The 52,627-nt window shown below is 46.7% G+C and overlaps 2 protein-coding genes across 3 annotated transcripts; both read left to right on the top strand.

The window, feature by feature from the left end:
* The first annotated feature begins 3,541 nt into the window (after positions 1 to 3,541).
* On the top strand, positions 3,542 to 37,842 carry LOC143335108 (protein shisa-7-like). Of its 2 annotated transcripts, XM_076754258.1 has the most exons (10): positions 3,542 to 3,903; positions 4,271 to 4,346; positions 18,086 to 21,275; positions 22,234 to 22,476; positions 22,803 to 22,919; positions 23,621 to 23,766; positions 25,441 to 25,509; positions 27,889 to 28,131; positions 32,690 to 33,071; positions 34,016 to 37,842. In XM_076754258.1, the coding sequence occupies exons 3-10, from the start codon at positions 20,860 to 20,862 to the stop codon at positions 34,458 to 34,460; spliced, it is 2,061 nt and encodes a 686-aa protein (XP_076610373.1). In that variant the 5' UTR covers positions 3,542 to 3,903; positions 4,271 to 4,346; positions 18,086 to 20,859; the 3' UTR covers positions 34,461 to 37,842. The 2 variants fall into 2 exon arrangements, with proteins under 2 accessions (XP_076610373.1, XP_076610374.1); XM_076754259.1 differs by lacking the exon at positions 25,441 to 25,509.
* Positions 37,843 to 39,034: 1,192 nt separating this feature from the next.
* On the top strand, positions 39,035 to 51,266 carry LOC143335267 (uncharacterized). Its single transcript, XM_076754557.1, has 3 exons — positions 39,035 to 39,647; positions 40,031 to 40,128; positions 45,413 to 51,266. The coding sequence occupies exon 3, from the start codon at positions 45,883 to 45,885 to the stop codon at positions 50,062 to 50,064; it is 4,182 nt and encodes a 1,393-aa protein (XP_076610672.1). The 5' UTR covers positions 39,035 to 39,647; positions 40,031 to 40,128; positions 45,413 to 45,882; the 3' UTR covers positions 50,065 to 51,266.
* The last annotated feature ends 1,361 nt before the right edge of the window (positions 51,267 to 52,627 follow it).

Genomic DNA, 52,627 nt, shown 5'->3' with positions numbered 1-52,627 from the left:
GTAACGGTGCTTTTTCAGGTTTTGAATGATGGATTTGTGATTTTTTTAAAAGAGAAATGCTCCTCTTGGGATAAAAATCCTTTGTTTTCTCTAATCTGAGCATCTTTTTTACCATTTAAGGTGAACTAATGGATTTATGAATCAACTTTGAGCGTTCACTTCTCTGTGTTGAGTTATTCTCTCTGGAAGTAACCTGACACTCAATGGTTTGAGATCAGCTGAGTGTAAAAGATTTTTGATTGTTTTTAAGGTTAAGGTTTCTCGTCACACTGTGGTTTGGTGATGGCTTTGTTTCAATACAATCAACTGATGATTGCCTTTAAAGAGTGTGACCAGTGAATGCCTCATCAGTAATTATTCACCAGTGCCATCAATGATTAACGCTGACAGCTGAAACCAAATCTGTTGAGATGGTTTTTAAATGTTTTAAAAATGTCCTGATGTGCATTTTATAGTGAGGTCACACACACACACACACACACACACACACACACACACACACACACACACACACAGACCCCCACATGTTTAATTCAGTGTGCTGCACAGAATTGATCTCCAGCAGTCCATCGATTGTAAGTTTAGTGAAGCTATTGATCTATTGATGCTTGAAGCTTCTGTTTTGCTGCAGGAAAGCTTAACCTGAGCGACTGTAACACTGCTATAATACAGCTGCAGGGACCTTCAGTGTTTCCTCCTCACAGTGACATGAACGACAGTCGACTACTCCTAATCTGCCTCGCACTTGTGCTGTGAGCTGTGATATGTGTATAATACAGTGGGATATTAAAGGATTACCAGAGTTGTCTTTGGTGAGGGAACAGCTGGCAAACGGTTGAGTAGACGTGAGCCAACTCCTCTGGCTATTTCTGCAGAGGCCAACACGTAGCTTCTCCATCTGCGGTGCCTCCACTGTGTTTCTGCTGAACTCAGGTCAGCGCCGCTCTTTCCACTGAAACCAACAGACCTGGAATAAAATATTCATCTGCATGAAAATGGACGATCACTCGAAGGCAGCCGGCAGACGTCTAACTGGCCATGTTTGATACCAAAGAGCATATCTGAGCATATCTCGTGTAAGATGCAGTGGAGATTTAACCTGTGCAAACTCAGGTCGGGATCTTTTTACATGACCACGTACTGTGAACATTTAAATCTTAGGATTTCACTGCCAAAAATAACAAGAACTCGGGGTGAGAAACCTCTGAATCTACCCACCACGATGACATTTTCTGCACAGGTTAAGGCTCTCAGGGCACGGCAGCAACTACTGAAGTCATCGAGGTTATGAACTGTATCTTGGGGGACGTGGAGTTTTTTGCAACTTGGTATTGAGTATAACTTTCAGTTTTGTGTGGAAATAGCTTACCAAGATTAATCATTAGACTAAATCAACTAAGATATACAAATGTAGGCCTTTTTTTGGGTGTAGCTGAAAATGGGCAGCACATTTAATCAATCACTTATGCTTCCTCATCAACTTTCTTTAAGGGGGCTATTTCTCAGCATCCCTGCATGGATTTTTGTAACATTTTTTGAGAAATTTGTCAAATAATATACTGAAAGTCTACTGGTTGGTCATTCTCATGGAAAAACTACATGTACTGCAGCATATTTCTACAATCTTTGGCTGGCGCTGGTTGGACTTATTCAACCATGAGAGAAACTCTGGGATACATTATGCCTAGAAATAAAGAATTCATTTGCATGAATAAATAAAATGCTCAAAGTGAATCCAGCTTCATGTTAGCCAGAGAGAAACCTTTGTCCTCATAAGAGGACATCACACAGGGTCAGTCCTGAGACACGTTAGTCAAAACGCAGCACAAAGAGGCACTGAAAAACATATCATGATGGGGTACGTTCATTTGTCAGAAAATGTGATAAAATGAATTCATATTGGAGGAAAGTGGAACTCAAGATGAACACTGATCCATTAAAAATGAGAATACATAAGAAGTAAAGGAGGCTTTCCACTCCGTTCACCCCAAACCTTTAAAGCCATGTGCAGTGAAGAGGCTGAAACACTGGCAGCAGGCTTCGACATGAAACAGCCTGCTGATCTGTGAGGTCACTTATTTGATCTGTTGTTTTCCACTGACATGCCCGTGTGCACGTCATAAAACCGACAGACCTGCTGCTGCTAAAACACGAGCGCTCCGTGTGTGCAGTCCATCGTTTTATGGTGTTTCTGGTCTATCATTTTCCGTTTGAACCAAGATTTAATGATTTCACATTGGTTAACATGCTGTCCAAGCTACCGTTGCTTCTGCAGGGTTAAGATGGAGCTGCCTGTAGCTTCTGCGTCAGGACTACCTTTGCATTGCCAAGGAATGTGAGCCAGAGTCTGAGGCAGAGCGCCGTACACATTTGCATATTATACATTTTCCCTCTTGTTGTTTAAGTCAGCAGTGAGCGATGGAGGCACGAGGCCTGAGCTACAGAGGCCGAGCCAAGAGCAAGGAACAAGCCTTTGCTAATTTCCTGGCAAAAATTCATAATTAACACGTTAGATGTACAGGCTGCGGTTGTCAAGGTAACTGATGACACCGCATTATCACTTGGCGCTTCAGCATCCTCCATCCTCCCCCTTTCCTCCCATTCATCAAGCAGCCTTTGAACGGCTCCAAGCAGGGAGGAAGGGGAGGGCAACCCCACCTAAACTCATATTAAACTCCTTTTTATTCACAGAAGAGCGTTTGGGAGATTAATAGCAGACCTTTATTAGTCTGATATAATATCTTGTAAAAAGTCAATTACCATAATAGATGATTATACATTACAATGGGGAGTCCAAGGCCTGGGAAATCATAAATGATTGAATAAAACGCACTTTTATGGCTTTGGACTGTCCTCGCCTGTAACAGGTCTGTTCACCAATCGTCATGCAGATAGTTGTAGGTAATGAGGTGACATGAAAATTGCCTAAGCGACCATGACAGGATGAGCTGACCCTTTCAGTTAAGTTTATGTTTTAAAGCCACAGACTGCACCCATATAACCGAAATTTATATCTCCTGTATTCTGGTGCCTCTCAATATATTTCACTCCTCAAAATGTTAAATATTCCTTCTGCTAACAAGTTCTCATTAGCTATATACCATTAGCTAGCCGTTAGCTGCTAGCTAGTTAGAAACTATATTCCCCTAACGTGACATTAACGTTAGCTACCTTCAAGAATTGAGGTAACAGCGAACTCTAACGTTGAATCCAGAATCCCTAAACTTTTTGAAGAGTCAGCGGACTCATATTTAGCGACATTAACGATTAACGCATTATTATCTAGCGACTTAAATGGTCGGCGCATAAATATTTAGCGACATTGACGGTCAGCTCATTCATATTTAGCACATTAACGGTCGGCGCATTAATATTTACATTGGCAGTAAGCGGCCACAGGTGCGCGTGTGTCGGGAAATTACCAACGGTTTCGAACGCGGCTCATCCAATCAGAACTGACGATTACAGCCATCCGCTCCAGGATTGGTTGGTCATTTCCAGTACTTGAGGAACGCAAACGTGGGCAAGTGCCATATTGCCCAATCAATGAGTTGGCCACGGAGCACCGCGGAGCCGTGTGAGAGCAGTGCGTTAGAGAGGCAGAGGGAGCAACATCCGCGTCGTGTGTGGACCGTTTGAGCACCGGGAGGAGAGGGCTCAGTCACTCACCGCCACGACACGACTGAAACAACGACACTCAAAGACATTTTTCATATTTTCTCACTCGTTTTATACGCTTCCGTTGTGCTGTTCTTTTGTACTGGAGGGCGGACAGAGCGCGAGGCTTCACTGCGGCTAATCAATTTCCTCATCCTGACCTGGGAATTACAATGAAAAATGTAGGTGACACGTTTTCTTGAACACTCCAGGAATCACAACAGGATCGAAGAGCGAAGACAGCAGGTGAGGATCTGTCCTCCTGTCCACTGTTTGTGAGAAACAGTGAATTGAAGTGGCATATCGTGCTTTTAACCCTGCGTAACTTCAAGCTAGTCACATTTAGAGGAAAAGCGGCGTTTGAGTGTCGTAGTTCACATGCTAACGTCCTCAGTCGAGTTTGTCTTTTTTGTTGTTGTTCCTGACAGATAATGTGAACTTAAAGGCGTCAGTGATGCCACATTTTCCCTGCTAGGGCGCATGTGTGCCACTGCGATGTTTGCGCTTTATTGTCGAGCCTCCATTGATTTATTGAGGGAGAAAAAGCTGTTATCTGCACCGCATTTCAGTCCAATTCACACGAGCCACTGTTTTCTTCTCCGTTTCTTCAAAGGGGGGAAATGGTGACGGGTGCCGCATCTGTAGGATCAGCATCCTGTCTGTGGAGCCCCTGCGTAAAGGAAAAACAGGTATTTGGCTGCTTTTGGTTCCGTCGGTGCTGCAGTGTGTCAGACAGGCGGACAGGTTTTTATCATGAGGCTGTTGTCTCATCTGCTGCCATGCATGCATACAATACAGTAACGCCTCGGCATAATGCAACAAAACCCTCCCATTTTGTGTCTCACGGTACCCTGAATGCAGCAGCGGCAGCAGCTTCCATATGGACTCACCTAACAGCTTAAAAAAAGAGTAATTGTGTGCTTTTGTATGCATGTGTGAGAGAGAGTTTGTCTGTGTGTGCTGCATTAGAGTCATGAACAAGAAGACGGATCTGCACACACACACACACACACACACACACACACACACACACACACACACAGTGCCATGACTGGCTCCATCGGGAGCACAACTGCCTCATGAATGCTAATGCATCATGCTAATGCAGAAACACTGCAAACTAACTGCTCCCCTCTGCACTGCTGCCTCATGGGCTCACAGGTGTTGGCCAGCCTTACCTAACTTACTGTGTGTATTTGTGTGTGTGTGTGTGTGTGTGTGTGTGTGTGTGTGTTTGGGCATGCATGTGTGTAGGTGTCTGTGTAGGTGCGTGTTTGTGGATGATATCACCTTGCCTATATGGTTGCAGGGCCATGTGTGGTCAGGATGTGTTTTAACCAGGATTTTTAGAGCCGCACGCCTACACCTGCCTCACCGGGTTAGTGAAGCGAGGGTTCATCAGACAAGTGCTTCCCATCCTCCAGAACTGGCACGCTTGGAGTCGCCCTGTTCGGCCACAAGAAGATTCTGGTGCAGCACTTGCAGCAAATTGATCAAGTGAAGCTTAAAAAGTAAAATTTACATTCAGCCTGAAACACTTTGAATCTGAAAAAAAGCTTTTTGCCACAACACCTTGCATTTATAAGATCTGTGGGACTGCAACAAATGATTACTTTGTTTATTAGATCATCTGTCAATTAACTGATTGACTGGTTGTGTAGTCAGTAAAATGTCAGTAATAGGGAGAAAATGGCCGTCACAGTTTCCCAGAGCCCAAAGCGATGCCCCACAACCCACAGATGCTCAGCAGAGAGGATGAAACTTGTTATTTGAGTAGTTGTTACCTGTGAACTTGAAGCATCTTTGCTTAATTACTCAAGTGGTTAATTGATACTCAAAAAAACTGGCCTTTTTTTTGATGGTTGCAGTGTTGCTGACAGGATGCTTTAGTTGTCACGTTTGGCTGCAGCTAATGTCTGCTTTCATGTAATGAAAAATGGAAAATGCCTTTCACAATTTCCCAGAGCCCAAGGTCATTAAACGTTAAATTAACAGTCCAAAACATGACCATATGTAATCTGAGATGCATGAAATGATTATTTTCATTGTCGATTAATCCAGAAATTATGTTTTTGATCAATCTTCTAGTTTATAAAATGTCAAAAAATCCTGAAAAAGGTTGTTTTTAATTTAAAGTGACATGAAACAGAGAAAAACAGCAGATCCTCACATTTGAGAGGCTGAAACTAATTAACGCTTAAGACTTTGTCCTGAGGAACTGCTGCAGATTAATTTTCTTGAGGGTAGAGACCCTTTGCAGAGGAGGAAGAGTGAGCGCGCTGTGCATCCACGGCAGCCTCGGTCGGCCGGACTGCAGTGCAGCCACAGGACACGCTGTGTTTGAGTAAAGGACAGAGCTGTGATTATGGATGCGTATCCCCCCACAGCTGAATGATCACACTTTCAAGCTGTTTGTATGCCTATGTACGCCTACCTTTGAGTGAAATCAACAAGTTCACGCCCACTCTCTGGGGGCTGTTGAAAGGCATTCTGGGAAACGCAGGGAAACACTGAGTGAAGTGGAAGCAGACGTGAAAGTGGGTACACCAAGTTGATGACAAAAGCATTGCACATCACAGATGGATGATATAACAGTGTCAGAGTGTCAGAGGGGGGTTGTTCCTTGAAATTTCAGCAAAGTATCCGGCAGGTGTTTATTCTGGGTGATATTTAGCTCAGCTGCAGAGTTCGGCCTTTAAAAGGCAGCGTCGTGGATGATTTAAAGTCACGGCCTCTCGTAGCATGTTGGCTGACTTCAGCTCTCTTGTGGTTGCCGGCCCGGTGCGCTCATTCCCGATGTGGTGGAGGAGGTGGATCGACTGCAGCTTCACCATCCATCACGGTTGTTTTATGAGTCAGCGGTGATTAATCTGATGGTGGCGGCCAGGCTTTCAGTGTCCCCCAGAGAACGAGCTGGAAACGGGTGGCGTGCATAGACAAACGACCTTGACTGCACCCCCGGATGTTGAGAGAGTCTGAGGTGTTGACGTCATCACCAGGTACGTGGGTACAAATGGCTGACGGTATTCTCGGCTCACAAGAACCTTCAGGAACAAACAGCATTGTATTTGTACTGTACAGTCACTTCCTGGAACTCCCCCGCTGCATCGCTGATGCGAGACAGAAATGTAATGTGTCAGGTTAGGAAGAGCCTGATCCAACACCTGTGTTTCTTTGGACTCTCTCTCTAAAAGGTGCAGCGCATTCACGCCAAACCTTTGCTCAGCCGCTTTAAAAAGTGATATGACACCACATGTGCGCCATTAGTTAATCTGACAAAAAGAAGTGCCTTTTTTCAGTGTTAAATGTCTAATTATGGAGTGACCCATTTTGTCATCTAGCAGACGTTTTAATTAAAAGTTTCAGTCTGAATGGTGACATATGGCTGACCTGGTTGGGCTCAGTGCTGGCTGTCCCCGCGTCAGCTGGGAATGTAGGCAGTTATACTGGAGCAGATTCAGAGTCTGCACGGCAGCACTGGAAGCCATTCAGAGTCAATCACATGCTGCAAAGGCAAAGTAGAACATGGTCAATTGTTCACACTTTGGCGGTTTTTGGAATCGATGTGATTCTGTTGTTGTATTTTTGGATGGAAAAACAAGTTTTTTAATAAAAAGGATGAACTTTATTTATGTTGCACTTTTCTGAACAACGTCGTAAAGTGATTTTCTGTGAAAATCCCAGATGTGATATCAGGATAAACTGGTCGAATCTGCTGTTGGCTGAAATGTTGTCGTATCGCAGTTTGTGTGAGTCTCTGTAATCACTTCGTATCTGAACTGAGAATGAACAACAACAACAGCATCTATGTCCTGAAGAGTCCTCAGCGCTGAGGATCTGCTGATACGGAGCCGTATTCTGATACGTATGTTCACTTCAATGTTGACTGAATATGTATGAGGCCTTCAGGGTGCAACCAAAAATCTGTCAAGTGCGACTAAAAATTTTCATTGATTGCACTGCTGATTTAAAAAAAAAAAAACAGCAACAGGGTGTGCAGATATCTGCCTTCTAACAAATATAAATAGATTTTTTGGAGCGTATAGCAGGATTTTTGTACATCTTGCACATTTGCGGTACACTCGTGGTGTTACAGAGTGGACTTTCCTCTCCAACTTGCAGGAAGCGCTTTGAAAGCAGAGAACAGTCAACTTTAAGTCTGGCCTGTTATCAAGCTAATTAGTCAGTGCTGTTTAAAAATGAGACGTTGCTGCCTGAATGTTTGTGCTCTGCTAATAAGAAAGAAGCAGAGATAACAGGTTTTGTTAGCTGAGAGAATTTCTGAGTGTCTGAACTCAGTCGGTCTCACCGCTGCAGCCGAATCATTTTTCACGTTGGCATTCTGTCATTTTCCTGACGTGCAGTGAAAAGCTGCACTGTGGAGCCGGGCTTTGTTAAGGAGAGCAGCGCTGCGCCACCAGCAGGCGGACGTGGACAAAACACACTAGAGTTCAGAAAAGAGGGCATCTCAGTCTGATCTGCTATATTTTACTGACCCATTAAAAAAGTCCCTGATCAGTCCTGATACGATCCAGTCGGCTCAGGACGTCATACTGTGGGATCTACTGCTTTAGCACCTCTGGGTGTGTTCGGCCATTTTTGTATTGGTATGATTTCCATTCATATTTGCATATATTCCTGCATCCTACTTTTTTCCTGCATGAAAAGAGTTTTGATATGAGTGGAAATTTAAGGCAGCAATAAATGCACAACAGAGAATAAATCGTGTGAATCTCATATGATTAAATTTAAAATAGCAATAAGACCATAAATCCAACATACAGACAAATCAGATATGAGCAGACAGGAAGGGATTATTGGACAGGCAGTATTGGAACATATATTGTCAAAGTAACTCATTAGCTTGCATGGTATTTTGTGGCAGACTGACCTTTGGCAGCTGTGGAACGAGTGGTGTGGTGTTTGCTCTCGTATCATCGCTGCGTTAATCCAGAGTTTCCCCATTGCACTGCTCTGCACGCCGTGCGGCCTGCTTCCTGCACTGACTTTATCTGTTAGCTATCTTGTTCTTGGGAAAACACTTGGCAGCCGTGATTGTTGTCACAAACACTGTTTGTTGACTTGTTTTGTCCGTTCTGCCTGCGAGTGTTTCAGCAAAGCCGAGCGCCACTCCTCAAACTGAAGTGATTTACTGAGCGGGTAGCCTTAGCTCTGCGCAGCCACGAGAGCTGAAAACGCTCCTTGCCGGACCAACACCTTCCAGTCGGCTGTGAGGGAGGTGCAGCTCTGTGAGCCCCCCCCAGTCATGTTCACAACCTTCAGCAGATGGAAGAGCGTGGTAACGTCCCACTGCTGCACATACATGACAGCTAAACATGTTTAATTTACACCTTGTGAAGCTGTCACTCAGAGAAATTCCACCAGTGTTCCCTCAGAAAGGGACTAATTAATGCTTAGATCAGATTGACTAATTACATCGTGCTGATAATCTTTTGAAAGAAATATTCAGAGGGGTTTCGCGGGACGGCGGCGTTGGGACGAACAGAGCAAAGACATCTGTGTGATGTCTATGAGATGTCTCACAATGGTCCTCATCACTGTGGCTGTCACTCTCGGTTCACAGCTACCATGAGAGCATACGGCACAGGAAACTGAGAGCGATGGCGTTCACACGTCACACTGTGGACACACACAGCTGATTGATTAAACACGTCTTTCACAAGTTACTTTATAAGAGACGTCCTGTTACAGAATGATTGTTAGCTTTTCTTTTCCTTTATATTTGCTTCATTTACTGGATTTAATATGATGTCAGTGTTAGTGCTTTTGTCACTGTTCAGCCAGGGGCCAGTTTCCAGTGAAACGGCACTGCAGCTCATGTTTGGCTCAGTTGAGACTGTCAGAAGTCACATTTTGGGAGGAACTTGCCCTCAGTCAGGTGTGTTAAAGTCGGTCGTGCAGCTTCATCTTCAGTCCTGTTATTATTTCTGTTTGTATCTGTGACGCTTTGTTGGGCAAATGACATTTTCAGTGTGTTGTTGGAAGTAGAGTTTAATCTGCTGCATGAACATGGTCTGGATTAACATGAAGGATGAGGTCGTTCAGTTTAACAAAGTGTCTCTGAGTCCATGTGTTCATCTCCTTCATCCTTCATGTGTTCACAAAGTGGTGAACTCGCTCCATCCTCTGTGATCGACTGAGCCTTTCCAGGATGCCCCTTTCATACCCAATTATGATCCTCTCACCTGTGACCAATCAGCCTGTTTACCTGTGGAATGTTCCAAACAGGTGTTTTTGGAGCGTTCCACATCTTTCAGTCTGTGAAACGTGTTGCTGCATCATAAACAGACAATTACAAAAATCAATGAAGCTGAATTTTAAACCAAAGTCAAGCAGGTAGAAAATAACTAAATGCTTATTCTGTTTGTTTGGTGGGTGGAGAAGTTTTCCGTTGGGATGAAGTAGTGTAATGTGAACAGTACCATAGATGTGTAAATGTGGCTGATATGATAACTGTCAATTTTCATACCAGTCTACGGTAAAACCGCTGCGACCCAACTCCAAACACTGTGTCTCATGTCAGTCCCCAGCTTTAGAGAAACACTTCACTCCTGTCGTGTGTCTGTGTGTGTGAACGCTGCTGTTAACTGTTCGGTTGCGTTCAGCCGGACAAATTCAGTTCAGTTTCGTGAAGCTCTTCATGTCCAGTCAGGCCGGGCTCGAGTGCAGACCTCTGCTTCAGGCACATCGTTTCCTAGTTTGTGCAGAAGTATGAAAGTTTTCGAAATGACCCCTTCATTATATGCAGCAGGGGCACTGTGCTAATATTCTGCAGAGTGACTTCTGCAGAAACTATATCAAACTTCACAGTAGTTCAACTTTAAGAAGTTGTATTTGTCTAAAGAAATAGTCCACAATGCAGCAAACATGAGGATCGTATTTGTGGACTGTGTGGCGAACAGCAGCTGAAACCTGTTGTTGAGCCGCACTGGGAGTCACAGGAGAGGCTGTAAAATGAGCTGCTTTGGGCAAAAGTCGGTCATTAGTTAGCTTGTCATCTTTCTAAAATAAGGTTTCTGCACCTCACACCACCCAAACACTGAAAGTGAGTCTCTTGATGTGAGGTAATGGCTTTTAAATGGTGTCTGTCTTTAGGAAGTGGGGCAGGATGTTATGTGGGGACAGACGGTGTAAAGTAGGCCAGTTGGACCAGAGCTCAGGAAAAGCAGTCGCGCTCCTGTGCATCATCTTCAGATCCCTGAGACAAATGAATTCAGGCTTCAGAGGAGCGAACACCTTAAAGTTTACTGCAGACGCAGGTTGCCTCGCGTGCGGTGAAAATGCTGCAGGTTGCATGATGGGAAGTCACGTGTCACTTCTGTATTCTTACTGGCATATCATGATGTAACAACTAAAATTCACTGTTGTCGAGGGAGTGAGGGTCATGTGATGTTTCACGCCACAGCTAGATGTGCTGTTTTTGTCTGAGAGTGGATCATGTCATCCAGAAGTTTCAGGAAACTCGGAGGAATCGCAGCCCACAGTGGAGACGCCTCTGAAAAGTGAGTCATCAGAGCCTTCAGTCGGGTGTTTCCAAACTCAAGGACTCTGCAAATCGATGACTGTTTCCTGCATTAAATGGGCTTTAAATGATTGTACATGTCTGGATGAGGGTGACAGTCGCACAGCAGAGGGCGGCGTTTAAGACCGGAACAGCTGTTCCACCGAAGCGTCGAGTGAGACGATGCTGATGCAGGAGTTCTCATTAATTTTCTGTCCTTTCTGTGGAAACACGCTGTGCTCCTCAGCATCCACGCACGGCGTCGGCAGGTGATTAATGAAATGTGTTGTTTTATGTGTTTTATGCCGTTAACAACTGAAGTCATTAGAAATCTTATTAGACTGTGAATTAATACAAAGCAGGATTAATAGTGCTTAAGCAAAATATGTCTGTTTCATTATTGTATCTGGTAGTGCTTGAATGATCAGTCAGTGAATTCATGTGTCAGTTGTCAAGAAAACATGCCAGCACATATATAAGAATTAAAAAAGGGGGTGTTTTTCAATTTTTGCACGGAAACGTGAGCATGGTATCAGCACTGGTATCAAACCAGCCCTGCGTACGCTGTGTGTTTTGGGGGTTTTGGTAGAGCTGCAATGATAAGTCAGTTAATTGATTTACTGTTGAAATTATCAAAAATTCGAAGTCACTTTGGGATATTTTGCTGGACATTCTTCACTGTTTTCTAATATTTATAACCCAAACAAAATTGAAATGATTCATTAGTCGTTGGTGGAGTTTATTTATCGAGCACATGCGGCAAAGATTCACCCGTTCAGTTAATTACAGCGATGTGCACTTGAAAATGAAAAAACGCAGTAAATGACTGACCTCAGTGGGCCTCGTACGCAGCGACGGTTCAGCCCACCAAACACCAGATTACTCAACTCTGGCTGAAATAAATCGTTATGACATTATGTAGTGTCATTGTGATGAGAGTTAATGGACGCATGGGCCTTCTATAATACTCCTCACTCCACACTATCATCTGAAAACTAGGCTGCATTAATGGATTTTTATTTTTAAACTAGTTTTATTCCGCCACCGCATCGCTGTGTCAGGACCAAGGGCAGTGCACTGACCTATACGGACAGAGTTCACCGCAGTGACGGCTCTGCCAGCTTCGCCTCAGTCCATGTTAGAATACAGAGCCATACTGTTGCTGCTGCTACCGCTGCTACATGCCCTTATGCACTGGCACACTTCCCAGCATGCTTCAGAGGGGGAGGAGGGGGTGAACGGAGATGAGAGGAGGGAGAGAAGGGTTGAGAATGGGGTTAAAGAAGAGAAGGAGGGGATGGGTCGGAGAGAAAAAGACGGGAGGACGAGAGGCCCGAGAGTGAGGCGAATGATAAGGGGAAGGTGGAGGGAACGGGCGGGGAGGTGGAGGAGCAAGATAGTGAATGAGGAAGAGGAGGTGGAGAGTAGATTCATACAAAAACACACCACCGTGTGAGATGACAGCCCACCGACGGCAGCGATATGGACGCCAGCCAGCGGGATTGACTGACGCTCTTTGTGTGATGTTACAGGAAAACACACGCAGGACACACACTCACAAAAAAAGGTCTGAGCGGGAACCACGGGAACAAACGTCTTTTCTCCTTCCTCCTCTTGTTTTTTTTTTCTTTTGCTTTCTCTCTTTTCAATGCTGCAGTGCTATTCTGAGAGAGAGAGACGCTTCAGCCCACGCACTGCCAGAGAGGGAGGGAGTGAATGGATGGAGGGATGGAGTCAGGAGGGATGCTGTGCGTGAGTGTGTGCGCGCGTGTGTGTGTGTGTTATGGGGGGTGGTCTGCTGCACTAACTCACTGTCAGGGGGCTTCTGTGTCTTTAAAGCTCATGTGTTCCTGCACGGCAGAGGCATGTGGCAGTGAGCCAGATGCACAGCGCACTGTGAGCGTGGAGGCACGTATACGTGAAGCAGGGCCGGGCTGCACGCTTGAAATCAATGTTAAAATATTAATGTTTTCCAATATCAACACATAGCACCAAATGGCACATGTATGCATAATCGATTTGAAAAGGCATCACCTCTGCTCTGCTCTTATGTGCTGTAATGTAATTCACTCTTTTGGGGCTGCAGCTAACGATTGTTTCCATTAATGATTCATCCGCCGGTTACTCTTATTATTAATTGATGAATTGCGCGGTCTATAAAATATCAGATAATAGTAAAACATGCACTTATGTTGCGGTAAATTTTACATCTGAGGAGCTGTAAGTGGCTAAAATCATAATGGGCTGGATGAATTCTTCTAATTCATTTTCAGTCTGTCTTAATCAACCGATTGTTTCACTCTTTACACACGTGAAACAACTTGAGTCGCTTGTTTTGCTATTTTTTCTTTGTAGTTTGCTCGGAACTATTAAACTTTGTGAAATAACAGGATGTGATGATATTATCACAGAACCTTTCCACAACTCAACGACTCGTCACAGAACAGACAAACATGAACTGAAGAGCATCGCGCTGTTCGTACTGCAGACATGAAGCGAGACGTGCAGGCAGCGATTTGGACTGAGGGCAAAAAAATCATTTTTAATACTGCAGCATTGACCCTGAATCTGCGGTGGTCATAATGTTGGTGGCACCACCCACAGCGCTGACAGTCCCTCCTTCAGCAGGGGTCATCTGCTCCATATGTGCGTTCTGAACTATAGGCGCTCCGGGTTCCTCAAACCGAGCTCAACATGGCAGCGAGTCGACAGACTGGCACCACGTCTCTGAATGTTTGAATCACTCAGGGAGGCATTACTCATACATTTAGGTTTTGTAACACACAGTGCTTAAAATAACTGCATTTTGAAGTCAGTTTTCTTTGGGATTACTGCAGCTTGGATAAATCAGTGTAGATCAGAGCAGATCGAGGGTGTGCTGCAGATCAGTGTGAATTATGGACGGTGAAACAGGTTCAGGAAGATCTCTGAAAACCGAAGATGTCATCTCTGGAAAACATTTGATTTATTGGCATAACTGCTGAAAGGACCAACATGAATCTGCAGCTGTTTTCATAATGGAGCCAGGCCCCGCCCTCCCTACACCTCACGTGTTGAGTTTACAGCGAGAACGGCGGCAGATTAAACTTTAAAATTCACTAAATTCCCGTTTCCAGCTGACGGCTGTGCATTTTGTTGGCTAAAATGGAGACTCTGCCTACAGGTTAGTTAGCAAGTGCTGCTGTACTGCTGTTGTACTAAAGTGAACGTCTAAAGGTTTTGGACAAAACGAGACATTTGAAGAAAAATTGTGACTAATTTCTGGCGTTTTATTGACGATATGATTAAACAGTCAAGAATATAGCTGACTGAGGTCCACCAGCACAAGTCTCACTTCTTGCTAGTTCTTGTGCACTAACTACAAAAACATACATAAAGAAGCATTCAGACGTACAACACATACTGTGACAAGCTGTGGAAATGTGGTAGATCTGCAGTCCACCAGGAGGGATAGGTGCCGCGTTCTGGCAGATCGTGTTGGCAGGGAGACGGAGCAGCAGGCGTATAGGCAGCAAGAATCCATACATGTGTGCAGCATGCACAGCAAGACAAATGGCCGTGCTCTGCAGGAAGACGGCGTGCAGGGGTGCGTGCACATGCAGGCACACACTCACATGTAAACCTCCAGCAGTGCAGGCATATACAGGAGGACAGGAAGACGTGGTGGGCAGACAGGTTAGTGCAGGGGCTGGAAGGCATTCTGAAGGGCTTAAATCCTTCAGTGTGTGGGACTGGCTGCTTGAACAACTCCTCTTCCTGATTAGAGAGATGCTCTCTGCATCTCTGTCATCTGGCAAATTTGTAAATTTATGTTAACTAACAACGAATTCCATGTGAGAAATGTTGGATTAGGAGGCGCAAACAGGGCTGGCAGTCGTTCCTGTGTTATTTGAACACGTCGCTGCACTTTCTCACAGCAAGTTTGACCCACATGCACAGACTCTTCGGTTAATTCAGAATAACAAGCAGGAATATCCTTTCACAAACACAGTCATAATTAAATGAAAATCCTATTACTTTGACTTCCTGGAGAGCAGTGTTATCTGGAGTGTTACCTCACTGTGTACCAGTATAACAACAAAAATGAAATCAGCCAATAAATTGTCACAGAGATGTTTGAACAGTCCCACCTCTCCCCCTCACATCCTGTTTTAACAAGATAACATCAGATGAAGGAAGAGAAACGCTCTCAAAATGCTGTTTGGCTGCAGCTCTACATATATTAGTAAATCCATTTTTCAAGTATGCATGTTGTTGTCCTGTTCATTAGAATTCTATTAGACGTGTGCAGTTTTATTGGCTGCTCAGTTTGTGTCACATTCATTAAGTGGAGGTGTTAAATGTGTGTTTTGTGAGCCCTGCAGACGCCTCGTCCCTCTTCGATCCGTGAATGGACAGAAGCGTGTGCATCTGCATGTGTGTGCGCATTGGCAGTTGGATCGGCTTTATTTTGTTTTTATTCTCATCGAGTTAATGCACCGATTGCCTCGAAAGCCAGTGGAAGTTCAGCTGTTTGTCAGCGGGGGCTTCTTAATTACGACATCTGAGGAAACGGGTCGGAAAAGCCCCCGGAGGGTCGAGATACACTGATGTGAAGCCAGGCTGTCAGGGCAGCAGAGCGCCCAGAACTTTCCAGCAGAGAGGACCAGGCTATTTAGGTTACTATGATTCAGGAAATAGTTCCCGTCAACTCGTCAACCCTGAGATCAGAACATCCTGTTCTCCTGTTTTTCTCCTCCGCGTACACTCGTCCCTGTTTTGGAAGCGAAAAAGCTCATTCTGTTGATTCCTGCTTGATAATTACTGACGTCTTCCACCATCAGCATCTGATGTCTCGTTGCATTTTTTGTCTTTGAAACTGCAGCTCTGATGCTTCTGTCAGCTGCAGGTGATGTCGCTCCAGAGACTGATATCTCATTTTCCTTTGGTTGGAAAGAACCGTGTCCTTCACAGCAGAGTCCTGATCATTGCTGATCACTGCAGGTGATCATTACACCTGCATGTCTTTCACTGAGTGTCTGAGAACAACCAGCTGGTCACTGATGATGAGGCATGTGTGGAAACCTGAGATCAGCCTTCCACAGCTCCTCAAAGTGTTTTCAAAGTTCATTGTTAATCAAATAAAACAGCAGTTTTCCGTCATCGAGCTTCATAAACATGTAACAGAATATGTTTTAAAGTGAGAAATAGTGCAGAAAAGGTTGTTTCTGTGATCTGAGCGAGGCTCGAGTGGCGTTATCGCCTCCTCCGGTCTCACAGTGCAGATCTGCTGCTGCTCTCACTCATTTCTGTGAAGCACGCTCAGGAAGTGATGAGTATCAGCATCAAAACCGTCTTACCACAGCAAATAGACCGAGCCTCACATGAAAGACATTTAATGTGATATGAGCACGTTTGGCCGATGCCACATCACTTAATAAGGTCATTATCATGCCTGACAGCGATGTGACAGATTGGACGGGTGCATCTGTGAGCCGTCCACTGAGCTGATGCTCTGTCCAGCACCATCACTGTACATCAGTTTCCCCACAGAAGAACATGCACACACCTTTTTGGAGCAGGTGTGGTGTTCTAACCGAGACCTATTTCCTTTATTAATGAATCCATTGAATTTTTTTGATTGATGGATGTTACCTGAGCCCAGACGTGTCTAAAAATTCTTACATTTGTCTGGTCTAAAAACCCTTATTAGATTCTCTGATGTGAATAAAATAAAATGGACCGGAGAGGCTGAAAGGGCAGATATTTAGTTTCATTTACTGGATAAATAACTCAAACAGAGTCGATTAGAAGTTAAGCTTCTGTCAAAGATGGATGAACGTTCTCCCTCTGTTGCTTATTTCTCCTCCTTACTGTTCATCACTGTGGTGTGAGGACAAACATGCTTCTCCATGATGAAGAGGAGGATGTCCAAACAGCACCTTTCCAACAGCAGCACAGTGCAGCATCACAGGGGCATGAAGGCCACGAGCACGAACAGTTAAATAAGAGCAGAAAACATCAGAATCTGGGTTTTTTCCTGACAGCAGGGTAATGCTGGGCTCCTCCCATTCCTGTAGCTGCAGGCCTCATTCTGTAAACAGATCACACACACACACACACACACACACACACACACACACACACACACACACATCTGTGGTCTCTCTTTCCTCTGTCCTTCTGTCAGATGACTCCATATGGCAGCTGTCATGTCGCCTGCTCTCTTTTTATCAAAGTCAGATCACGGCTGCTCCCATCTCCTCCGTCAGCTGATGTTTTATATATACAAGTGTGTGTGAGTGCGTGTGTGTGTGTATGTATGTGTGTTGTAGGAGCTCGTATATGTATTATACATCCCGCAGTAAAGCAGAATTTCAGGTTTAATCAAGCGTTAAAGACGGTGTGCTGAAAGCTGCTCAGAGTATTATATAAAATGACCTCCCGGCCTAAATCGCAGTCTTCCTAATAACAGACTTCCTGAACAAATTAAATTAAATTCAGGTGTGTGTGTGTGGACGTCTCCACACAGGAAGTGACCCAGCTAAATGTCTGAGCCAAATCTGAAGCAGCATTAACTCGTTGTCCTCCTTCACCTGTTTGGTTTTCTGTGGAGTCGTCACAGAGCAGCTGCAGCGGAAACATGAATGAGCAATGTGCACTTTACTGTCCTGCCGCCATTTTGAGGCACAAAGGTGCGTCTTCACACGGCGCTGTTGGTTTCTGCTCAGGACTGCAGCTTACAATATGTTGATATGTTCCACCAAAGATTGAACTTTTTGCTGTTGTTCCATCATTTTTCTGCACGTTTAATTCCAGTTAAATGTTCGATATTTCATAACAGATGAAAATTTAATGTGAAATTTGGCTTTCAGGTACAGAGACCGTCCTCACCCACACTCTGCATGTTGTCTTCTTCTCTTGCAGCCTGAACCGCTGGATGTGAACCTGTGAGAGAGGAAGACTTGCAGCAGCCGACAGAAGGTGGACCTCCACAGGACCGTCCCCGGACCACATGGAGGTTTTCTGGGTGATCTTCTCTGCTGCTTTCAGAGCCCAGGCTCCTCACTAACTACCCCTGCTCCCTTTCCACTGTTTTTACTTTGCTGTTTTGGGGATAGAGGTCACAAACCTCTTCCCTCCTCATCAGCTGTGTTGTTCTAAGCAAGACCAAAACCAGGTGCCAAACTGACTGTGTCACGAGAAGAAGCAAAAAATCGATGAAACTAACCATCACCAAATCATCACAAGAGTTTATTTACCCTCTCAGCTTTGAAACCTGAGCTTTATTTCTCTCTCCTTCAACCCACAAACTCCGTAAAACATCCTGCATCTCATCACAATCACGCACATCCATCGCAGCGCATTGAAGAGATACTTTACCGTGAAACTTAATATCCGTTGTCTTCGCTCAGTGTTTGCGTCGTTGCTGCTCTTAATGCTGAAACAGAGGACGATGATCAGTGCATTATTGGTTCAAAGTGCTTTACAAACAGATCCTCCGGCTGATGGTTTGCCCGTAGTTGTTACAGAGGAGGCGCGTGGGAAGCAGTGATAACTCGCCGCCGCACTCTGACGCCGTCTGAACATCGTGAAGCTTCGGCAGGACGGCGTTTGACTGACAGGCAACACAAGCCACGTCTAACCCGATAACTGTAGGCATCGCTACTGCCGCCGCCGCTGCTGCTATCTCAAAGGCTCGGAGATAAACCGCGCTCTCAGTCCGCGCTGTGAAACGCTGCCGACACTTTGCCTATCTCCTTCTTCCAGTCGCTTGTACGAGAGAGGCCTCTCGCTCTTCGTCGTCGTCTGTTTCTTCCACACGTGGCGCTCAGTTACGCCACGCTCGACAACCTAGAAGCCCCTTTATCTACTCCCAGTGACCTCTTCAACTTTTTTGCATTCTTCCTTTTATTCTACTGAGAACATGCAATTTAAAACCTTTCACTGTATTTTCATTGTTGGTGGAAGGAGATCGAGTTTGTAAAAAAAGAAGAACATAACTTAAAGCCATACTGAACACCAGCCATACGAATACCTTTGACATTTACAGAACACCTCGCGATGTTCCACACGTCAGCAGAGCGATCCTCGAACACATCAGTGCACGTTCACATTCAGGGAGTCCATGAAGAAACCGCTCTTGCGTAGAACCCCAGATTTCCTACATCTGCATGAGAGAACAGCTTCGTGAGCTCGGACCTTTTCTACTGGCGTGTTTCCAGGTCGCCCTCGGAGCTGCGGTTCAAGCGTGGCCGTGAACGTGAACTGCGTCCAGTTCCCGCCGTCGTCCCGTGTTCCTCTGCATTGACGGATGAATCCGGACATTTTCATGTCTGTTCTGTGGGCAGAACCTCGCTGCCCTGCTAGAACCGGGCCCAAGCCCTCCTTCGTTCTCTTCTGTTGGGCCAAGCTAAATTCAGAGCAGAGACACTCACACAAGGGTATCGAGCGCACATAGATCCTCCCGTTTTTTAGCTTTTCTTTCACTGCGCTTGTCTCTGATCACTCTTTTGTGAATGCCTTGACGTGCTCGTTTCCTCAGCTGATCTGTGTCCTCTAGTCGCCGCTGGAAGGACTTTCCTTAAAGATTTGATGCTGCTTAATGCTTTAACTTAGCGTTACCTTTACGACTCAAACTCACTGTCCACAAATTCGCTGTTGTACTATAATTTAAACCAAACTTTCAAGCATATTGACCTTTACTGATTTTCTTCCTGTAAATTGTGTGAAAGGAAGAGCTTGTTTATGGGCGCATTGTGAGCACGATGTAGAAGGAATACAAATTTAAGTCTCAGACGGACAAAGCTGAGATCTCTAAAGCTGCCAGCGCTGTTGTTTACAGACGAGACACACAGAGCTCCAAGACTTGATTTGATTTAAGAGAAACATTATTTTTCCATGTGTGATGCTACACATCAGTTGTCCACGCGGGACAGCAGAAGTGCCAAACGAGAAGACATCCAGCATCTGTTAAAGCTCATCAGACGTGAAAAATAAAGTTTACATGCAGCGCTTAATGTTTACAGACGACACTTTCATCGCAGTTTCTTACGTGAATCGTAACGTTCGTGCCATAAACGACTCCAAGGAAACTCTTCAGTAGGAGATATAAGACCCTGTGTTTTTGGACGGGTCATTATATTCAAAGAGTTTACACTCATTTTGTTTACAGAAAATGTACAAAAATTACTGCCTGTTTTGAAGAATTTTGGCCAGTGGACTGTAAAAAGGCGCTTCGTGAACCGACAGACCAAAATTAAATATCCGACACCTGCTGCCATAAAACAAACCACGCTGTTCCGTGTTTGTAATCGGTTGAAGTTTTCATTTGAATTGATGATTTCAGAAGTTCGTATAGGGCCTAAAAACTCTGAAACACCTCAATGTTTACAAAAGCTGCTTAAGGGAAGGATTTATGTGGAGAAATGTTTACATGAGGATGAGGAGTGAAATGCCAAACACATTCATTCATTGCTTGAACAAAGTCGGTCAGCTGAGCTCCAGGAGAAACCGCCTGCGGCCGTGCGGAGCAGCGAGGGGTTAGCGCATCAGACTGGACTTCAAACTTTTCATACAAAGCTTTTTATAAGTCGAGAAGCCGCCGTCTTTGGCGAGGACGCTGAACAATCGCAGTGCATCCGGAGCTGTTAATGTGATTTCTTTTTTTAACAACGGCTCAAGAACTTTGTGATAAAACAATGAAACCAACGATTTCAGGAGGGATGTGTTGCCTGTCCCTTCTTCTCCTGCTTCTCTCCTGCCCGGCTGTTTCCACGCTGACCATCACCACGCAGCGGCGTGCCGTCGACAGCGATGTCAGGACTCTGACCAGCGGCGGTGGCGCCGCTGCAGCAGGTAACAGGGGCGCCACCTTGTTCCTCCTGACCGGCTACAAGCCGCCGCTGCCTCCGCTGCCCGCCGGACCCAAAGTGGCACCAAAGGCGGCCGAGGTGGAGGATGGAGACGACCCGCCGGTTGTGGCTGAGCTCCCTCCAAAGCCCCTCCCCCAGACCATGTTGCCAAGGAACGTGACGGCCGACGCCCTGAAGCCTCCGCTCGGCGCGGCCCAGGTGGCTCCGCCTCCCAGACAGCTGGTGGATGTGGACATTTGCAGGTACGACCACGACGCGCCTGTTTCCTGTGTGCTGAGTCGTGTTGTGTGGTGGGATTTGTGTGAGGTTATTTTTTGTCATGATGTTTAAAAAACATGAGTGAATCTGTTCTGAATGCTGAAGGCCGACATGTATGTGGATGTCAGTCAGCTCTGCTAACCTCTGCACACGTTAGCTTCCCAGCACTTACTTCCATCTGTGTGGCGTGTTGCTCACACTGGATGCCATGAACGCGAGGCGCAGAGGACTCTTCCTCCTGCAGCTCTGATCTCGATCTCACTGAAGCTTATATTTTGCACTGAGAGGCGTCTTGCTGTTGCCAGGCAACATGTAATCAGCTCTAAATCAGTTGTGTGCTGGCGAGCTACACACCACAGCCATCAATGGCAGCTCGGTTCAAGCAATCCAACGCGGCACCAGCAGATATCAAGCTCACATAAAGCTCACTGGATGCGTTCTGTAACGCCGTCGTCCTTTCTGTCTGTAGGATTACGTCATCGCTCCGGCTGCTCAGTGCCAGAGCCGTCAGCCTCTCCTCCACTCACGGTGTGACTGCTTGAAATATCTGTGATGATGTTCAGAGCTCACCTTTTTCAGTCTGAGGTGCTCAGAGTCCACGAAACCCTGTCAGGTCCTGTAAAGTGCTTCAGAGCCTCACGGAGGTCCAGCTGAGCCGCATTAATGTAGAACTCATCAAGGTCGGACGGTAATGGGCTCAGATCAAACACGGCCGTGAAAAATGTGCATTAGCTGATTGAACAACGGCCTCTGAAATGGACTAACATGTTGGTAGACATTGGATCAATGAGGCTTAAATGGCCACTGACAGAAGAGCTAAACTGAATGTTCTGCCGTCTTAGTCATGATGGGAGGTCCAGAAACCAAACCGAGGGCAGGTTCAAGGGCGTAGAGGAATCCTGAACTGGCAGAGACACGAAACTTACCCTCTTTGTTCTGCAGGGGTTACTACGACGTAATGGGACACTTTGACAGCACGTTCAACTGCTCCAAGGGCAGCTACATCTACTGCTGCGGTACCTGCCACTACCGCTTCTGCTGCGAGCACCAGAGGAACCGGCTGGACCAGGAATCCTGCAACAACTACCACTCCCCCGTCTGGGCCGACCCACAGGTCCCCGTCACCGTGCCCGTGGGCAACAAGCCCGACCCGGACTTTGAGACGCTCCAGCAGCAGAACAGCAGGTCAGAGTCTGGACTCGTTGTTCACTCGAGGAAACATTAGCGTTAGCGTCACCTCGTCAGCAGAAATGTAGTAAACTCACTCCTGATCCTTCAGGGCTTTTTTTGTTTGAAAGGAAGGGAAACAAACTTTTTTAGCTTTGTTGCATCTTAGCTCAAAACCTCAAATGATTACTGCATTTGCATACTTGTGGTTTACAGAAGAATTTTAGGAACACAGACCACAGTGACTCTTACTGCTTCCACAGCAAGAGTAGAAGTAGTAGTTAATTATTTCTGCATTCTCTTTTACTTTTCTGCTGTGTGCTGTCGTGCTCCTGTGAAAACAGCACGGCCTATGTGATCGGAGGCGTGATCTCCTTCACGCTGGTGGTGGCCGTGGGCGTCAGGATCGCCTTCAGCAAGGTGGCTCGCCGACCCCGCAACAGGGACATCAACATGCCCAGGTGAGACCAGGGGACAGGTGCGCAGGGTCAGAGCGAGACCGTCTGACAGGAAGTGAGACGGCAGGAGGCGCTCTGATCTGAGCTTTAATGGAACGTTACTTGCTCACATGTCGGCGTTTGGTTGGTTCGTTCATGCTGTCGGCAAAGTTGTTCCTGAGCTTTCAAACAAAAGCGTGACTCGCGTGTCGCTTGTTACAGGGTGGCTGCCAGGTTATTCAGAAACATGTGATTCTCGTCTTTCTCACTTCAGACCATGGGCTCGCCTTTGGGTGTCTGTATTAACTTCACCTTGTCTTAAAACAAGAGGACATGAAGAATATAAGCACCCACTCAGGCTGTGCTTTACCCTCAGCTCAGCTTGTTAAACTAAGCTTCAGTGACACAGGTGTGTCTATTGAGGGTGTGCATACAGAAGAAGAATGTAGAATCTGTGGGGAATTTGCAGACATTCGGAGGCTATTTCAGGACATTTTAGATGCATGAATTAGAAGAAATGAAAGTGGCAGCGAGCTGAAGTCACGATGAGAGGTTTGCCTCTGATAGATTTGAAGGATTGATGTGAATTAAGATAAAAGACGACTTGAGGAACAGTGAAGCTGGCTGAATATCAGCTTCCATTCATTCATATTCCTCTTCCTCCCTTCGTCCTCCTCACCTCTCTCCCTTTCTGTCTCCGTCTGACCTTTTGTCTGCTGTGTCAGATCACTGGTGGATATCTTACGTCACCAGTCGAGCCCGGTGCAGCAGGGAGAGAGGAACAACACCACAGTGTTGACCACCACCACCTCCGACGGACGGACATCCAAGAACCTCTACACCCCCATCCTGCAGAGCAAAGACAACCGCAGTAAGTGGAATGAGGAAACGGCAGAATTCAGAAAAAGAAGTGATTAATTACACACATTCATCCGGGTGAAAAACACAAAGGATGCTGTGATATTCAGGTGAAATCAGCGTTTGAATCGAACCATGTCCCCAGTGACAGAGATGGTAATTATTGCCGCTTTTACTCAGTTCAATCTCAATATCAGCAACACAAATCACACTTCAGCTGGAATGCGTTTGTTGTGACTGAGGATATGCCAGACGCTGCTATTTAGAGAAGTTAAAGGACAAAAAAGGAGAGTCTGTTTGTTTGAAAATGAAGCCGATCTGCAGAAATAATGTCTGACCCTCTGAACTGTGAGGATCCACCACAGAAACTGCTGAGTACATCATGAACTGCTTCTGCTTTCTTACTTAATTCTCTTTCATCTTGCAGAATCATGTTCAGCTAATCATAATTTTCACCTAAAAGCAGCTCAATGCTCAGTGTGTCACAGTCACTGAACCCCTGAGGACCTGACACACACTTTAAACCTGAGCTCTGATGCTTGTGGTGCTCCTCAGAGTGGGGTCAGACGATTTATTCAAGTATCAAAATGCTGTGAAATTCACCTGTGTTTTCTAATCTGTGGCCTTTTTTTTTATTGTTTGCGTCACAGATTTCGACAGAATTTCTTTCATTACTGTTAAAACGGCTGAATCAAGGGATGTCTGCTTAAAAGCTTTTGGCCCTTTCTGTGAGTGGCTGCAAATCAAAGACAAATTCAACAAGTGTGCATTTATCTTTTGGTTTTCTCCGTCTGATGCCCCTCAGACTGCCCACTGCCGCTTTGTGTCTCCTCACAGAGGGACACTCAAACGTCTCTGGTTGCAGGAAAAAGGTCGTGCAGACATTTGACAAACATTTCCCTCCGAGTGGTGGATATCAGAGCGCCGCTGAATCTGTTTGTTTTCTTGTACTGCAACAGTTTACACAATTACAGTGTGAAGAGACAGAAATAAGACACTCTGCTGTCTGTCTCTCTCTTCTGTCTGTCTCTCTGCTGCTGTCTCTCTGCCGCTGTCTCTCTGCTGTCTGTCTCTCTTCTGTCTGTCTCTCTGCTGCTGTCTCTCACCTCTCACAAGCTCTCTGCTTTCAGTCTCTTCAGGGTTTTTTGCTGAGCTGTTTTTCGTGATCTTGCAGGACTTTCTGGGTTTTAACAAGAAGAAATGCAACTCCAGGAAAATGTGGTGCTTCAGTACGAATAAAGACATCACAAATATAACGACAGGACATATATTTAACCTCATGGTGATGACAAAGACCATATTTTCTTAATATGGGTTAACTGTAAGAGTAGTGTTCAAACTGCCTGTCTTTCATGTCTTCCTCTGTGGAGCTGCTGAAGACATGAAGAGACATGCTGTGTTCTGCTAATCTGCAGTTTGATTGAATTCATTGTGAAAATATGTGTCGATTAAGTCGAATCATCACAGAAAAGAAGCCAGCTCCTGAAGGGACTGTCTCTCCCCTGTCCTGTCTCTATCTTTCTGTCCCTCTCTCTCTCTCTCTCTCTCTCTCTCTCTCTCTCTCTCTCTCTCTCTCTCTCTCTCTCTCTCTCTCTCTCTCTCGATTGACACAAATGCTTACTCGACACACGGCTCTGTGTCTCTGGAGTGGTTGTCCATCAGTTTGTCGGCTCTGCTCTCTTTGCAGCTGGGAACTTGCCCCACCATTTTAACCAGCAGGGGTCTGCCTCCAGCCCCAAACACTCTGCTACCATCGGTAAGCCTCGTGGTCAGCAGCACAGTCCAGCGCAGGCGGCGGCGAGCTGCCAGCCGGACTCACGGCCTCACTGCCACGCTGTCTGTCTGTCTTGTTGTCGGTGTGACGGCCTGTTGTCCTGCGCTCTTAAAGCAGCTGTGCCGTTCTCAACACAGCTCTGCGGCAAAGCTCGAACGTGCTTTAAAACACCTCCGTATGCTTGTGTGATGACGCACATGGCTGTGTTGAGAGTGACACATCTTTCATAAGAGTGAGCTAAAAGTTGTCTGGCCTGCCCTCTGCTTGATGCCAGCCTGTCTGCCCCCACCCCTCACCCACCACCACCACCACCACCACAAGCCTGCTCCTTCCTCCCTCTGTGCAGCAGTGATGTGCAACAGTGCTTACAGCTGATTACCGGAGGTCTTGGCTTAAGCGAGGTCACCGCACTTCCCTCAGTGTGTTTTCCCAGGCTTTGTACCAAGAAAACAAAAAGCAATTCTAGTGATTTATGTCCCCCCAGAAATCTGGAAATGAATGGGACTCCCATTAGGAGTCAAATTATTGCTCGTGAAGGCTAATTTGGTGCATCTAACATGGCTGCCACAGAGTGCTGCATGAGGTTGCTGTGGAAATATGACAAGGATGAAGGGGACAGGCGTGATTTTCCCTGAACTTTTTAGATTGTTTCAGCGCCACCGAACCAGTCCACCCACCCACGTGTCCCTCAGGGAATGAATTACACAAGGAGGCACCAGGAGACAATGAAACCAAGTCCACATTCAGCTCAAAGTTTAGCTGAAATTGTGCTTTTTGGTGCTGTAAGCAGTTTGATGTCTCAAACCCGTAGCTTTAATAACTCACATCACATTCAAACAAACTGATAATTAGGTGTTGCTGAGTACTGGTCCTGTGTTAGATAAGGTTCACAGCCTGCTGGGAGGACACAAGAAGAGAACACTTGAGCTCTGAGTCAGATACTCCGCACACGTCGAGCTAAGTTCATTTTTCCATGACACCGCTATCAAACCTCTCTGTCAGCCATCGTAGGTGTTCCAAAAAATCAATTACCTTGCACTCCTGGAAATGCCCGAGCTAATTCTGTGTGACGGCACAGAAATCAGAAATCACGTTCAGCTCAAAACTTGATGCTTTTATGCTGTGCAGCCTTCCTCGGGCTCGGTTCCTGCTCTCTAAACGACAGAACCTCAGAGCTAGCATTGCTTTTCTCCCCACCGTGTGTGTAGCGGTGCAGAAGTCCATGTGGTGTGTGTTCCCTGGGTGACGCTTAACAGAGACATTATTGCCCATTATTGCCCATTACTGTCAACGGTCAATGACCATATACATCCAGCAGTAATCTTAACAAGATCGCAGCCCATAACCATTACCACCCTGAATGGACTCGACATCGATTGTGTCTGTGTCAAAGACAGGAAACAACAGCAAAAGGCCAATTCTGCGGCGTTACGTAAGCTTTTACTGCTGCTTTATATTTCTGCATTCTCACTCTTTGGACATCTGCTGCTGACACCCAGCAGTTCATAAAGTTTCTCCCGGCCTCTGTTGACACATGGGGACATTTGAAGCGACTCCTCTGTGGTCGCGGCCATGGGCAGCATGCGTCCGTTTGGACTGGAGATGCACCTTTTGGATGTGAGCTCATCGTCCCTGTTGAATGTGCAGAACCCACACATGTGAGGTCTCAGCCGGCTGAGGGCACCTACATGTTGGGTCGGTATCAGTGCTGTCTGCTCGCCGTTTGGAAAATATGAATGTACTCGCACACTGTATGATGTAACTGATATGAGTATACATGTTGCAAAACAGACACCCCTGCCCCTCCCCCATACTGCTAATGTTACATAAGACAAATCATTTTTTATGTGTATTGATCGCTTTTGCACTTTGCATAAATGTGACTCTGTGTGTGTGTGTGTGTATGTGTGGATTCCCTGTGATGGTATCAGTGTGTTTCTCTGTATTTACATGTGGCTGGTATGTTTGTCAGAGCCTCAGATGAACAGTACTGAGCTGTATTAATAGATGGTCGCCATGGAGCTCGGAGACACTTCCTGTGTTTACTGATCATTAACCAGCGAGTATCTTCTTCTTCTCTTGTCTTCCTTTTTGTCCATCTCTGTTTCTTTTTATTCTCTCTTCCTTTTTGTTCTCTATTTTTCTCCACGTCTTTCTTTTTCCCTCCCGTCCTCACCTCTCCTGCCTCCATCTTTTTCATCCTTGAACTCTTCTCCCTCTGCGTTTTATTGTCCTCCCTCCTTCCCTCCCTTCTCTGCCTCACTTGCTCATCCTCTCCTCCATCTCCTTTTCCTCCCTCCCTCATCCCTTTTTCTCTTCTCCCCATTTTCCTCTCCCTCCGTCCATCTGTCCGTCTCTCAGAGCGTGGACCCCGTATGAACAACACCCCCCAGCTCTCCTCTGGACCCACCCTGCTTTCGGGTAGCGGTAAAGGTCCCGGTGGTGGTGGCGTCATTGGCAGCAGCATCATGGGAGGGGGCATGAGACACAACAGCAGCCATCCCTCCTTCTCCCACTCCTTCCACAACCTGGCGCAGCTGCCGCCGTCCTACGAGCTGTCCATGAAACCTGAGCTCAGCCGCTACAGCTCCCTGAAGAGGCTGGGTGAGCTTGGGGGGGGGCTAAGGGGAGTAGAGAGGGGAAATACAGGGGAGGGAAAGGGGAAGCAACGAGGAAAACCTCAGAGAGAGACGGAGGGGAAGAAAGCAAAGGAAGGCAAGTGGGACTGATTCATTAATGGGGGCTTTCAGGTGATGCGACACCAGTTAGCAGCCATACTGGAAGTGTTGATTCACCAGTTTAGAGTTGCTCCTCTGTAAAGTTTTTGGAAATCATTTTAAGCATCAGCGTGGTTTCCACCCACATCTTTCAAACTCCAGCATAACCCTGATGACATCAACGTAACATCATCATTTTTATTTTTTAGACATTATACAACCGTTTCTAAAGGCTGAGTTGAGCTCCTCGTGACTAAAACTGACCTTTATGTCTCAAATGTTTAACGTCAGCCTGCTGTTTGGTTATCCGCGGCGTCTGATCAACAAACCATTGCTGTGCTGTTTTTCACATCTGCTGTTTGGCTAATACTTTGAGACAAGTGCCTAGAAATGGTTTGTTGTTGCATGCTAGCATAAACATGTAGCAGGCCAGCATCGGCCCTGTGCTACACTGGCCAAAAGCTTTGTCATGCAGGGCAGGATTGTGCCAAGCGGTTGGGTTAGCGCTAACGTTTTGCCTGTACTGACCAATAATAACATATAACACCCACTTCAGCAGCCACTGCCTCTGCCAGCTTAGCTATGAGCCAGCTATTCTCAAGCTAACCGGCCTACTCCCACCACATGACTTTCTTTCCAGGTATTTCTCTCCTCGTGGCCCGATTAGTTCGACTCTCACGCAGCCGATTCTCCAGTGAACCTCCATTATGGTGGCAGGCGGGCAGGCATGGCCGCCAGGAGACTTGTAACTCAGCCGCGAAGCCAAATAAACATGTCAGTGCAGTCTCAATGTGTAAACTGTGTCTGCTAAACAGTCATAACAGCAAAGTAAACAAACTGAAACAGAGAAGAGGGAACTGAGCGAAGGGACGGGAGCAGACTGAGACGACTGGGTCGCTCGTGTAGTTTGAAGCATTTTTTTGTCATTTTCTCTTTTCATCCTGACGGCAATTAATGAATCAAAATGTGGCTGCAGATCCAGTCATTTCACTCAGGCCTAAATGTCTGACTAGATATGCACCTGCCTGCCTGTGAGTGCTCAGCAGATGTTCTGCTAAAGCTACAGCAAGCTAGCTGCACAAGAGCAGCAGATGACATTTCCCACTGCTAATGCCGCTAATACAGGAAGAATAGCCAGGTTCATAGTGTGCGTTCATGATGATAGCGTCAGGTGTTTCCTACACTTGACGTGAGCTGACTCTGGTTCAGCAGCTCTGGTTCACACGCCCGCAGCAGCGAGCAGTAACTGGGCAGGGCAGCCCATCCAGAGTCTTTATTAAAAGAAACTCCTCCCTGCTGGACTCGTCCTCCACCTGTATTCAGCCAGCGAGCGCTCATGGTGGAGGGAGGCATGAAGGGAGGGGGTGGGTTTTCAGTTTAAACATCTAGTTTACTCTTACTGGTTTCTCCAACGTTACCAAGTCCACTTTAAGGGAGTGGAAAGGGTGAAGAAAGAGGGAGAAATGGAGGGTGATGGATGACAAGAAGAGGGGAAGGGTTGGGAATAAAGGAGTGACAGAAAAGCATCAGTGAGAAAAAGGAAAGAGGAGAGTATTAATGTGGAGAAAGAGTTTGCTTGATGGGGGGCAGTGAAAGAGCTGATTGGGCAAATATGGATACAGCAGGAGGGAAAAAAGAGATATTTTGGAAGATAGAGACGCAGAGAGGTCGGCTGAGCAGGAGGAGAGGAAAGAAGGGAGAGGCGGTGGAAGAAAGGATTGGAGGAAAGAGATGTGGAGATAGGGGGAGGGGCGTTGGCTGCTGGTCTGCAGGGGCCTGGCTGCCTTCGACGGGGAAGAAAAGATGTTTGAGAGGCAGCGGCTGGCAACCTCTCTCTCTCTCTCTCTCTCTCTCTCTCTCTCTCTCTCTCTCTCTCTCTCTCTCTCTCTCTCTCTCTCTCTCCCTCTCTCTCTCTCTCTCTCTCTCTCTCTCTCTCTCTCTCTCTCTCTCTGTCTTTACCTCTCTCGCCCTGCGATTGCTGAAGACTGCAGGGGGAGGGGAGTCGCCTCTGCAGGCTGAGTGATGGATGGTTACTACACGGGGGATCGTGTGTGCGTGTGTGTGTGTGTGGGGGGGGGGGGGTATACGTGGAAGCAGTAATGAGGTGAAAGTCCAGATGAGGCTCTTTATTATTACAATTCAGTGGAAAGGAGAAAACACTTCATAGATGACGCCGAGCGGCGAAAAGGCTTCCACTCATCGCACCTTCATCCCACCTCCCTTCATCTCCTCACTCTCATCAGGAAGCAGCGTCTCTGTCGCAGTAATGGCAGCCGTCCTGTAGCTTTTTATGGTCCAGATAAACTGACCGTGTCCTGGTTTAGAGAGGCAGATGCTCTTCCCTTCGTTCGCCGCTTTGCTCTTTCATTCTGTTTAGAATCTCTCCTTCACATCACTGCACTTCCTCAAATGACAAATTCATTCATGCACAGCTGTTTCTGCGCGTCTGTCAGACCATCACACCCCAGTAATACTTTTTAAAAAGCATGTTTGTACGCAGCCTTTTCCCTGATAATTAGAAATCAGCTCTATTTATTCTAGAAAACTACGAGTCCAGGGTTGTTCATGACGTTCTGCTGCTCAGATCCACAATTCATCAAGACCACGAGAAGCCTCAAATCCACTTTCTGCAGGCGTCCAGAGTCTGTGTGGGGGGAAACTCTCAAGACTCAACAGAATTCTTAGAACAGTAAGGCACCAGGAAGCTTTATCTGAAGTGCTTGTTGAACTACCTTTACGATCGTCCAGCAGTCCACTGGTCACACCCGCTCCACGCAGCAGCTGGCCGGGGGTGAGGTGGTGAGGAAGTGAGGAAGTGAACGGTGTGTGAACGTCTCTCAAACAGTTTTTTCATTCCTCACACAATCACTTCTGTCAGTTTTTGAGTGTGCAAACATTGGCAGCAGCGTGAATGTGAGGAGGTTTCATCCATAACACCAGTGCGGACTTGACGTGATGATGGTCATCACGTATGACGAACCCTTTTTGCTCAGCTCTTCCTCTTTCTCAGCCTTAAAACATAAGAAGACTTCATTTTGTGCCGGATGATTTTATTTGTCAGAGCAGAGCGGCCAGGCGCCGCTCGCTCCAGCATGCGAACGCCTCCGTTAGCCAGATGCAGGCTGAATCACTCGCATTGAATCAGCTGGTGACGCTGAAAGCAGAGCAGCATTTTTACCTGCCTGATTATTAAATGCCGGCTTTTTCCTAAAAAAAAAAACACCCCGAATGTCAGTTTTAGTGGAACGCCCCTTCAAAGGGAAACTAAAATGTTGTCATTGTGACACAAAGAGGGACTCCAGCCTCTCGCCAGCCTTTGTGTGAAACCTGCTCCTTTTGATGTAGTTCCCACACGGCGCTGCAGAAAGGACACTGATAAAGGCTTCTTTGTCTGCGGTCGGCAGCCGGGGAGAAACCTCGAGATAATTTGGCCTTACAGGAAGGGAGTAAACAGAGAGGGAGAGGGGAGGAAGAGGAGAGAGGAGGGAGAGGACATGAGACACAGAGAGAGAGAGAGGAAGAGGAAGGTGGTGGTAAAAGGAAGAACAGAAGAAGCAGAGGGAGAGAGAACAAGAGGAGAATGAAAGGAGTGGAAGAGACCTGACAGAGAGAGAGAAGAGGAGGCGCGAGGGGAGGAAGAGGTGGAGAGGTGGCTGGTTAAAGGTCAGCTTTAAATTGGCTCTCAGGGAGCTGCTTCCATGGAAATGCTTTGAAGATTAAAGCGTCTCAGGCTGCAGAGCAGAAACGCTGTATTTCACTATTAATGAACCTCACTAACTGTCCCTCCACGTCTGCGTCTCCGGCCGTCCTCGTCTCTTCGCTTTGTTTCTTTATTTTGGTGTCATATCCAGCAGCCCGTCTCATGTGAAACTACCTTCACCTGTCCGTCTCGCCTCTGTTACCGTGTTTTCCTCTTCCTCTCTTCTCTTTTACGTTTATTCTCCCGTGCCTCATGCAGCATCTCTTTCATCTCCTTTTCCACCATCTCTCCGTTTGAAATCCATTCTTGTCATTTCCGGCTCCACGTCCTGTCCGTCTGTGACTCCATCATCTTCATTTCACCTTTTGTTCTGGTCTCTCTTCCTCCTCCACCTCTCTTTTCTTCTTCTCTCCTCTCTATCAAGGTGTCTCTCCTCCTTTTCCAGCCAAACATGACATATTTTCTTTCCTGGTTTGTCTCGTTCATTCGTCCTTGATCCTTCTCTTTTGTCGTCATTTCTGCTTTTCTTTTCATTTCTTTTTCCTTCTACCTCCTTCCTGTGTGGCTTTTAGCTCAGTTAGCCTCCACTTAACGTTCTTCACATCACATGACCTTCATCAGTTGTCATGAAAAGATATTTCCTGAAAGGAAAGCATTGATCCGTTGATTTGACATCAATGAAGGAAATAATCTTGAGTTGTTCTTTAACACGGTGCATCGTTCTTTGTCTGTTTTGCTGGACCAGAGAAAGAACTGGACGAGTACTCCAGCTACTACGGCTCCAAACGCCGCTCCAACAACGCTCCGCCCTCCTTCCACTCCTCGCAGCACCACCTGCCCTGGGGAGGCGAGTACACGCTGGGATCCAGGGGCACGCTGCCCCTCCACGGCTCTCGGCCCCGCATCCACATCCCCGCCTCCACCCCGAACCCGTACCCGCTGCCCGCCCAGGCGCACTACACCAGCTCCTCCTTCGACAGGCCGCCGCGCCGCGTCCGCTCCCAGGACCAGCTGCTCGGGTTCGGGGAGGGAAACACGCTGTCCCGCCTGTCCAAGAACCAGCAACACCAGTACTACAAAGCCATGATGAGCAGCAGCAGAGGCTCCAACTCGCAGACGCTCCGCAGGTAAGATAAGAGAGGAGAGCAGTAACGAGGCGCGATGAAGAGGAAGGAAGACAACAGAGGAGATCATGATGATACCAGACGAGACGAGAGATGAGACACTAATAGTTTTCTGTTAAAATGCAGTAAACTGTGTTAATGTTATACCTCCCAGGTGCAAAAATATTACACTTAAATGATACTTTTTGAAGAATTTACCAAGTACGCCATGAGTACCACTTGAATAATACTTGAGTACACTTGAAGTATAAATAGTATGTTAACTTACTAAACTTAAAGTTACTTAACTTACTAAAGTTTTCCAAACTTTAAGTGTACTGAAGCAAACAGGAGAAAATCAGGATTCATGAGCATTCAAAACACACTCGTAGTACAATTGTATTATATCACCAAAGTGTTGGAAATATGCTCGTAAATACTTCAAATGAAGTGAAATTAAAGTACACTTTAATGAAGCGTGCTAATAGTGTATTACAAAGGACTTGAAAATAAGTTTTCATAAGTACACTTCATTACTATTAAAAGTATTTGTGATTCAGTACACTTTCTGAAAGTACACTTAAGTACAATTTATAGTACAAATAGTGCACTTTTTATAAGTACTTTGAAATACTTAAAATACTGTAAAATTAATATATCCTTTTTTAATACATTTAAGTAGAACTTAATGACATTTACGTAGAAGTACACTTGTTAAAAGTACATGTCAAACAACTGTGTGCTGACTTTTCTAATACACTAAAGTAATACTACTGTATGGGTTTACATCAGCTGGAGCTCTGTGCTAAACAAAACCTTTGAAAACTTCATTTTCTGAAGTGATATCGTGAACTGATTAACCACAGCGTCGACTTACGGCCTCAAAGGCCGAATGTGAAGTTATTATTCGACCCTGAACATTTCATGAGTGATTCAGTATCAGAGGATAAACGAGTCTCTGCTTCCAGGTCCCATGAGAGGCTTCTGGTCTCACCTGACCGTCTGGAGGACCGGCTGATGGCGATGGGTCTGCTCATGGGAGGCGGCGACAGAGGAGCTGGGAGCGGGATGGTGCCCACCATGGGCCGGCTCAGCCACCACCAGAAGGCCCAGTCACAGCAGAACATCTGCGTCACGCCGTCCATGGACCGCCACCACATGATCAAGATGAACTCCCACCCGACGCCGGGCCACGACCACGAGCGCGGCTCCTCCGCCATGCCCGGGATGGGCATGCACGGCGGATGGGACCCCCTCGGCGGAGCGGGGACGGGCGGGGGCCACCCGAACGCCCGGCGGATGGCCTTCGCCAACAAGAGGCAGAACACCATCGAACAGCTGCACTTCATCCCCGGAGGAGGAGGAGGAGTGCAGGGACTGCGGACTGGGAGTAAGAACGAGGTGACAGTGTGAGAGGATGAGGAAGATGAAGAGCAGAGAGGTGAAGGCTGAAGAGGCAGACAGTGGAAGGAGAGTGATGAGTGAGCTGAGCAGGAAGAGGAAGTGAGGACGAGGTTTGGATCTCATCTGGCTGCCCCCCCCCCCCCATAAAACAGACATTAATCTCACAGCGAGTGAAAGCGACCGATTCTCACTTGGTGTCGGAGAGAATTTTCAGCCGTTCTTTTGTTGAAGGAGGACAGAAGCGTCCGCTGAAAAGGAGCCAACAAAGCCAGTGCAGACGAGACTTTTATTGAAGGAAACCCGCTGAGTCAAATTTGTTGAATTGTCCTTGAGTTTTATTGCTCTGTCCTCTGAGTCCTCGACAGCTCTGACAGACATTCATGTGTCTTTGAATCGCTGTGGAGGCAGAGACAGACCTTTGCTTGTCTTTGTATTTAGAAACCAAACGAGTCGCTTTTGTATGACATGAACCTGATGGTGATTCTAGTATTAAGATTACTGAGCCCTGTAAGACTTTGTGTGTATTTGGTTTAAAACATATTTATCTTTTAGCCAGCCAGTTTGTAACTTGAAGGCTGGACATGTGACCTGCCCGTCGTTTCTTTCTCTACTTGTGATTGGACGGGAATGAAAGTAAAACATTCTCCGCAAACGTCGTCTAGCTGAGTGCGGTTAGCCGCCACCTGTTCGCCTTTATGGCTCAATTTACACGAGAAAAGGATCCAATCGAAACCGTTTTGTCACAAAATAAGACCTGCATCGACATGGCCAGCATTTAACTGGTGACTTCAGTGAAAATGCTGCAACACTTGGACCAATAGCGAGCAGTCTGTCAGTGCTTAGCGCTGAGGGAACGTAGTTCAGACCCATGATTTGACCTGTTTGAACTCATTGTCCAGCTAACAAGGTTGCTACCTGTCAGTTAGCAACAAGTTGGCTCGTTCTGCAGCCTTTTGTTTCCCTCCTCGGTGAAACGCTTCATAGACTGAAATTATGTACAATTCTGAGAACAAGAAGTCCAGCATAGAGAAGACAGGAAGACGCTCGGGGAGCTCTGACGGCTCACTAGCGGCAGCATGTTCCTAGCGTGTTAGCGGTTTGCTCGTTAGCTACAGTAGTTCACCAACTAGCTCTGTGATTCGTCACTACGTCACCAAGCTTCTAGCGCCACATGTTTTGCGGAGAGCGACCAGGCCTGCAGGGTGAACGCCACCTCGCGGTATGATTTCAGCTAACGTAAAGCCTTTGTACAGTGAACTCTAGTGGGTGTATGTCATCTATGAAACTTTGTGCTGTGACCCTTTGCGTTATAATTAGTAAAAAGAAAAAAAAGTTTTGAAATTAGACCTCGTAAAGAAGAACCGACCTCACGCAGACTGTTCGGGTCGACCCCGGCTGACCAAACGTCCTTTAACCGCTGTTTCAAACTTGTCATTGTGAGTCGCAGACAGTCGAGGGTTTGCTTCTGGTCTTCAGGAAACCCTCCCGCGCTGCGACGCCACCTCACCTGCAAGCTCAGCCGCTCACCTCGTTTGAAGGGAAGGGGGGGCAGACGGGTCGGAGGCGGGGGACAATGGACACTTCACACCAAGGGCTATACTGATTATCTCTGTGTGTCTGTGCAGCGTCTGCTTCATCTCACGCTTCTCGTTTCTGTGCAGAGAGATGATCGAAAACATGCAAAGAAATTCTGCAGCGCAAAGGAACTTTTGTGCGACGTGTAAAAACACTCCACCATGAAAACTTTTTTTTTGTTGAACTGTCGAGCAGGTGGCCATGATGATGTCATATTTTGTACATTTTGTACATTTTTTAGTTTTCTGGCTGTGAGATGGACCTTCTGGCCTTCCAGGCTGGATTCCCCCTTTCGTGGGGTTTCAGGGGCTCGTAGCCTCGTTTTGAGGCTTCCGGCGTCCCGTCTGAGTTGCATTTCGTTAAAGACAGACATGATTGATGACTGAGCGAAGCTTCCTGCCAGCCGTTTTTAGTCCTCCACATGTGCTCATGTTAACGGTTTATGATCATACGTGTAAAAACTCCCCCTCGATCAGACTCTGAACGCTCTTATCATCAATCAGTTTTGTTGGTTTTTTTTTGTCTTTTACTTAAACATGTATTTATTTTTTTAATCTCTGTGAATTTTAATGTATAATCCTGGATTTTCAATATTCAAACTTTCTAGTGGAATTTTAAAAAAAGAAGGAACCTTTGTGTTCTCGAGAACAAAAAGAGCCGATGCAATCAAAGAGAAAAGACGAACCGCATGTCAGAAGCCAGTGTTGATGATGTCACAGTGCTGACTTATGATGTCACGGCGTGTATGTGTGTAAATGTACGTGCGTTTGTCTTCATCCGTGTGCCCGTGTGTGTACTCTCTCAGTGTCTTCTTCTTCTTCGGAATGCTGAACCTCATTTTTGACCAAACTTTCGGAGACGAGTTCAAAGACCCGAGTCGCGGTCGTTTCGTGTTCATATCAACTTGTGATGAAATTTAAAAGGCCCGTCGTGGTTTTATTAAAAAAAAAAGGGACATTGATCAATCACAGCTTTTCTTGTCGAGCTGCGTTCACCAAAGCGAGGACTTTTCAAACGTTTGAAAATGTAAATTCTTGAAGGCGTGTTTTGTGTCGAGTTTTGGGATTTGAACAGAAGCGAAGCAGCCGGTCGACGCGTTTGTGTCGCTGCCCTCTGACTTCAACATGTATCTGCAAAATGTGGCTGTTTTTCATGCTCATTTGTGCTCATTTGAACAGAACTTCTCGGGCACGAAGCTTAAACATCGAGCCTGAGGAGCGTTTTAGAGTTGCAGTACGTGCGAAGGGGAAAAACTAATTTCATTCGAGTGTTTTCCAGCGACAGCAGCTGCGGCTTCAGCGCGTTGACGAGGAGAATGTATTGTGACTTTCCTTCGGCTGAGCGGACCGGAAAGGCTCCGTGGTTTTTACAATGAGAGCATCTCATTAAATTTAAAAGAGAACGAGGCAAAATAGGGGGGAAATGTAAATGACACGTGGAAATTCAGCTGTATTTTTAATGTCTCATTTCGCCTCACGCCTTCGAAGGTGTGACACAGATGTTGTAATCCATGTTCAGTTAATCGCTCCCCTGATAGAACTGTGTGCCTGTATGTGTGTTTGTGTGTGTGCGTGGTCACGAGTGTGTTAACGACTGGGCGGGGGGGCATGGGCGTATTTGTATTCTCAAAGCTACTCTGCATACCTCAAATTGTATGATACATTTATTTATTACATCCCCTTATATGTCTATTTCCAAGAATATCCAGACAAAGGTCTCACAGATGTGCAACCCTTTTGTTATTGGTGATCAATTCTTGCGTTTGTAGAAACCATACTGTTTAATTGATAATAACAATAAAAAAAATCCCTCTAAAGCTTGTTTTTTGTCTTATGTGATGAAATGTGACTGTTTTTTCATTAACGGGCTCTTTAAAACTTTAGGTTTTGGACTGTTGATCAGACAAATCAAGTGTTTTTAAGACATTACGTTGGCCTTTATTCACATTTTAGACTCAACAATAACCTGTTTAATCAAAGTCATAATAGCTGCATGACCTGAAAGTGAAAATAATCCCTGCAGCTCATTTCACATTTTAACAGAATGGCTTCCAGGGTTGCAGCTACACATTATTTTACAGATTTTAAGTCAATAAATTGTCACAGTACAGTTCCTGAAAGTACACAACGGATTCCTGTCATGGTTTGAGGGGATGAAAATTAAGTTTGTGTGTGTGATCTTAACAATTATGTTTGTCAATCAGTACCGCCTCCCTGTGTTTCTACACCCAGGAGGAAATTTGAGGCTCCACACAGAGGAGCAACGCCTCTCCACCCCCCTCCGTTTACCACCAAGTACTAAATTCATTACAGTCATGAAAAAAAGGGAATTTACAGGAGGAGATAAAGATGGAGGCGAGCTCTGATCCTCTGCCGTCTACACTGAATTTCTGCTTTTATACATTATTTAAATGGTTTTTTTAATTTTATTTTATGACACTGTCATGTGTGGAGAAGAGGCCAAATAAAGAATAAAGCAAGGCTGAGTCAGAGGGATAACCAAGGCTGCATCCACACACCAATACAACAGTCAATCGATCAACTAATCAATAATTTTATGGCTGCTGAGGGAGAACAGACATTTCCAAACCTCAGAAAGTCGCATCAGAACTCGCACAGCTGTCTGACTTGTTACCACTGTAGACTCTTATTAAGACTTGATTATTGTGTGTTTTCTGCAGGATAGGATCCAGTGTTTAATATTCTGACAAAAAAAAAACAAAAATCTACCGGGTTTTGTTCCTTGGTACACGTGCATGTGCAAAATGCATGCATGCAGAAGTGCAGCCAGTGCACAAAATCTCGGTTTTTCACTATTTTTGTCTCAGCCACACACACACGCACACACACAATTTGTAATGTTATGCAGCATGCGCCTTAATGATATCTTTAATTGACTCATTACCATTTCACACAGTGTGAAAACACACACACACAAGCACACACCCACACAGGGGGCTTAATGACACAGTGTCAGAATGCGAGGTGATATCTTTTTTAATGGTGTGTAAACACGCGCGCGCGCACGTACACGCGCACACACGGTTTATTCATTCAGGAGCAGCACGCCGGTTAGAAAGCAGATTTTGCAAACGGAGGAGCAGAGGTGGACGCGAGCGGAGCGGCGGCGGTGTGGTCGCGGCCGGACAGACCAACCTGTGCCTGGCTCTACCCGGAACCATTATGCAGACAGGAAACTACCATTTTAACGCTAGCAGCATCGGAGGAGCCGTCGTCTACAGAGGGGGACACCTAAAACTGACAAGGGCGGAAAACAGCCAAGCGTGGAGAAAAGAGGGAAAAACACGACGGAAACTAAACAAAGGCGCCGTGTGGGTGAAGGCGAGCGGGGAGCCGGTCGAGCAGTAGGACTGTGGCGGCAGACAATGGACATATCGGACCAGGCCAGCGGAAATAGTTTTTGTTAGCGAGTGAAAAGCAGCCCTCCCGGGCCGATGGAGAGCCAGGCCTTTCACAGTGTTTTTCCATGGATGAAGAAAAAGGCCCCGCCGACAGGCTGTAGGGACCCCGCTCTCACGGCGAACTCCCCGATCGATGTTTCCACACTTTTATTCCCATGTTTCTGAGCTTTTTTTTGCACCCGGCCATCTTATGCTACAAGGTAAAAAAACAAAAACAAAAGCCGTTCCCGGCGATAGTAAATTGGCTACTTCGCTAGCTGCCAAGCTAAGCGTAGCTAACGGCTCAGCTAAGCTGCTAACAGTGCTAGCGTTGTGCTATGTAAGTGGGATACCCTCTTTATGCCAGTCTAGTTATTATTATCAGCATTACAGCGCGGTTTTAAATATGTTGGACCAACTTTTAACACCCTGCATCTGTGAGTGTTGAATTGCAGCACAAAACGTGCGAGTTTACGGCCGTTAGTGCAACATTTTGGTAGTTAGTTAACGTTAGCTAGCTAAGTATGGATGCTAGCTGGTGAGTGAGGGGTAACAGTAATTTGTATCCGTCTAACCTGCTCTGCCATCGGTACATCTGTTTCAGGCTGTCCACCTGAGGTCACCGGTTGTCGGCGGAGAAAGCGAACAGTTTCCCCCCACAGCTGCCTTCCAACTGGGAGCCCAAGAGCTGCGGATCAGCCGGTAAGATGAGCAAAACATGCAATCACACTCCTGCAAATTGTCAGAGTAACTGTTAGCACAGTCAGCCTCAGTTTGTCACTGCTCTGCTTCCGAGCTGCTGTCAGTGTTGACTTAAAGGAGGTTTGATGAGTGAAGCACTTCAGTTCAAACTCTGCACGTTTGTCAAGGCATGCTGTTTGCAGAACTAGCAGCTCTGAGTGTGTGTGTGTGTGTGTGTGTGTGTGTGTGTGTGTGTAAAGTTATTTTACATCAGGATGCAGTTTGTCTTCAAATCTGAAAAGTTGTACATGATAAAGGTTTAAAAAGTAATTTGTGATCAACTGATCATTCATGCAGTTGTCAGTAGTATTTTGTGATCCGGTGTGTATCTGTGCATCAATGAAACCTGCATTCGTTAGAGTATCTTTCGCAGTAAACGCAGCCTTTCAGCCTCAGGGTCCTTTGACTTGCAGGACATTTTTAAAACCACAACACTGCATTCCACTGGAAGCTAAATTAGGTGACCGTATGTATTCTTATTCCCCTGTAATCCACTTTGAGCTCCCCTGTGCTCATGCAGATAGAAGATGACGGTACGTCGTACTTCGTCTCACATGACAGTTTGACAGCTCTGTAATTGTTTTCATCCTGAGATTTGCGCGACCTGAAAACGGGAGTCAAGGGCGAGAGCAGAAACCCCGCTGCGCTCAGGAACACCGCCATTTAACAAGTTGAGCTTTATTTTTATATAGGATAGGAGCGACGCTTTTCCTCTGAGAGGAAGCTGTTTAATTAGCACATGTCTCTGAACTGATCGGTTGATTTAGTGACACAGACGATGAAGAAGCTGCTCAGTGGTTGTTGATCCTGATGCACAGACTGCGTTGATGTGTGTGCGATAGCTGCTAATCAAAGGGTTTAATGTAGTTTTTCCTCTAAATGTTTCTCAGCAATGTTTTGAATGCGTTCTTGATTTCATTAATTTTATATGAGAACAAACTTCCTGTCTGGCAGCAAAACCATCATTTAAAGGAGATTTTCCCATCCACAGTTTGTTCTGACGTAACAGAGAAGCGTGTTCACATCCTGATTCTCCTGATTTTGTCAACTTTATTATGTTAATGATATTTATCCGGTAATGCTCAAAGCCTCTCTCTCAAAATGTTTTCTACCACGAAAGGAAATAAAATTTTTGGTTTAAAGTAAAATTCTTCACATCAGTGTTTCTTTTCCTTCGTGCTGTGTATTTCTACTCAGTATCCAGCATTAATGTATTTGCTGTGATCTGTTTGATGATTGTTCGGGTAGAAAAGTTTCCTCCGCCGCCTTTATCTCGGATGCCGCCGACCCCCGGCTCGTGTTCAGCACCGTCAAAATGAAAACATGTTTTAATGGAAAGGGTGGTGCACTGAACATCCTGGTCAAAGCTGCTGTTTTGTTTAGCCCCTTTTAAAGTATCTGTTGGACCGTTGGAAGCGAGGGTTTACAGTACGTGTCAGGGTGTGGAGAGCTCTCTTACGGTGTGAAAAATCTGTTTTTACGTCTCACTTTCACCTTGGACAGCTTTGTTTTTACCCCTGACAACTAAACTGAAGCAAATGGGCTTTGGAGGCGGTTGCTGAGCGTTGCGTACTGTCGGGAGGACGTGTATCATTCAACAGCAAAAAATGCTGTAAAACGTTTTCACACTGAACACATCCCTGTGGGAAGAAATTCCCCGTACATTCACGGTCTGGTGGCCGTGTGCCACAAAGAGCTGAGAGGCTTTATTCTCTCGGTTTCTTTTCTTTGGTTGAAAGATAAAACCAGCTTTTTATTTAGCTGCTGTGCTGATCGCCGGGAAGTAAGTCCTGCAGGAGAGTGGCTGAAGATCAGCGTCGCACAGTGAGACGCGCGTGTCGGACATGCTACGAAAACAATCGTAGTATGAAATTACCGCGGTGTGGTGTTGGCCGGTATACGTACAGACCGTGTGCCGGTAGACGTGTCCACTGCGGGAGCTGTCCCTTAAGCTCTGTTTTCATCTCATTCAGTGTCTGCGCTGATAACGCTGCTACACGGCGAGCAGGTGGACGTGTTGAAGATATCCCAGAGTGCAGCTGCTTCATACTCTCTGTCTGTACGGTGCTTTCCACTCTTTCGTTGACATCGCAGATTCGTCCAAACACATGTAGTGTTTATCAGCACAGAGTTCGACCCGTTCGTCGCCCTTCACCTGAAACAAACTGAGTATTTCCAGTCTAACGGGCTCCATGTGTGAAAGGACAACTCTGAACCAGGTCTGGACCTGTTCTGCAGACACTGTCCAGAGTTCATAAGACAAAACAGTTTCAGTGTCCATCCGTCTGCCTCACATGGTTTCCTGATGTGTGTTCACCCTGTTCTCACGTCAGCTGACACGGTTGGTGGTGATGATGCACCTTTGTTGCATCTCTGTTGATCCTGTTTGAACCTTAAAGCTTCATTTATGAAAGAAAGTTCGTTTCACTGTTGAGTCTTTTCTTTTTTAACTCAGCTCTCGTCTCATGTGAGGCAGCTGTTTCTGTTTTTGTGGAAGTTCTGAAGAAGGAAATGACCAAATCTGATGAAGTGTGGTTACTTTAAAGCCTTTCTTAATTTAATTTAAATAACTATTACTATAATGAAAACAGATCTGCGTGGATGTCGCCAGAGCGTCTTGTTTGTGTGTGAGGTGAGTCCTTGTTTTCCTCTCGGTAGTTGTAGGCTCTTTAGCAAGTGAAAATAAAAGTTCATACATCCAACACTGTATCCCACAATTCCTCAGGAACCACCGCCATATTGGTGTGGGGACTCCACGCCTCTAATGCGTGTTGAGGTCTGTCCACAGTTCAAGTCATCAAAACTTGTTGAACTTTCAACTGATTCAGTTTGGTTTGTTCCCGCTTTTTCACAGACAGGCAGAGCTTTAAGTAACAGCAGGTTTCAGTATTGTTCAGAAGTACATCAGTATTTTTAATCACTGCCGTGTTCAGAGGACTCCTTGGATTGAAGATCGGCTGCGCCGTCGCTCTGCTGAGCTTCAGGCCGAACGCAGATGTGACGGCACACATGAGGATGTTTGGCTTCTCTGGTTTCTGTCTCGGGGGAGAGTCGTTCATGTTGAGCGCTCTGTGGAAGCCAGAGGAAGGTCAGACTGAAGATGAGAACTAACCTCGGTTCTTAAAGACAAGACACGAGAACGCCGGGCTTGTTTCTCACCAGGGCTTTGATGTTAAATGTGCAGCCAGAGAAACTCGCTTTGTTTTACTGTTAGAGGAACGGTACTTTTCTTTTTGACCTTTTGGTTTGGAGGCTCGTTTGGTCTGTGAGATGTTGTGGTTTCTGGCTGAGAATCAGGTGTGAATGCTTTAGCCATCAGTGCTAAGTGCTCAGAAATAAAAGCACAAGCAGCAGTTTCTATATTAAAGCCAAGCATTGCGTCCCTTGATGGGTTAACACAATCAGGCCAGGGCTCCTCGTAGTGACCCACATTTGCATGAATACGCTGTGTCCCCAGTTGTTCATAAAACCCTGGAGATTGAGGAACAGAACGGGGAAATAATCAGTGAGGTTAACTGAAAATGCCAATCTCTAAATATCAGATTGCGTTTTTGACAGAAGGGATTTGCTGAGCCTGGATGTGGATTGTCAGCAGCCCCTGTTTTCCTCCCACACACAAAGACACTGTCCACCAGACCACCTTTTTTTATCTGGCATTTAGCTGTGTGCGTGTGCGTGTGTGTGCGTGTGTGTGCGTGTGTGTGCGTGTGTGTGCGTGTGTGTGCGTGTGTGTGTGCGTGTGTGTGTGCGTGTGTGTGTGCGTGTGTGTGTGCGTGTGTGTGCGTGTGTGTGTGCGTGTGTGTGTGTGTGTGTGTGTGTGTGTGTGTTAGAGCCAACAACAGGCAGCCATGTTATCCGGCAGGAGCTGGACGGGAGTCTTGTGGCATTTTGATCCACGCCTCTCCTCTCTCTCCTCCCTGTGTGTCACTCTCTGCTGTTGAAGTGTGTTTGACTGGTATTTGTTACCATAAACTCATACAAAACTTCTGCTTATTGCACCAAAAATTCAGTTTCATAAATGGAAAGTTACATGTGCAAATCTTGTCTTTGTCTTTAATTTTTCTTGATTGCTGGGTTTAGTTTATCAGCTTTGTTTGCAGTATTTTTTTAACCACACACTTATGTGATTAAAACAGTGACACAAAGACAGACTTTACAAAACAATGAAAAAAGTGAACTGAGGAAAACATTTTGCACAAAGTCAAGTTCTACATTAATGGAACTTGGTTTGTTTAATGGTTTGTTGGGTTCAAGTACTTACATTTGGGTACTTGCTGATGCCGAGCACTGATATGAGCACCTAATACCATCACAGGCTCAGTACACACAGAGACACTTTACCTCAGATGGAGTACAGTTGTCATGCTGTGGAGTGGGGTTTTTTTCCATGTCAGCGTAGCGTCTCTTGTCAGCCGATGCTAATGGTGCCTTCACACCTAACCTGTTTGCGTCAGTTAAAAGGAATTCTGGTCCACATCAGGGTTCAACTGACAGCTTTCCACAGCAGCCAAATGAACAGTTTCAACAAGGCAAACGGACCGAACAACCCGATGCTTCGCCATCAAGCAAAATAATAAACCACCAGTATTTCATGATGCTAGGCTACAAATAAACCCACCTGGTAACCACAGTAAAATGTGTGCTTTGTCGGTTCATTAACAAGTGTGTTACAGCGATCCCTGAGTACTAAACCCACAGTCATTCCTGTACAAGACGCCTTTTCGTCCGGTCTCCGCCTGCCAGTCGTTGTTCGTACATGCAGTCAAATAGTACTTATAATCAGGTCTTTCTTCATGAACTCTTTGTGACACTGTAGAGCATAAATATTCACATTAGAGGCATTAAAGTGCTGTTTAAACTTTCCCCACGTGGTCCAGGCGATGCACGTTGGCGGTCGCCAAAACCTTCTCTCGGTTAGTTTGCCATCACGAACAACTGCAGGCTGCAGGAAGACTCGCCAGTTCAGAGAGTGAATATTACAGCTTCTTCCTGAATGTAAAGAAAACGATCAGCTCAAGCATTTATTGACAGCTTAGATAAAAAGTACAGCAGCTCATAGTTCAAGAATGCAAAAAATGTTAATCTCAGCTGTAAACGTTCAGCTAAATCAGTTGCTTGTGTCTAAACAGAGTTGTTTATTCAGAGGGCTTCAGGGGGCATCCGGCCCAGACCGTTTTGTTTTCCTGCTCCGTATCAAGTTACTGAATCACTAACATTGCCGTCTTTTTTTCTTCTCATTTTCCAGGCTGTCCAAAGAACTCCATGAAGGGCAGAAGGGCAGTGAAGCTGTGGCTCATCCTCCGCTGAAGTAACGGACACACTCCACTTGATGGGACTCGCTGACCTGATTTTACAAATCAGCATACAGTTATGGAACACTTTAAAGAAACACTACAGACTGTTTTTTTTTTTTTTTTAGTATAATGTAGTTTACTGCCTATTTATGACCCTTTTTGTAATATCCCACAGAAGCACTTGAAAGCTTCGCTCTGAATGGAAAGTATTAGTGATACGTTTATGTGAGAAAAGCAAGCATCGGCCTTTGGTGGATTATAGTGGCTTGCTGGAAGGTTGGGTAGAGATCGCACCAGGACTACCTCTGGAAAATCACACCTTGTCATTTTGACAAGGGTTCATTGCTGTTTCCAGCAAATATTGACTTAGTGCACGTGGCAGTTGTGGCTTCGTGACACTTTGCCACAGCTGTATTGGGAGATGTTCCAATTCAGCAAGTACCCCATGGACATTTTAGAGATGCTAAGTGGACACCAAGCCCACCAGTTCAAAGGCCTTGGATTAGAACGGCAGCTGAGCCACCAACAGCAGGTCCAGCTGCAGCATCAGCAGCAGCTCCAGCAGCAGCACCAGCCCTCCGGTGACACCTCTGGAAGCCTCCTGTCTGGCCTCGGACTGGGATCTCTCCAGAGCTCTCGGAGCAATGCCTTCGCTGACTCCTCATCATTATTTGCCAAAATGAGCGCCCCTCCCCCACCCATCTCCCACCAGAGCCAGTCGTCCTCTTCGTCCCACAGCTCCAGAAAATCCAGTAAGATGAGCAGCAGCAGTAGCAGCAGCAGCGGGAGTGGGAGCTCCTCGTCGGGATACCCCCAGTTTCTGCGGCCTTTCCACCCGGCCGAGGCTGCGCTGGCCCAGGAGCAGCTCCACTCTGGGATGGGACGCTTTGACTTTGGTGGGAGCAGCAGTGGAGGAAGCGCGGGGGTCATCGGGGGGGTAGTCACACCTGCGCCCCCGCCTCCTCCGCTGCATCCAGGCCTCTCTGTTCCCCAGCCTTCCCCCGGTCCGCCCTCTTCCTCACCCTCTCCCTCCACCTCGTCCTCGGCCTCTAACAACCCCTCTGGCAGCACTGCAGTCCCCTTAGTCGGCCAGTCTGACCCCCGCAGCCTCCACCAGCAGTTCAGTTGCATGCTTGCTGCCAACCAGTACTTCCTGTCCGGCGTCCCCACCAACAGCAGCCTGGAGCAGTTCCTTGTCCAGCAAGGCACTCACAACCACTTGGGCCTGGGTCTGGGCCAGGGGGCCACTGATTCAAACTCGGCCCTGGCCCCTCCCCCGGCCCTCCACTCCTCCCACAGCCACAGCCACACAGCTCCACAGCCTCAGCAGCAGCAGCAACAGCTGACCCCTCATGCCTTATCTCATCCACACAGCCACACTCACCACCCGCACCCTCTCCACCCGGCCCCCCAGCCTGCCCCACTGGGTGGCTTTGATTTCCAAGGCATTCCAGTCCTTTCCTCAAACCAAATAGCATCACTAATGCAGCAAGAGGCCGGCCTTCCCCTCCCCCTGCCCCTGCACCTGTCCCTATCGAAAGACGACGCCGGAAAGTCAGGAGACAGCTCATCTTCGTCGGCCACAAGCGGAGGAAGCCGGAGAAAGAAAGCAATGGCGGGCTACCTGCCTCAGAGGAAAGCGGACAGTAGCAGCCACAGTCACAGCAGTCACAGCCACAGCAGCAGCAGTGTCAGTAACTGCCATAACAGCAGCTCGAGTGGGCACAGTCAGAGCTCCTCATCGGGCCTCGTGGGAGGAGGATCTGGGATAAGTGGCATCGGAAGCGAGCCGCAGCATTCCTCTCTCCTCTCGTCGTCATCGCAGCAGCAGCAGCCATCCTCCACCGTCTCCTCCTCTTCCTCTGCCCCTCCTCCCTCTAACTCCACCTCTGTGCTTGTAGCCAACGGCAACCAACAGTTGTCCAAATCCCAAGAAAGCCACAGTAATAGTTCATCTGGCCAGCCCGAACCAGAACCCCTTTACCACTGTGGTGAATGTGGTAAAACCTTCACCCACCTCTCCAGCCTTCGAAGGCATCTCCGCAGCCACGGCTTGACACCAGAAAGCCAAAGCAGGAAGTCAGACTGTAACTCCCCCAGCCCAGAGAGGATATTCTGCTGTGGTGAGTGTGGGAAGAGATTTAAAAAGAGAGGTCACCTCATCCAACACAGTGTCACCCACTCAGAGAACCGGCCTTTTGTCTGTAACATCTGCCAAAAGTCCTTCAACCGTCGAGAGTCGCTTACAAGACATGAGAAGATTCACGACGAGAAGCCTTTCCGCTGCCCGGCTTGTGGGCGTTGCTTCCGCGAGAGCACCTCTCTTCTCAATCATGCTGCTTCAGGTGCCTGTGGCAAACCTCCTCGGAGTTCAAAAAACCGGACTAGCACCGGTGGGAGCGGGTCATCCAATCCAAGCAGCAGTAAAATGGGTAGCAGTGGAGGGAGGGTAGGCATTTCGAACGATGCAGCGCCGATCGCTAATGACAAGTATGCAACAGATTATTCCAGAAATCGCTACCAGAACCAGTCGTCCTACAGCAGCGGGGTCGAGGACTACAGACGATCACAGTCCTCAGCTCTGTACTCCACAGAGAGCACGCTAGCCAGTGAAATGACCAACCAAACGCTCCGAAAGGCCCCTTTAGCCCCAACCCTTCATCCCCACCCACAGAGCCAGCAACATCACCACCACCACCAACCACAGCAGCAGCAGCAGCCCCACCTCCCCCTCTCCTCGTTATTGGATGATTCGGATGATGAGGTCACCAGCAGCGCGATGTCGGCCATTGCCGCCGCAGCCGCGGCCTCCTGTGACATTAACACGGAAAGCCGGGAAGGAGAGAGGAGGGATATCATCGGAGGCCTGCTGGGGGGGTTGGGGTTTGGTAACATGGGCGGCCCTTCATCTACGTCCAGCCTCAACGGCTCCACCATACCTTTGACCCACCCCAGCCAGCCCCACACGAAGCCCAGGAGGCCGAGGAAGCCCCGAGAGAAAAGGGACCCGAGCAGCATCGTCAGGAGGAGGAGGAGCCCCGCCCCTCCAGGGGACGGCTCGGAAAGGCCGTACAGCTGCCAGATCTGCGGCAAACGCTTCAGAAGGGCGGAGACCCTGCGACGCCACAACCGCGTCCACACGGGGGAAAAGCCTCACGCCTGTGACGTCTGTGGCAAAATGTTCCGCGAGCCTTTCCACCTCACCAAGCATCTGACCGTGCACTCCGGTCAAAAGAACTACAAATGCAATCTGTGTGGGAAGATGTTCGCCTATGCACAGAGCCTGGTGAGGCACGGGAAGCTGCACAGGAAGGGCGAGATCGACAACCAGGGGAGGAGGATTAAAGGTGCTGCTGCTGCCATCAGTCAAGTCGCCAACTCGGCGAACTCTGACTACTTCTCATCCTGCTCCCAAGGAGAAAAGTCTCCAACGTCCGGCACCCCCTCCCAGAGGCTGTATACCTGCACTGTGTGCTGGAAGTCATTCCGCCACTACTTCCACCTGACGGCACATCAGCAGACTGTCCACGGCGGCGGAGTCGGCCTGGAAAAGTCCTTTCGTTGTGAAGTGTGCGGTAAAGCCTTCGCCTACTCCAACAGCTTAGTGCGGCACAAGCTGTCTCAGCACGGCATCGACCGCAACGGCCAGCGTGTCAACCAGTCCCAACCCACTGGATACTCGCCGCTCTTCTACGACTCTGGATCGAGTTCCAATTACGCCGGGTCGTCTCACATGCAGCAAGGAGCCCCTGGGCAGCAACAACAGCAGCAGCAGCAGCAGCAGCAGCAGCAGCAGCCGCCACAACAGCCACAACAACAACAACAACAACAACAGCAGCAACAACAACTACAGCTGCAGCTGCAGCACCCTTTTCACTACCGCTCAAAAAACTTCCAAAAGCGGCACGGACAGACAAAAAAGCTCAGAAAGAAAAAAAGGCGAGTGGTGATCCACAGCATCATGAGAGATGGAAAGCTGGTGGGCGTCCCTCTGAGTAAAGACACCCGCAAGAAGCTCATCCTTCTGAGGAAGAAGAGGGGCAAACTGCAAGCACAGCTCAACAAAAAAAAGATGCTGGCTCAGCTGAGGATAAAGGGCGGCGTGATGAAGGTGAAGACGTGGTGCGGCGGTGCGGTCCGAGTCGCCGGGCTCACCTCCATGGACGTTCCTATCAAGCGATTCCCCTGCCCGATCTGTCCCAGCGCCACGTACGCCAAGCAGGGTTCTCTGCTGGTGCACTACGCCATCAGGCACCCACCGAGAAACTCAGGCCGCCACGCCCGTCTGCGGTGCCAGGTGTGCGGACGACGCACCAGCTCTTTACACAAAGCCTTGAAACACAGGGGCCAGCACCTGAAACAAGCCGCATTCCAGTGCTGCAAATGCCGACACCGCTTCTGGAACCCCGGACTTCTGGGCCGCCACAAGTTCTCTTGTCGGGGGTTAACCACCGGCAGCGGGGTCGGGAACTGGGGGCTGATGAAGATGAAACCTCTTTCCTCACACGACCAGTCAGACGGTGACCGTTCACCACTCCAGCTCACGGTCCCAGTTCTGGTCCAGCCTGAGAGATCAACAGTTCTGACTGAGTACAGTCAGTAAAAAACACATTTTTCTAGACTAGATTGTTTTTATGTTTATTTTTTTTAAATAATCCAAGACGCAAGCGAGAGCTGGCACGTTTTTAACAGGAAAAGGTGGGAGAATGGGGAGGGATGCCCCCCCACCCCCGCCGCTCCCAGTCCAGACTGACCGCAGCAGAGGTGGCTGATAAATTAGCGTGGACTTCAAAAGGCCCCAAATCAGAACCACCCTCGGTATCTGCCCCCCCTTCCCCGAAGGAGAAGGACCTCTAGACAGTTTTAGTAGCACCTGTTTGACAAATGCATTAATCCAGCCTCCTCTCATCACCTGTTGTTTTTGTTTTTTTTAATTTTTAATTTTACCTTTAGCAGTGTTTGCGCATAAACATGGATTGGATGCCTGTTGTAGAAGTGAGGTACCTTTTAGTACCAGTTTATTTTTTCAGTTTGTTTGACATTATTCACAGTTAAACAGTATAGTCTGTGTCTCTTGCTCTGTATGTGTTTATTTGTTACCCCAGTGGAGAATCTCTCATGTTTTATAACGAGACGATATCTGCCCTCAACAGAAATTCATCTTTAAAGAAAACGGAAACTGAGGATTTTTTATACCAGTTAAAGCTCTTTTCTGTCACAGAAGGCGACGCTGGTGGACGAGCTGAAGTGACCGATGGTGAAAAAAGGAGTTGGGACAAAACAGAAAAGTGTTGGTGACCTTGTTTTTAATGTACACTACTTTTGTCGTTGTTGAACGAGGCGAGAAAACGCGACTCAAACTGTTAAATGTGTTCAGGATTTGAAAAGGACAACAGAATTAACCGGAGTGTACTGTACAATTCGTATTATATTTTATTATATATTGATTATTTGCTGTTTTTTACTCCAAGTATCATTTCTTTTATCATTGTTGGTATTGTATGGGTGGGAGGGAACGAGTTGGGGACTATCTTTGTAAAACGGCGGGACGAGTATACGTATCGATGTGACCTTTTTTCCCTCCCTGTGCTCCTCTTACCTGCTCCCTCATTGCCACAGTTATGCCCCATTTTTGTAACAAAGCGTGTACACATAGTTCATTACTTAGGTTCTGTCCAGACGTGTTTTTTCTTTTTTTCTGTAAAACTAAAACATGTAATATTATTACTAAATTACTATCCTTTTCTTTGCCTAAAAGTGAGTTGTTGAAAACCCTCAAATCAAATAAAAAAAAGTCTGAAATGATCCGTACTCTGTTGGTTTATGTTGATATCTGGAAACACCCCACAAAGAAATGAGAGGACTTATGTTTGAGCTCAAAGTGTTAAATATCAGCAAAGGTGCGTCGGTTCCTTTCAAGTTTTTTTTAGTCATTATTGGTATCGTGTGCTTCCTGTGGACACAGTCTGTCTGTTTACATCTGCTGTGTAACAAAAACAAGACACACTGTAGGTTAATTCATTAGAAGGTGACCGATTGAACAATGTCACCATAGTTCTGATCAGGTTACATCCTTCTGTCCTGGAAACTGTTGGGAAATGAATTACAGGCCTTTAAAATGAAGCTTCACCAAGTTAAATCTGAAGTCTGTACAGATGTTATCAGACTTCCGCTCTGAATTGAAAGTGTCGCCTTCGCCTTGAATTTAAAAAAAAAAAGAAAAACCCATCAGCATCCTCCCTCTTCTATCAGTCTAACCACAGCAGTGACTTCAAAGCGGCGGCTTCAACCAAACCACCTGAAAACACGGCAGCCTCCTCCTGCGGTGCCTCCTGTGACAACGCCTGTGGTTTCATGTGTGGCGTCTGAAGCTTCTGCCTGCAGGTGAATGAAGCTTCGTTTATTGAGCTTTAAGTCGTCCTTTCTACTGCAGAAGAAGCGCCAGTATCAGAACTGAGGAGTGCATGTACTTCACTGAGGTGTACTTTTACTCAGATGAAAAAGTCAGTTTCAACATTTCGGCGTTAATTTACTGTCAAACAAGGAAAGACGTTTTCTTCACAGGTCAAAAGCTGGAAAATTATGTATTTCTGAAACCTTTTATTGAAAAAGTACTTCGATTTTAGCATCTCAATACACTCAAAGCACCTAAAACAGAAGTACTGTTTTGTTGCATCATGTTATATCATTGGCTGAGAATCACTTTGGTAAATGTAGGCTGATGATATATTTTACAAATATTACTTTATGTTATATATTTTTTCATATTTTTATTGATCTGAATCTGCAGAGTAAAATGTGGTGGAGTAAAAAGTACAGTATTTGCCTCTTTGAATGTGGTGTGGAAGTATAAAGTAGTAGAAAATGGACATAATGAAATAAAGTACAAGTACCTCAAAATTCTGCTGAAGCACAGTACTTGAGTTAATGTAGTTAGTTGGTGTAAAGTTCTAGGATCACAGCTGTCATTAATCTCCTCGTCTCATCCAATCAGCTCCATCCGCCTGAAAGCAGCAGCTCAACCACGACGTCCATCTCCTCACAGCGAGCTTCAGAGAGCTGATCCACGCTCAGTATTTTTATCCACCTCCTCCTACAGGGACGCTGAAGTGGTTCCTCTCTCTGACACACGTAGCCTCGCCCCCACGCACACATCAAGAGTCGAC

Source organism: Chaetodon auriga, chromosome 17 (assembly GCF_051107435.1).
Source record: "Chaetodon auriga isolate fChaAug3 chromosome 17, fChaAug3.hap1, whole genome shotgun sequence".
NCBI lineage: Eukaryota > Metazoa > Chordata > Actinopteri > Chaetodontiformes > Chaetodontidae > Chaetodon > Chaetodon auriga.
The sequence above is the reverse complement of the archived record's forward strand: the minus strand, read 5'-3'. Positions and strand labels throughout refer to the sequence as shown.

What these genes read in the sequence shown, in the direction of transcription:
- LOC143335108 (XM_076754258.1), top strand. Translation starts at nt 20,860, where the DNA reads ATGAAACCAACGATTTCAGGAGGGATGTGTTGCCTGTCCCTTCTTCTC. An exon ending in GTGGATGTGGACATTTGCAG is followed by an intron (nt 21,276 to 22,233) that starts GTACGACCACGA and finishes TTTGTTCTGCAG; the next exon opens with GGGTTACTACGACGTAATGG. An exon ending in CAAACACTCTGCTACCATCG is followed by an intron (nt 25,510 to 27,888) that starts GTAAGCCTCGTG and finishes TCCGTCTCTCAG; the next exon opens with AGCGTGGACCCCGTATGAAC.
- LOC143335267 (XM_076754557.1), top strand. Translation starts at nt 45,883, where the DNA reads ATGTTCCAATTCAGCAAGTACCCCATGGACATTTTAGAGATGCTAAGT.